The sequence below is a fragment of the Epinephelus moara genome, chromosome 8 (genome assembly GCF_006386435.1).
Source record: "Epinephelus moara isolate mb chromosome 8, YSFRI_EMoa_1.0, whole genome shotgun sequence".
NCBI lineage: Eukaryota > Metazoa > Chordata > Actinopteri > Perciformes > Serranidae > Epinephelus > Epinephelus moara.
In genome coordinates, this window is record NC_065513.1 from 3,046,988 (window position 1) to 3,119,076 (window position 72,089).

Genomic DNA, 72,089 nt, shown 5'->3' on the forward strand with positions numbered 1-72,089 from the left:
AGACGCAACTATGGAAATAATGGTAATATCACAATTGCAGTTGTTGTATTGATCCCGACATGTGGAAAGAAAATTCTTTCAGCTATTTTCACTACATTAGTACCCTTCCACCATTATTTAAATTTCCTCATTACCTCCTATGGTCATATCTAGCTTGAGCTACACTACTTCTTCTATGATCTCCAGTGGTACTGCTCCATTTCATCCATATTCATGAGCTTTCAGAAAACGTGCACAAATACGGACAAATAAGCGTTTAAGCAGAGACTTCTGTACCAACTCTCTATTTGTGCAGGTTTTCTGAAAGCTTGAGGATACGGATGAAACGGAGTAGTACCAACGAAATTATGGAGGCAGTGTCGCGTGGTTCAAGCAAGATATGACTGTAGGAGATGATGAAGAAATTTTAAATAATGGCGGAATGGAATGAATCAATAATATGGTGAAAAGAACTCTATCCACATGTCAAGATGTTTATAATGGCTGCACAGACCACCGCCATCTACAAAGCTGCCTCTGTTCAAAGGTAGCCTACAATATTACAACCTCCTCCACCATCACCTTGTTTGTTGTTGTATGAAACTTTTGATTCAGCCCATCAGTGGTATCTACTGGCTGTGTCCATGCCATCATAAAGGATGCATGGAAGTATGAGGGCACGTTTACAGTGTGACGTTTACAATGTTTGAAACTGACACATCTATTTTTGCTAGTAAAGGGGGTGTAAATGAGCCCTAACACTTCACCGTACCCCTCTATCCCACCAAGAATTGGGACACCCTAACCCTTGACATGAATGTGCAAAACAGCGGGATAAGGGATCAGTGGTAGGGGCAAGCAGTGTTTTGTGATTGGGCATTAATATATTTAAACACATACAGTAATGAGCACTTCACACATGCATACTGTACAAGTATCTAAAAATATATATGTACATACATGTTGTGCACACAACACATAGTCATAAACACACTTTATACCAGCATGTTAGCTACACAGGCACACACGTAATCAGAAAGGCACCATTGCTATCATAAGAAAAATCAAGTTGGATGCAGCAACGGGGGAAAAAAAGAAAATCAGCGCTGTGACAAATTAAAAGACATGCAGCATTATAAATGAACAGAGGAAATTATATCTCTCTTTGCAAAAGATGAGTGTTTGAGTGGTGCATTTGTGAGTGTATGCGTGTAAATCTCATTAGACAGAGCAATACCCAGAGCAAATTAAACCATTAGCCTCCGACATGTTTAAAGGAACACTTTAAGATCACTTCCTATTAAGGCTTGCCAGTAAACAGGCCTTTGAAATGGAGCCCTCAACTCGGAGCAGAGCAGTGTTGCAGACATCTGCCATACCCAGCCAAGCCCACAGTAAACTACAGGGGAATGCTTTCTGTGCTACACATCGCTCTACATAACACTCCACATGCTCTTACAAGGGGGGAAACAAACCCTGGGGATTCATGGCCTCATAGAGTAGAAGGCATAAAAACAACACTTAGCTGTTTTATAGTAAATTAATAGATATATGTTGCATCTGCATTAATTTGTAGCCAGGGTGGCCTCATTCACATTGTAACCCTTAACCTTAGAAGTGTTAAGTGCCTTGTTACACCCGTTTACCAAATACTGAAACTAATATTAACCAAAGCACACTTGTACATACAAACTGTGTTTCAATTTTAAGCCTAACACCATCTTCTAGCTTAAATAATAAGCTAACATTATTTATTTTTCCATGACCATGAACCCATAGCCGTCATATTAAAGTGTTAAAGGATTTGAGCATTCATCTCCACTTGTGGCTTTTAACACAAAAATACCAATACAGTGTAACCTCTGCCTTTAACACAAAGAGTAGGTTTCTGTAAATTACTACCATCTGCTGAAGTTTGCATAATTCACAACGGAAATGGAGACACACCCCCTGAAGTTTAGTGAGAGGAACCCACTGGGAGTAAATTCCTTAACCACTGTGTAAAAACACCACATTTTAGATGCAGGGCCATTTTAAAATTGCTAACATTTCTTCAGAGCAATTTTAATACGTTGCCTGTACTTGTTTTCAGCCCCTCATGTTATAATGAAGATCATTCTTAAAAGCTGGACATGTTGTTTATTGTATATAAGTTTTTACAGAGATAAATAATTTGCTGGGAAGGAAATATTTTGTAAAACTGAAAACATGGTACCGAGCAGGACAACTGTTAGCCACCATGACTAGACAGACAATAATGCCACTTGAGTTCTAACAAAACAATTACAATAAACAGCTACATTTGTTAAAAAATGAAAGCATACGATACCCATTTAACTTAGGAAATCTCAGTGCATGGTAATTTCAGAAGTTAAATAATTAATCATCTTTTTCAAATGACAAAATCCAACAATACATTGTTTCAGCAGAGATTGGTGAATTGGTTATTTATTGAAATTAATAATTTTGGGAGTTATACTTACAGTACAACCACATTGAGTTAACTGACAACAAAAAACACTGACATTACTGATAAACACATCTGAGATTATTTCTCAGGTCAGCCTTGACTTGGGTTTATCCATTGTCTCAGGTAAAGTGTGGCGTTGAAACTGAATGTGCAAGTAGGATATCCTATGATCTATGAAACAAGGCATTTAAAAACCACCTCCAGCACATAATTTAGACAGACTGAAATTAACTACTGAATGCTGGACTAAATGAAAATATACAGCTCTTCTAATTCCCAGGGAATCCAATACCAATACCTTGTGATGCCCCTCAGCATGGGATGCCAAGGGCACTCTTTTTTTCACGCAGTTTTATGAGATGCATTGGGCATTCAACTAACTCCAATTAAAACCCATCAAGAATACTTGACGCCAAGAGCATTTGACATGGTGGAAAGAGCGAGAAAGTCATCACAGGGTCGGAGGGAGAGGAGGTGGATGGGTCAAAAAAAACTTGAATTTCACCTGGGAGACTTCAGTTTGTGTCCTATGTGAAACCAAAAGTCAAGGTATATGTTTAACCCAAAACATGTATACGCCAAAGGGTGCCCTGTGTGTCACTATGAAGGGCATGAGAAAGCATCTGTATTTGACAACCTGGAATGGTTGAAATATTATATATTTATCAAGAGAAAATGTAGGTGATTTTTCTACCAAATTCAATGATTCCAGTGGCCATTAGAGAAACTGCATCTTAAGATACTTTGTGAATAACTTATTTTTTTCAGCCATGGTGGTAGTCATATGATGTCACTGAAAAGAAATAACCAAAGAAACTACAGAGCTATTGTTTTCTCAATGTCACTTGGCAGTTTTAACTGGGATTAGCATGATAGCAACTAAAAGTACATTTCAAATAAGAATGTGTTTATGTTAAACTAAAAAAATCAAAGCGTATCTTCTAAATCGTTAATTTGTTAGAAATAAAGTGGTGTGGTATTTACTAGGGATGCGCAAAGATGTTATTATCTGTATCTGTATTCAGATAAAACCGGAAGTGGTTGTGTGTTACATTGTATTTTCTAACTTTATATTCATTGGCAATGCAATTTCTGAGCATTCAAAGCATCAAATTGATTTAATATTGGCATATAATAAGTTCTGAAATATATTTCCATATCCTCATACTTCACTTTTCAATAACAATAATAATAATAATAATAATAATGATAATAATCTGTTTTGCATTGGGAATAGTTTATATCAGACATAGTTTATATAAGAATAACACTGACCAGACAATTTGAACTAGGAAAATGAAGATTTAATGAACACATTCTTTTAAACATTTTGTCACTGAGCTTTTTGTTAAGCAATAGGCTTAGGCCAGTCTCTAACATGGGTCAATGAATGATCAGTTTGGACTGGGGGAAAAACAGCTTTACAAATCAAATCCACCAGTCACTTCGAAAAGCTCAAGGAAAAATATCTGTGGCTACAGGGGGGGATCAAAATAAAATAAATAAATAAATGAAATAAAAATCAACCAGCCATCCTCCTCCTCTGATAAATTAAGAACAGTCCCTTATCGGTACATAAACCAGACACGTCATGCAGCCCGGTTGGTATATTTTAGTACATTCCCTAATAGACCCACAGTGGGCTGGGTGCTAACAGTCACTGTGGAGCACTGCCACCAACGAAGAGGAAATTATTGGACCTGGAGCCGGTAAATCTTGCGTGGCCATAGCGCTCCACCGTATTCCTGTCTGTGACCCCCATTCAACCCACAACCGGCAGGATTTGCCTTTCGTTTCTGCTGCTGGTTGAAATCTGTTTGCTCGCACAAAACTATTTTTAGTTGCAAATGCGAGTAAAATGCTCGCACCGTAACGGTCGCTGTGGATAACAGCAATGGGTAATTGGATATAACCTCTGCCGGTGGAACACGCTTTCAACTCCATACCAAAGAAAGACCAGCTAACATTTGGCCTACACAGGATTAAGGAACTTGCTGCTTTGATGACCGTTCAACTTTAGGCTTTCTGGCAGACAACGGGTGAGTGAAAATATGTCTTACGTCTCACTGTAAGCAGGCATAGCCAGTGTTTGATTAGTGCGGCGTTTCTCAACCACATGACCAAAAAAAAAAGTGCATGACGCGCATGTTTTTTTCCCATCTAAATAATAACTGGTATATTTGTATAGAAAGAAATATCTGCTTCAAAGGCATTATTCGTGCCTATACGAATAATATATTCATATTCGGGCACACCCTAGCTTCTCTGAAATGTATGGATTGAAATATCCTTTCTAAGTTTCCTTCTTGGAGTCTTGACTCATTGTATTTTTCCTCTTACAGAGTTTGAATCTCCGACTGTCCAACATCTGTAGAGAGCAGAGTCAATTCTTCGGTATAATGCTTGTGTACTCTAAGGTCTTGTGTGGTTTGGATTCAAGCGACAGTGGTTAGGCTCCAGGGAGTTGCTTGTCTACCATGGTGGAAGCCAGTTCCATGTGTTGAGAGCAGTTTTAATAGGGTGCTGGGGAGAAATAACACTGCTGAGAGGAGCGACCATAGGCTCTCTGCAGGAGGAGTGAGAGACAGTTGTGCCAGCCCCTGGTCAGAATCACACACATTCACATTCCAGTCTAACTGGATATTGCCCCAAAGTCCCCCTGAGGAGATTAACCACAGCTGAGTGTTAACTCCTTCAACTCTGTTCAGCTGCCTACCTTTCACCAGCAGACTCCCGTTCCAACACCTCAGTCATGACTCCTTCTGCCTCCTACGCCTTATTTTTTGAGCTCAAAATTGAAATGTTCCACCCATATCACTCTGTGACTTTACAATTCTAAACTAAATTGCACTATAGATAGTCAGATACCAATAACTTCGAGAATGCAATGGTACTTGTAATTGATAGTAAACTATGCCTGGCCAACACATCCTCACTCCCAACAGTGCTCAGCAGGAGACTGGACCCACTAAGAACTGTTGTGGAGAGGGGCACATTGAACACACTGATAGCTATAATGGACAATAGCAGACACCCTCTTCACAGCCTCCTGGAGCCACAGAGGAGCAGCTGCAGCAGTCAGCTCATCTCACTGCGTTGCAGAACAAAGCGTTTCAGGAGACCCTTTGTCCCCACAGCAATAAGACTGTTAAACACCTCCTGAATCCAGTCACACACATTCAAACACATCACATTAGCCACAGCTGGAATGGACTGTGGAAAGTTTTTGCAATTTCATTTTAATTCAAATTTGATTTTTTATTTCTATTTCTGTACTTATTTTAACTCATTTTATGTCTATTCTAAAACTACTGTATTAGGGGTGTAACGGTACACAAAAATCTCGATTCGGTACGTACCTCAGTACACAAGTCACGGTTCGTTTTTTTTCAGTACAGTAATGAAAAAAATAGACAACTATTAAATATCTTTTACTTATTGGTAACCTTATTAAAACATACCACCACAGCAGTTAACTCTTTTTACACAATTTTTGAATGAAACAAATATATATAAAATCCTGCTTTTTCACATTGTTTGAATGAAAAATATAAATATACATTTCTGCTTTAACAGTTTTACTCAATTAAAATAAAAAGTATAGTGCAGCTGGTCAGCTTTAAAGCCTGCTCAGATTCAGTTTTACTAGGAACTTACTTAGCTTTCCCACATTGTTAAAGTGCAGTAAACAAAACATGCTTATATCTAAAGTGCAGCTTAAACAATTTTACTCAACTCCAATGGCGTTGATTATTTCTTTAGCGCGATGGTCAGGGAAACGCTCTTTCTTTTTAAACGACGACGATATCGTAGTTTGCACCAGATTGCTTTTTCTAGTCGTGCCGGTTAACGTTCAAACTCGGGTGGTGTCGCTTTAGATGCGTTGGCATGTTAGACGTGTTTCCAAGTACATACCCGACCGCTGTTCTGCAGTGTAGGCACACTGCTTTTGTCTTGTCAACTTGTTTATTTCCATCTTCGTATTCTGAAACCAAAGTGTTCCCAAACGGAGGACGTAAGGTTTGCGGGTGGGTCTTCAGGTTCGTCAGGCTCACTTGCCATGTTGTCAAAATGCGAGAATGCGCTGCACAAAGTAAAAGCGGAGATTTACGGTCGGACTCGGTCCGTCACTCAATTATGTCCGTCGGGGAACTAGATATTTTAAATGGTTCGGCTCGCAAAAACGGAATTAAAATAAAACAAAAAAAATAAAATAATATCCTGCGCCCAATAATTCGGTACAGGGTCGTGCCGAACCGAAAGTCGCGTACCGAACGGTTCAACACAAATACATGTACCGTTACGGCCCTACACTGTATTATTGTTGATGAGGGGAAGTGTGGTTGTTGTTTTTTATTAGCTGCTGGACAGCTGAATTTTCCCTAATAAAGTTCTTTCTGTTCTATTCTAAATACGGATGCTTGATCAGTGGCCCTATGCATCAAACTATGACACTCTAGGTAGCGTCAGTTTTGGATGCTCAGCCATATATGTCAGTGTCAACTTGCTACATGCATATCTGTTTTCAAAATAGTTAAACCAGTATAAGCTTACTTTATTATTAGCTTTAGGCAACAAAAGTACGTGGTTAGGTTCAGAAAAAAAGATCACGTTTTGGGTTAAAATAAGTATGTTTGTTATTGACATAATGCGACACAACATTTGTCATGTGACATAAGTCAGTTCAAATAACTCAACATTGACTTTTGGTTTCACACAGGACTGGACAGCGGCCTCCTGGGTGAAAGTCCTGTGTTTACCTTCCCTCCTCCTGCCCTGTGCAGACTTTGTCTCGCCCTTTTCGCCACCTCAGTTGCTTGGAGCTTCCAATAATGGCGCAGCCCGATGTGTCACATACAGACACTAAAGAGTGCCTTGGTGTAAAGTAGAATTTGACCATCCCCACAACCGAATTTGTTGGGCTGCACTGGCATAAGTTGCTCCAATAATTAGCTTCACTTCTGCTCCATGAAGTAATTTTTATTAGAATTCACCTCCGTGAAATCCCCCTGGCTTTAAATTTTGTGCTATATTTTCTTTAATGATTTTTTTTTTTTTCATCTCAATGCACTGCATTGAGAAAAAGTAAGCAGGTTTGGAACTTCTGTCTCACTCTCGCTTCTTTCATTATTCACATCATTACCTTTACCACTTTTGTGTGTAGAACCAGGTGCAGCACCATGAATTCCTCATTGGAGAGACATTTCAGAACTGTGTGCTGTTGTGCGGATGCCCATTTGTTGGATTCATTCTGGTCTGATTCTGGACATCAAAACATTTTTAACCTTAGCTGTATCAAGGTAATGTATCATAATGATAATAATAATAATAATAATTTGTTTCGATCATACAAAAAGCAAAAAAAGAAAATTGTAGCCTCCAGGAAATGCAAGTTGGGCTTTGGTCTTGTTATTTCATTTTTCACATGAAATTGACTGAATAAAATGTTGCATTTCTTTGAAATATGTTCATGTCAGACAAGACAAACACTAACCAGCCAGTATTTGTATTTTCAAAAGGCCAGTACTGGCCCCATATGTTAGTGTAGGCCTCCTGTCAACTGGCTTTGCTTACTTTCTGTCCTCGCTATCATATTATTCCCTTTTCTTCCTCAACACTGTAGAGGCAGATAGACTCTATGGTGATAAACTGGGTGTCATTTTCCTTTGACCTGCTGTGTCTTCACTGCTCTGTGTATTTCTATGTTCATCCTTCTGATAATCAAACCTAGATTCTGTTGTACCAAACTCTTGATACAATAACAAAAGTGTGTTTATATTCAATTTTTGTTCATACTTTCTTTTGGCTGGATCACAGCAAAGCAAGGGCCAGTCCTACGCAGTCTGTCATTGAGTGAATAGGTTATGTTACACCATTGGTCGGTCAAGTTGGAGTTTCCCCATTACTCGTTCTTTCAAAATGAATAGGTGCGGCAGTATTTCAGCTGGTAATGCCGATCAATAATCTGATTCACTGCCTCAATACATACATCATTGTGGTTGCTACACAAAACATTTGTTACTCTACCCACACAGCTTGACCCAGAAAGCCTCTTTTGAGGAATTTCGGAAGAGCTTTAAAATATCACAATTTTTGGTGTCACAAGTTCTTTTCTGTATACATTAACATTTTCCTGTATATGTGTTTCAAATATGTGATATTTCCATACTATATTAGTTGGGGTTTAGGGAGTTGAGAAAGAAGGAGTGATTGTGGATGCACTTGAAGCAGATGGGTGTTGGTGATCGGAGCAAAGATGAAATTAGTGGTAAAGTTGTCAGGTATAGGTTTTAGTTTGTCCGGGAATAAATGTTGCTGCTTCTCAAGATTGTATTCACATTACCTCCTTTTACTTCACTGTTTTAATCTCTTACAGCCTTGACACAGGAAGCAGATGGCCAGCCGTCACTCAGATTGGGCTGTCGGTTAGCATTCGTGGCCGCCATTGCTGCGGAGTGTCGTTGGCCATCATCAGTGGTAATTGGCTTTTGTTCCACCGAATGAGCATGTTGAAACAGTGTTAGTGACGATGGAGCCTGTTGATGAATAAAATCACTCTGACTGACAGTTCAGCTCAGCGCACAAGAAGAGACACGGAGGTGAAGAAAGTAAACAAAGAGCTAAAGTCAAGAGGGTGTGAGACCAAAGCAAACTCATACATAATATAAGATTATATTTCTTTATCCATTGAGCTCTTTAGCAGAAATGTGTCATGATGGTTTGTATTATTGTTCACTGGCGCATATCTATATATATAATTATTATTATTATTATTATTATTATTATAATTATACGCCAGTGAACAATAATAAAAACCATCATACATGTATACATATATATATATATATATATGTATATATGTATAAACTTTGTTCTTTCAACAATGAATTGTGTTGTTAATGTGGTAACTGGCTAACTAGCATCAATACAGTCTTCAGTTTCCCTTTTGAATAACGATCACAGACTACCATTGCCTGTTTGTATGGAGGGGTATTTCCTCTGGTTGGCTATCAGTTGTAGTCTTTACGGAGTGTTAGTGTGCAATTTTTTGGCCGAGACACGTAAACGAGAGGTTACACAGCAGGTGACTTTCATCGCCGCTAGTCCTCTGAAGTCGGTTTGGTGTGTCAGGGCCTTTAGCTTCATAAAACCCTTCGAAGGACACGTGTTGATGACTAGTGTCTGCTGTAAACAATGATACTTGCACTGAAAAGCTGTTAGTCTATGCACGCTGTATCTGTCTTGTGTCCTAACTGCTGGGTAAAGGAAAGGGGGTTAGCTCTGAACTTCTGAGGCAAAATAAATTCTCCTCTTTGCCTCTACACCACAGTGTGGAAGTGAAAAGTAATCTTGCTATTTTTTCCATAAGATCAGCATTTCAGGCTGTGGACATGTTCAAAACTGTAATGGGATGCAACCAAGGTCTGGTCTGTTTAACAAAGTAACACAAACTTTGCCTCTCCACTGTGCATTGGACTAAAATCTAAAAATAACACTTTAGATGAGTAACCCAGAACAACAAATTGTAAAAACAGAATGACTGTATCATTGAATTTATTAAATCAAATCCTAAATCAATAGACTCAAACGTAGCTTAACCATATCATGTGATACTTTGGTACACTTTAAGAACAAATATTACATCTGCAAAAAAACTGCAGATGAACATCCAGGAATTCACATAATGCAGTAGAAACCAATGATTACCCCTGTAACAGTTTGGACACAATTGACCATACACTTCGCGACCTAGTCTTGTTAGGAAATACACACAAACCAAACACAAGAGACATTGAAGGCTGCTTGCAATGTTTTGATAGCAATGTATCTTTTTTGCATAGATGTGATGATAAAAAAAAGAGTAGGTGTGAAATCTAAAATATGTAAAATACATGCTGTAATTGGACAATAGGCATAATTTATGAAGACTGTCACAAACAGCATATAAACCAAATTTTGCAAATAAGAGAGAAACTGAAGTAAAAAAAACACAGTGTTGTGGTCACTGCTAAACATCCACATGTAAAAGCCATATCAGCTTTTACATTTCAGGATGTGTCAGCTGTTGGCATATTAGCAACATGTAGCCTTCTGCAGGTCCCCAGTGGACAGTATCTATTTACAGTGTAACACTTTCCATGGTTAACCCATACAAGGGCTGAGCTCCTGGGTGTTTGAAGGCCAGAGTGGATGCTGATATTTTTGAATTACAGCTGATAATAATTAATAGTTTCAGCTCATATCTGACTGTTTTTCGTGAAAAGGAATCAAAGAAATCCCCTAGTAGTAACAGTTTTTACCGCAAACTTGTATTCTTACAATGTAACTTGTATTCTTACAAGTTTGGGAAGACCAATTTATTATCTCCATCTGAACACAGCCAAAACCAAGGAGATGGTGGCGGACTTCAGAAGAAAGAGGTCACCCCATCAACCAGTCTCCATACAAGGGGAGGACATTGAGGTGGTCCACACCTACAAATATCTGGGGGTCCGGATGATAAGCTGGACTGGTCCTCTAACACTGAAGCCCTCTACAGGAAGGGGCAGAGCTGCCTGATTTTCCTGTGGACACTGAGGTCCTTTGATGTGTGTGTGGAGATGTTGACCATGTTCTATCACACAGTGGTGGCCAGTGCACTTTTCTACGCTGCAGTGTGTTGGGGAAGCAGCTTGACAGACAAAAACATCAAGCGACTGGACAAGCTGGTTAAAAAAGCTGGCTCAGTGCTCGGCAGGAGACTGGACCCACTAAGAACTGTGGTGGAGAGGGGCGCACTGGACAAACTGAAAGCTATAATGGACAATAGCAGACACCCTCTCCACAGCTGCAGCAGTCGGCTCATCTCACACTCATTTCACACAGAACGGAGCGTTTCAGGAGATCCTTCATCCCCACTGTTCAACACCTCCTGAATCCAGTCACAACTGGACTGAACTCTGGAATGGGCAATTTTAATTTAATTTTAATTTAATTTTAATCTATCTATCTATCTATCTATCTATCTATCTATCCAATACACAGTTAGGCAATATCAGATAAGGGAGCAAAAGTGGCCAGTAATTAAAAGAATGGTCTATTCCTAACTCATACTAGCTCTATTTCCTGTGTCCAACATGTTTGTACAGGCAACCCCCAAAAAACACTCATATGCTCACACTAAAACATACGTGTTCTCTTAGTCCTGCAGACTTGAACCCTGACTGTCTCAGAATTAACCACTTCCTCTGTGGTGGCAGTAAAAAAACACAGCCATGAGTGTAGCAAGCACTGGATGGGTAGACCCTACCTCCCATCTAAGTACGCTGAAAGTTCTGCGTCCTTGAGAATCAACTTTTCAGCATCAAACACACAGAAAAGTCATACTAATTGATGGTGCATCTGATTAAAATGAGTGGCTAATGAGAGTCGAGCCGGGAAGAATGTGAGAGAATCCGTGTTCAAGCTCAACTTTTAACCTTTCTGTCGGAGGGCGAACCACTTTGATGTTCCTTGGTCTTTTCATCAGGCCCGTTTTTGGTTATGAAAAAGGCATTTTCAAAGTACAAAGGCGAAACTCACATTTGTAATTTGTCTCCTTTTCAGGAACAAATGGTCATCAGAAACATCGTTTTTTTTTCCCCCTTGTGAACTATGTAGAGGGGAACTATAAATAAAGCTGCAAAATGAGAGGTGAGGAGGCCGAGGGCTGTGCTGTCAATCCACTGACTAGATTGGGAGGTTCAGATCTGCAGCCGTTCTGCCTGGAGTCTTACACCCAGAGCAACTACACTGTGATCACACCCTCTACAGACTTAGAGGCTCTCGCCTAGTTAGAGGGAGAGGGAGCGGGAATTGGCGAGGGGCTGTAGGAGTTGTGTATGTGGGAGTGTGTGTGTGCGTGTGTGTCATAGTGGGTGCAAAGGGGAGTGCAGGCGATACTTGGATGGAAATAAAGGTCGAAATCCTTGACTGCGAAAACTGTCATAGCGGGGGACATGTGCAGAGCCTGTTTGCCTAATAACCTGGGTCTTGTAAAAATATGAATGTGGAGTCCTCTGGAGCATATAATTTAACACCCCTATGCCATGGGAGATGAGTGAGAATTGAAGCGAGTACACCTTGACAAAGGCTATTCTCTTGGTTTCACACCAGCGGAGCGGTACCATGCAGGGTGCTGCTGCTGAGGCTAGGGCTGGCACAGCAACCAGCCTATATGAATTAAAGCTGCACAAAAAAAGTCACATTCATGCAAAGTCACTCATCTTATACACCTCTTATGCTCCTCCTTAACACTGCAAAACATGCTATAGAGTGCATCACACTTCACTGGTTGGTATTTTAACATGGTATCACAGAATTTTCAAAAGTGTGCACAGTTTTAGTATGTAGTAGTGATTGTATTCCATGTTGGAATTTGTGAAGGGACCAAGAACAAGACATAGCACTTGAGAACAGATAAGAGCACAGTCATCCCTGGATAATGGGGTGTCTTTCTTGAGGACCTCCAAACTTAATGAAACATGGCAACGCTCCATATTTAGATCATGACAGAAAAAGCAGCAGGAACTTAGTGTTGTAGTTTGTCTTCAAAATGCATGTGATTGTTTACAATGAAAAAAGGAAGCCACTTGGCTCTGATGGGTGATCCCACAGGTGCTCTTTGGCAGGGCAGATAAATGTACAAAAAACAGGATCAAGGAAGTCTTGCTTGTTATAAAGTGGTGCAGACAACCCCGGAAAAAAAAGGGCACTTGGTCTTCAGGTGAAAAAATATTATAAGTGTAATATTTGAGCATATAGACAAGCTGACAGACCAATGTGTATTCATTCAAGGTCTACATCAGGGTCTGAAAAATACAGAATGAGTCTGAATTTCTACCAAACATGAGGTCTAGTACGTAACCCATAGAGGGTGCTAAAACAATAGCATTGGCCCCATACATGCCTACAAGCTAGGGAGAAATGTATCTACAAAAAGGCATAATAGCATTAACATTAGGTGAAAATGTATAAATTACTGAAAATGCCAAACAAATACTAAAAAACAATAATTAATATTTCACTTAAGAAATAAGTACAGTTTAAGTATAAAATAACCCTGTCTGACTCAGAAGTCATCGAAAACCGCACTTGGGCAGTGACTTTTGGCATCAGACACTGACAACAAAAGCTGTCCTTTCACATCGGCATGGTACGCTGGTTGCCATTATTGTTTAACGGTGCCTGGCAGCATCGAGGAATTTCAGCAGGACAAATGCACGATAAATGGACTGCACTTATATAGCCCATTTCTAATCATCCAACCACTCAAAGCGATTTTTACACTACGAGCCACATTCACCAATTTACACACATTCATACACTGGTGGCTGAGGCTACCATACAAGGTTCCACCTGCTACTCAGTTTTTAACACACTCACACACCAATGGAACAGCCATTGGGAGCAATTTGGGGTTCAGTATCTTGCTCAAGGTTACTTCAACATGCAGACAAATTCTGATCTTCCGATTAGTGGAAAACCCGCTCTACCTCCTGAGCCATAGCCACCGACAACAACGAAATTTGTTCTAAACCCAACCACGTGTGTGTGGCAAAAAATTGCAGTGTTGCAGTGTAGTGTGTTGATTTTGGAAGAGACTGTATGCAAACTGTACATTTCCTGTGAAAACAGTAGTGGATTTTGAAAACAGACAATGCATGTAACAGGCTGAAGTTGACACAGCATCCCTGAATGTCAACAACCAAAGCAACCAGGGTACCTTGCACGTCATATATTGACATGGAAAGTCCAGGACCAAATGTCAATATGTGACGAGGTTGGAGTGAGAATGTGTTGTACAAAAAGGCAATGCAATGAAGCAACAAGGTTTAGTAGGTGCTCTTTCACCAAAAAAAGGGCATTCTCCGAGGCTCAAGTGTGGGTAAACAAATCTCAGTTTGATAAATAGTGATGTGTTCCCCTGCAGAGTGGCCAAATTGTTAAAGTAAGCTCTGGAGTCTATTATATATTAACACTGACATGTGTAAGTGATAACCATCTCCACTTTTGCCATATCGAAGAATATTATATTATGCTTGAGTCAGTAAAAGTCAAATACTATTGTCTCAAGTAAGTGGGGCATTCTACCGATTTTGTGCAAAGTGCTGTCCCTTACCAAAAAAACAACAAAAATAATTAAATTGAGTATTCAGACATAGATATTTACAAAGCTTATGTTATGGCCTATTTAAACCCAGGACATTAAATGAGAAAGTGATATGCTAAAGTATATACAAAATCACCATTTATAGGGTACTTTCTATTGGGAAGTAGCTGTCCCCAACCCTGACCTCTAAAATTCAATTGATGTAAATAACACTTAAAACATTTTTCATATTTTTTTCAAAAGTCTAATTTAAAACATCTCTGTGATTAAGTTTAAACAGAAGTTGAAAGATTTAGATGTATTGTGGGATTAATTTTTAAATTAAGAAACTATACTAAAAATGTAGCATCCCTTGTTTTCATGTCACTACCAAAACACAAGAATTTTAATGCTCTGGTTGACTCTGGATTTTAGCCACACCCCTGAATTTTTGAGAAGGGGGGTAGTACTGCACCCCCGTCCCTGATGGCTGCATGGTAAGTCGCCGACTCCCATCATTTTTTAAATAAATGTCTTCCAAAGTCTGAAAATCAGTGTGTAACTTTTAAAGTTGTCACTACCGAACACATGTTCTCTTCAATTATGTAAAAATTTGGGGGGTTTATGCAAAATATTTGTTTGTTTGTTTTTCTGCGTGAACAACTCTTCAAACATGTGCTTGTTAGCCATGTGACTGCTAGCATTCTTTAGTTATCCTGAAAAATAGCTAGGAATGTCACTACCGAAACAGTCACTACCGAAACCTATGGTAAAGTTTCGGTAGTGACATGACCATTTCAGTAGTGACAAAATGGAATGGTCAGTAGTTAAACCCCATAATTTTGTGGTCCAAAGTCTTGCTCTTCTCTGCTCTGCTCTCCTCTACTCTACCCTGGTCTACTCTACTCTGCTTTACTCTATACTCTACTCTTCACTTCTCTTCTCTACTCTACTCTGCTCTGTCCTACTCTGCTCTACTTTGCTCTACTCTACTCTACTCTGCTCTACTCTTCTCTACTCTACTCTGCTCTGTCCTACTCTGCTCTACTCTGCTCTGCTCTACTCTGCTCTGTCCTACTCTGCTCTACTCTACTCTACTCTGCTCTACTCTTCTCTACTCTACTCTGCTCTGTCCTACTCTGCTCTACTCTGCTCTGTTCTGTTCTACTTTGCTCTACTTTGCACTAATCTGCTCTACTCTGCTCTACTCTTCTCTACTCTACTCTGCTCTGTCCTACTCTGCTCTACTCTGCTCTGTTCTGTTCTACTTTGCTCTACTTTGCACTAATCTGCTCTACTCTACTATACTCTTCTCAACTCTACTCTGCTCTACTCTATTCTGCTCTGTTCTACTCTACTACACTCTGCTCTATTCTATAATCTGCTCTACTCTGCTCTACTATGCTGTACTCTATTCTGCTCTGCTCTATTCTACTATACTCTGCTCTATTCTATACTCTACTCTACTCTACTCTGCTCTATTCTGCTCTGCTCTACTCTGGTCTACCCTATTCTGTTCTGCTCTGCTCTACTCTGGTCTACCCTATTCTGTTCTGCTCTGCTCTACTCTACTATACTCTGCTTTATTCTATACTCTGCTCTACTCTACTCTACTATGCTCTACTCTATTCTGCTCTGCTTTTCTCTACTCTACTATACTCTGCTCTACTCTACTATGCTCTGCTATACTCTATACTCTTCTACTTTGCTCTACTCTGCTCTGTTCTACTCTGCTCTACTTTGCTCTACTGTACTCTGCTGTACTCTGCTCTACTACACTTTGCTCTACTCTGCCCTTCTATACTCTTCTCTACTCTACTCTACTCTGCTCTTCTCCACTATGCTCTACTTTGCACTACTCTGCTCTACTATACTCTGCTCTGCTCTACTCTACTCTACTCTGCTCTGCTCTACTATAATCTGCTCTGCTCTGCCCTTCTATACTCTTATCTTCTCTACTCTGCTCTACTCCACTATGCTCTGCTCTATTCTACTCTACTCTGCTCTGCTCTACTTTGCTCTGCCCTCTGAAAAATTAAATTGTTTTATTGACCACAAAACATTTGTCTTTGAATTTGTAATTCCCACCATAAGGCATACATTTGAGGAAATATGATGCAACCTTAAAGACAGAATAATGGTCACTACCGAAACAGTGCAGTCACTACCGAAACACTGGGTGTTTTGTAAAAAATAAAGTATATTGACTTATCAACTAAAGTATTAGGATGCTAATCGGTTACATTTATGTTCTGTTTCATCAATTATTAACTCTGAAATCAATCTGATCAGCGTTATGCATTTTACAAAGAAAGATTGCATTTAGATTTTGAAGAATTCTATAATTTGAACTTCGAAATTTGTTAAAATATTAATTTTTATAGATTTAATTGTGAAAACCTTCAGTCAAAATTTGTAAAAAATTAAATCTTTAAACAAGGGAAGGAACAAGCATAACAGGTTGATATATATATTTTTTGTGTAATATAATACTATATGTTTCGGTAGTGACAAATTATGGGAGAGGAAAAACATTCCAAAACAGTCTGAAAATACAATATAAAAATTTACAGTCATTTCACTAGATATGTGACCTTTACATATGGTACAATATATATAGGGACAAAGTTTTGGAAATAAAACATACAAAATTTCAAAATATTTCCAGCCCAACTTTGCACACATTCTGTAGAATGCCCCAAGTATGTATTGACTTATTATAGTCACTAGAAAATAGATGCAGTCCTACATAAAATTGAAACTAGCAAATAATAAAGTTTTATCTTTTTACTAATAAGCATAGCATGAGCACATAAGAAGAGAAAAAGCAGAAAGTCTACTTCATCCTTCAGTCACAGGCTGTTCTCATACACTGTTCATACCTTTGAAAAGGAATGCACCAAATTCATAAATACCCCACGTGAGTTAGTAAAGTTAGTAATTTCTGTATAACCCACATAAGCAGGAAGGCAGCAATTAGGTGAACAGTGCACTGACAGAATAATTAACTGAGTAGTCACATAAGGACACAGGTTTAAGTGGGGGATAGGACATTAACACAGGACTTTTCCCCCAGGAGACCGCTGTTGGGTCATCTTTAGATGTGTTGTCACAATGTTTTTTTTTGTTTGTTTGTTTTTTGTAAACCTAACCAAAATAACTTTACTCGCCCAAACCAAGCCTATGTGACCTCTGACCTATGATACCTCTGTGCTGTTGACATTCTGGGACACCACAACCAATGCCTGCGCATAAACAAAAGCACTTGGTTAGGTTAAGAAAAAAACATATTTTGGTTCTACATTCATACAGGAAGCGAACACCTGGCTCCTGAGTGAAAGTCCAGGGTGTGTTAGATGCATCCACCACCCCTCCCACCTGCCCAATAGGGATTTTCCAGCTCCTTATACTATGTTGTTAACAGCAGTATTTCAACCTGACACCATCCAGTGGCATATCATAACACTGAAAGGATCCATCCAGCTGGATTACAAATTTAAAAACACTGTGCTTGTTTCACAAACTTTCATCTGATGAGGCTGCTTTTTTTTTTTTTTTTTTTGCCAAATGCAATCCGTGAAATTGCAAAACTGTATGGACATTGTTGAAAAGCAAATACAAGCAGAGCTACAGAGCAGCTTGACCCATTCTCATTCATAGGGTCCACTGGGCACACAGCTCTTGACTGGCTCAATCACAAGTCATTCACTCAGTTCAGTCATGGGGCTTTGGAGGACTTTTTCTGCTGAGATGGAATGAGAAACAAGAGTGCTGCTTTCTTTTGTCTCCTTTTTCTCATTCCTGGTACCAGTGCCGGCTCTGTCCTGCATCTGTGAGGTGGATTAGGCTGACAACACGGAGGTTGCACTATGTCCTGAGGGGGCTGTACTGTAAGGTTCGCCGCCAGTTCTCTCTCCCTCTGTCTCACCCCACTTAATGTACCGCTTCACTCAAAAGCAGCTAAATCTTTGTTAACATGGAAACTATGAACTCACAGGGAGTTAATCAGAGTCAGTGCAAGCCTGGCTATTTGCATGTGAATTGGCTGTGGCTGTATACCAGGCCTCTTTATGTCATTCACTCCACAGTGCCTCGGGCTTCTGTCCTCTGAGACATCACACTGTCACAGGTACATGTTAGGGAGAAATATCTGTTATGTCCTTACTTGGAGGAAATCTGCCCTTAAAATAGCCAGAATAACCTTGGACAGTGATTTGAGTTTGTGGTCGGCACCAAGAAATTCAGAGTTTTCAAAGCTCTGAAATGTGCATTTTATGTTGTCAGGAGCAAAAAAAATATAAAACAGCTTTATTCTCTCTTCCAGCTTGGCCACTTTTACAGCTTTAAAGCTTCTTGTCAGATGCTTTCTATAAAATATTGCAGTAAATGGGTAGACTCTGACAAAAGAAGATTTGAATTTCTTTAGTTTTATTGAAGCTGTGTTAACATCCCTCCCTAAAGCCAAACTTCCTTCCTTCTCCTTCTTTTTCTATATGGTTTGAATTGGAGAGGTTATTGAGAGGGGGAGGAGAGAGGATGTTAAAGAAGAGACTAAATCTGATGTGGAAATGTAGACTTAGAAGGATTTATCCATTTGAGAAAAGACCTTTTCACTTGTTTTGTTGGTTTATCCCCTAAACCCCGTCTCACCCCCCTGCCTAAAAGCTTTTGACATCTTCATCTTGTTCACAGTGGGCAGGCTTTGTTTGCTCTGCTTGAAAAAGCGGATGGGGCTCGGCCCTCCCCTCTCTGTGGCACAAGTGTAGGACTTTGCCATGGCAAAGGGGGGATTTCTCTTTCCTCCTGCCCCCTCCTTTTCCACATAACTACAATATGGTCATTGTCTGCCAGTGAATAATGTGGCCACTCGGGCAGCATGGACTGCTCCTCGGGCTTTGACTGTGAACCAGCTCTTTTCTTCAGCGTGAAAGGACTCTAATCCATGTAAATATAAGACTCTGAGTACAGCTTGGCCACGGTGGGGAGAGCGAAAGGGAGGAATGGAGGGGAGGGTCAGCAATTTAACCTTTGACCCAACAAATAAGAGGCATGTAAGTTTTAGAATTGCTCTCCAAAGAGGGGCTCCTGTGGCAGAATGAGCTTCTTTTGTAATCCTTGCAGTCTGGGGTAGATTGACAGGAGCTGGGATGGGAGCACGGTACAGCACAAAACCAGGAGAAAAACAGTACCACATCGCTGCAATGAGAAAGAAGACAAACAGACCGTGCTAATTATTATTTATCTCCTTCCACGATAAAACCTTGTAATCTTGCCAATTTGAATAATTTAATACAACAACGTTTGTGCGAGAATTTAAGACTTTGACGGTTCTGCTCTCAGAACGTAAAAAATTAAATCAATATGAAAAGGCTGGTTTTCTTATTTCCTCAATCATTTTGAGTGACCAAGATTTTTCTCTTTATTCAGCTCATGTACCACAGCAGCACATTATGCTGTCTCCTCAACTTTATTACCATCAACAGCCATTAAAGCCATAAAGCACAATGCTGATAAGATGCAGAGTTGGTCAGAATCAGCTGAAGATTCCCCACCGAGACATGACTTTGACTACCTCTTTGAACAGCCCTTCTACAAAACAGTAGAGTACATTGAGCCTCATCCTGACAGCACTGTGTCTAATATACTGCCTGATTAAAGGAAATGGCCACTTTAGAATGAAACTACAGACAGTACTTACTGACCCTCATGGCGACAAGAAGTCCAGTGTAGTTTTATAATCCACAAAACTCGTTCGGGGTATTGGAGGATAACAGCTAGCCGAAATAACAGCTACACTTGAAGTGCATGGAACCCACATTTTGAAAATGTAATAAAACTCCGCTAATGCATTTCAAAAACATCAGAATGACTTGTCCGTCATAATCCAAGTACCCTGAAGCCGAATCATGCAAAATTGAAAAGACGTAATTTACTCCACTTTTATAGCATCATTTCTCACCGTGGTCAGTTAGCCTGCCCTGCAGGAGTGCTGTGTTTACATGTCAACTCGCACGAGACTAGCTGATGGCTAGTGGTGGTGCTAGTTCTCGAGTCTCGTGCGAGTTGCCATGTAAACACAGCACACAAGCAGTGATGAATGGGCCCTCGCACTATTGCGCAACTCGGGGGAGCTGGCAGGACGCCGGCTGACGCAACAGGTCATTTCTGTGAAAGTCAGACATCACACGCAGGAGTGAGATGGCATATCCTTCATAGAGTGTGGGTGCTGGAATGACTTATTTCACATTTTGTACCACTCCCTCCCACCCTACTATGGGGTGCTGGAGAATGTGCTAATAATACATCATGTTATTGTACATCAAATATAGACCACAGCATGTAAATTTCAAGTAAATCAAAAGATAAGCGTCTGAAAAGACAAACTTCCTTTTGCCACTGGGTGGCGCTATGACTATCATGGAATACTGTCATATAGATGTGTTCAGGGCGGGACTATTATGAATCATATGAACCATTTACTTCAAAGTTATATATATATATATATATATATATGTATATATATATATATGTATGTATATAACTTTTGATCACAAAGTAGTATAGCTCGCACAAACCAATTTTGAAGTCAATCAGATTAAATCTGTAGGAGTAATTCATTAAAATGTGAAACATGGAAAACGCCTAAATTGACCATGAAATCAAAAATGTTGGGTTTGGCCTATGGGTCCAAGAGGCTTTTCTTTTTCAGGGCGTGATACCTGATATATGTGTGTACCTATTTTCGTGCATGTCAGTGAAACATGCCGTGGGAGCTACTCTTTAAAAGCTGTGGCCAAGCCATATCATGTGTCCAGGCCTAGACTATTAATGAGCGTGTGAAGTTTCAGGCAGATTAAACAAACTACACTAAAGTTAATGCCAATTGCTGTGTTTTGGCAAAACATCGTTTGGTGGCACCTCACTGTCGTCACAATATAACATTGCAAAGGTCTTAAGGCCTTTATGACAGCATTTGACTTGGATATGGTCAACCTGCCAGGAGGAGCATGTTAAAGTCTTAAACATGTCATTTCCTGTCGCCACTAGGTGGCGCTCTAAGTATCAAGGAATCAGGGCACGACTAGTAATTTCATGTTTCTTGACAAGACATCAAATTGCCCTTCAGCGTGAGGTAGATCTTGTGATAACATTTGACCACAGAGTAGTCAAGCTTGCACAAACCAATTTTGAAGTCAATCCGAAGAAATCTGTATGAGTTTGTTAAAATAGAATAGGTGGGAAACACCAAAAATGACCTTAGAATTCAAAATGGCCGACTTCCTGTTGGGTTTTAGGCAAAGGGTCCAAGAGACTTTTTTGTGCGTCAAAGCGTGAAACATGCTCTTTAAGGGACGTGGCTACGTACTTTGCCCCGCCCAACAATGAAAGCCATATCACACATACATTTACACAGCAACTGAAGCACATTTTGTTTTGTGGTATATTTTGTTTTTATGAGGCATATAAAAAATAATTGTAAATTGAAGCGCATGCAAAAATTGGTGCATTCTCAAGCATGTTAAAAGCCCCAAAAAGCCAATTTAATTGTAGGAAAAATAATACTATTTCATTCAGTTTCTATAGGGTCCTTGCACTGAGGTCAGAGCTCAGGCCCTAATTATAAAATAGAACAGAATGAAATGAATATCCAAAAATAATAAAATAGAAATATATGCACATTGTTCATTAATCAGCCAGTAATTTGGACATTGACCAGCTGATTTAATTCATTTTTTGGCACTACATGTGTAACACAGAGGAGGACCTACAAATATTTGTTGATAACTCTCACATAGCTAAATGATTGTGATGATTGTGAGAAAAGTCATTATATAATCAATAATCATATGGTTGCATAATCCTTATTCCATCTTCTGCATTTCAGCATGCGCCTTCTCAGTTTGATAATAAAACTACATTTGTACAATGAGTTGTGGAATTTAATTAAGCTCTTAGTTACAGTCCCCTGCTTTAAGTACAAATACTTCATTTTTATTTCTTTTACACCAAATCTCCACCACACCACTTCAGAAAAACACGTTGTACTTTTTACTCCACTGTCTTTGTCTGGCATCTCTAATTACTTTGCAGATTGTATAAAGAAAACATGTGATCAGTTTATGAAATGTGATTCATCATTGTAGTACCCAACAGTATTTATGGTAGCAAAAATCAATCGAATGATATAGACAACACATCAGTAAAAATTTCACTGCAGGACTTGTGTTGATTTTTTAGTAAAAGAACTCAAATACTTTTTCCACCACTGTTTCCAACATTACACTCATTTCCAAAAGGCTAATTTATCTGGCTAGTAATCACACTAATTCAGTCTTCCAGCTTCACTAGAATTAGTATGAAACAGGTATTTAAATTAAAAATATAAATATTTCTTCATGAATCCACTGGTCTTACTTAAAAAAAATGAAGGTAACAATTTGCATGCATCTTTATGAGTAGTTCCAACTCTGGCATTATCTAGTAAGTCCAATGAGTCTTTTATAATCTGACGAACTGAATTCAGTTAGTACGATAAACATGATTTGCTTTGACCCCAAAAAGCTTAAATGAGTTTAACCAATTTATATATGCAAAAGTTGTGGTTATATTTAGTGGTGAAATTCTTATTATGTTATTAAAGATAATTTATAACTTGTTATTTCAATTCGATCATACTCAAAAATGTTAAAAATATTTTTTATATTGACCAACTTCTTAAAATAATTTGTCAACTGACTAAAACATGTTAATGAAGCAAACATAATTCCTTTATGCTGGAAAAAACTCTTCTTTATTTTAAGTCATATCCACTAACCCCATCAATATTTTTTAGTGTGTAGGTGGAGTACTGACCTTTAACCCTCAGCCTTAATTAAGCCCTTGAAAAAAAGGTGAATTCAGAATTCTTATTTTATCATTATAGTCTTTACATCTCAGATCTGTCTTGTTTTTAACATGTGGACCTGACACTTATTCTTAAAATATTTGGTTCTACACTGAAGCTGTATTTTCCTTAGCCTTGCACCCCAGATTTTTTCCCACATTTCCTGAAAAATGGCAGGATATGTAAATAATTTAAAACACATTTCCTAAGCTCACTAACATTTCATTCTTATTTGTATCCATGTAGTGTATATCTGTGTAGAATCCTTTCCAGCTCCCTCTCCATCCTATCACTGGAACCCCATACATTTTCTCTCAATTTCTTACACCATGTCAGTGTGAGCATATGCAGTCTCAGTGTAAGCAATGGCTCCTGCTTTATGTTGTGCTGAAAAGTGGAGAATAAAGAAACGTCAGGGCATTTTAACTCAGAGCATCTGTGTTCTTCACTGCCCTTCTCCATTCACTGCTCTTTCCTCCAGCCATTACTGTGACTACCTGTAATTTTGGACAGGTCATTACAGAGGTATTCCTGTTGGGTCGTACTCTACATTTCTGTCTGTGTATTTCTTGATACTTTTAAGTCATTGGTGTTTTTCCCTAGCACTTCCTGGAGATCACCTGTCAATCAAACAATATGGTGACTAACTTAGTGGAGTTGCAGTTTTGAACTAACTGCATTTGTTTAGTTACATTTAGAATTCCTCATTTCCTTCTCCCATCTCCTTCTTTCCTTTGTGAACCAGAAACTGATTTGAGTGCTGCCATCTTCCTAGCTGTCCCAATGCTGTATGAAATGAATTAAGTGGTTTGGGAAAATCATCCTTAACATATACAGCCCCAACTGCTTACCAAGTATTTATTCAAATTTTAAAAGGTCATAAAAGGAGAAAAGGTCATGTATTTAACATGACTGTATCGTTAAGAAAGAGGGTTGGGAATTTTACATCAAACATACCTTGTTTTTGCTGTTTCTGAGTGTTTTTTAATGATGTATCAAGAAAAGAGAAGAAATTCACTAACCTCTCAAGGCATTAATATATTTTTTTTAGGATTAACTGTTGGATGGATGGATGTTGCAATATCATGAGCAAGTGTCCCAATTCTCTCTTGTCTCCTTCACTTCCATCCCTTCCTTTCTCACTTCCTCCAAATCACTTCCTGCCAGGAGAAAGGTGATATAAAGGGTGGACAGGAAACGAGCAATAAAACAAATCTGGATACAGGCTGACTCATTACTGTACAGAGCGGTGTTTTCCAAACTTATGGCCTCAACTTGATAGAAATGTGTGCTTACAGCCCTGTGTCACTTATTGAAGTGACATATGGCTATGAATTAATCAGTGACTTTCCTGTCTCTTTTTTTTTTATTTCAGAAATTTTAGAGGCCCTTAAACGACAGTACCACCAGATGATTTGATTCTGAATTATTTTCAGATAAACTGTTTCGACTCAAACCAGGAATGTTAATGGATGGTGCCTTAACCCCAAAGCCACAGGGCAGGGGCGTAGCTCCAAATTCTGGGCCTTATGCACAAGCAGTTCCTGTGGGCCCCCTGCTCTGCCTCTCTTGCCTCTCCACGTGTCTGTCATACACCTTTTGCATTTTTTTTTTCAAAAATTGTAGCATGATAGCACGATCCAGGTATTTTTAAAGATCAAGTGAAATAGCCAGTAGAGCATCTTGAGCTGCTTTTAGGTTTCATAATGTGATATTTTTCCGAGTGAAACAAAACGAGTAGTGCAAAAAAACAAACAAACAAAAAAAAACAGCACCAACATACATTGTTGTGTCTTTCCCCAAAAAGAGGGAAATTTGGGTTCCAAAAAAGAAAAGAAAAAAAGGAAAGGGATAGAAAGCAAACTGACCTTGTAAAAAAAAAAAAAAAAAAAATGGATTCCCTCACCAAGAAACCCCTACCAAAAAAGCTCACAGAGATAGGCTAGATGTTTTTACAGGATCAAAAAAACATTGACAAATAAATAAAATCTTAACTCAGGTTCCACTTATTAACTGAGGAGGTCTGATGTGTCTTTTGACCCTTTATGAGGTCCCCAGCCTCAGGTTGTGGACCCCAGGCATAGAAAGTTTTAAATGCCTTGTGTTTGGATGAGAATGAACGCGATGGTTGCATTCTATCTGATGTGCTCTCAGTATACTCCATAAGAAAACATGCTCCATGGATGAAATCTGAGAGGCTTAGCTGCACTGTCTAAAGCGCGCTATGTGTTTACGCTCATGTGTGATTCTTCCTTGCATTAAACGTGTGTCTGTATACATGCGGGATGGTGGATGGTGCACATAGGGAGTAGGTGACGCACCCCCCCACCCCACACACACACACACACACACCCAACCCCCCCTTGTGTTTTTAGTCTCCTCTGCTTTGTTCCCTATCTTAATTACAGCCGAGCTCTCCTCAGAGCGCGTAACCCACTCCCCACTTCCACAGCAGCATCCCATTAAAGCCACGCACCCCGATGCCTCCCTTTTACCTTTATGCAGAATACAATTAAAAAACGGGGGGAGATCAAAAAGATGCCAGGAGCCTGACGAGGGTGATGTTTTTCTGAGAAATGCAGATTTGTCTTATTGATGGCTGCCCCGTTTGGAAATCATTACGGGACGGGAGTAATCAGTAGAGCTGCATCAGCATTTTACATGCAACAACACCACCTCCTAACACACACACACATACACACACACACACAGAGTATATGCTTTCAACAAAGTATTTCACTCCTCACCTCTGAACTTGTTGTTGCATTTGCTCAATTAAACAACAGCATGAGCCTCATATCAGCTCATCATTTTTAATACTTCTACTTCTATTAAATATCATATAAATTATGATATTAATATACATGATTTGCCAGTCTAAGCTGACATAAGGGTGTATTTCCTTTATCCTTTCCCCAGTCTCATTAGTCTCAGTCAGTGGTGTTGTTAGGCATGTGTGGCTTCAGCCCTAAATGTTTTAAAAATAGCCCCTGATCTAAATATATAGGCAATATATGTTTTAATAAATAAGAATAGGTCTAATAATTTTAAAAAGCCATAGAGTCATAGAGGGCCCTGGGAATGAGTCCTGATAATGACATAAGGTCTGTGGTTAACACAAGCTTAAGAGACTTTCAAATTTTATTTTAGCACATAAAATATGTCAGTAAATGCCCAACTCGTGAATTGTGAAGCTTTTATGTATCTTAAAAACAACGGTTGCTAACAAGTTGCTAAATGAGACTACAGAACATCCTCACACTGAACGCAGCTTTACAGCCTTGTTTTGGTAGGGATGTTAAATCATGTGACTGTAGTTAGTTTATAGCCTAAAATTAGCTTTTGAATTCTGGTGATTGCATTTAGGCTTCAAAAGTCATAAAACAGGTACCCATTGGTGGAGATTGTGTTGCTGAACAAAACTTATAAGTATCATAAATGCTTGTTTCCCACAAAGTTTATTTTCTGCAATAATCCAAAATCCAATGGAAAATCACAAAGGCTTTTTGATGTGGGAATCCGTGTGATGCTAACTTTCGCACTGGCCTACATAATACACATTTCAACTCGTATATTTATTAGTAACAACTACTAATATTTTTAACATCACAATTCATAATTAATAAACAAGTTTTAAAAACTAAGTACCAAAAAAACGTTTTAAGGGTAAATAAGGTACCAGAGTGCATGAATATGCATCAAAACTGAGCTTGTTTATAAAAAGAATAGAAATAACAAAATAGACCCCCTGCAGGAGTCTGGGCTGGGCCCCCTATGTCCTCAAACCCTACAAACGCCCCTGCTCTCAGTTTCAGTGTCCTGAATGAGGCATTGCAAATCTTCACCTTGATAGGAGGTACGTTTTGTAGGAAACATTGATTTTTTTTTCTTTTTAATGTTTTGGCATTCAAGTTGGCAAACTTACTTTTTTATGAGACCTCAATAATCCAGAAATGTTGGCCACATTATTTGAGGTTGGAGTGACTGGTGTGGATAAAATCCTACATCATTTGATATTGTGACTGGTACCAGGATACTGACGTTTTTTATACTGGAGTTTTTGTGGGTTTCATCAAACTAAAGGGAGATGACAAATAAAAAAAGGTATTGTGGAATGGGCTTTGATGCTGCATTGAGACCTCCATGTTGGTTAATAAATCTGAAAGAAAATCTGCTGAAGTACTTAATCAAATAAAATGAAAATATCCAAAATATTGAATACAGTTTGGTGATTTTGTTGTTGGTGGAAAACTTGTTTTGGGGGGTGTCAGGGGGACCCACTCATCTCAAGTCATGGTTATAGCCCTTACCATGATATCAGTTTGTACCAACATACTGTGTTTTTATTTTACTGAGAAATAAAAATGCCTGTTTATGGCAACAATTTACATATCCAAATGTGTCACCAACTTGTAATGAATGTCATTCCTCAGAGGCAACTCTTTCGCATGTCGCATGCGCTGAGGTTGCATCTTTTTGGTCTGATGACTTCAACAACATCTCAGAAATGATTAATAATTCACCAGAACCTATATTAATCATTCTTGGTGTATCTGAAGCATTAAGACAATTCACCACTGTCAAACAACAAAAATGTCCCTTACTGTATCATTGCACCAAAAATCTGCTACTCATGTCATGGAAAGGAACAGGAGTTTTGCAATATGTGGCTACGTGATCTAACCAGTACACTACATTTGGGAAGGATAACATACGTCTTAAAGGGCAGTCTTGTTGTCTTGTTTCCATTACTATTTCCTGCACTTATTATTTCAAAATGTTTTAACGTAAATTAACATGAGCACGGCACTACAATATGATATATGTACTTCCATCTTTGACTCAATAAAAATTCTTGTAGACAATAAAAATACCTACAATTTGTATGCATCTTTATTTCCAACTCTGGCATTATTGAGAAAATCCTATGAGTCTTTAACAATGTGACAAACTCAATTAGTTTAGTACAGCCAGCATGATTTGCTTCAACCTCGAAAAGCTTATTAAGGTTAAACCAACTTAATATTAAACCAAAAGTCATGGTGATACTTAGTGGTCAAATTATTTTATTTAAGATATTCCAACTTGTTATTTTATTTCAAACTTACCCAAAAACGTCAAAAATGTTTTGGATTTTGAACAACTTCTTAAAGTATGTGGTCAGCTGACTAAGACACTTTAATGTAACCAATGGAGTTTCTCATTATCCACTAACCCCATGAAGCATTTTAAGTATGTTAGGTACCACAATGTAAACAGCATGACAAAACCTCTGACAGTGGACACATTTATATCATTTTACAGTATATACCATCATATCATCCAGACCTAATATGAACTCGGCAAGCATTATAAAATCAAATACTGATACCAAATTCATACCAAAACTAGGGTTTCCTAAAATTGTTGCAACCAAACCTCATAGATCAATGTTAAAATTTTAGAAGGTGAAAAAATATAGAACTACATTAAGAATAATTTACTTGACAATTAGCTCATATGTAGTCCTTGCTTGATCATTAGTATTAGTTTAAAATGATCCTGGCACAATGTAGCGAATTCTCACAATGGATCCTGAATTAATTGTTTTAATGGGAAATCTGTTCAGAACAGTTTAAACCTTTTTGTTTAGAGTTACTAAACTTTTTATGATGAAACTCTCAGTAAAGTTGCCTTTTTTTATATACAGTAATATGTCATAGTGAGTGGTATGAATCTGATGGAAGTGTATGTATAAAGCTTAAATAATGGTATCCTGGTGTTGGTGATGGTCTGCCTTTTGATTCTCTGTCTTGCATCTTTTTATCTCCCAGCACTGAAGATGTGAGTCTACTGCCCCCATGTAAAAAAAGAAAAAGCGTGTGTGTGTGTGTGTGTGTGTGTGTGTGTGTGTGTGTGTGTGTGTGTGTGTGTGTGTGTTTGTGTGTGTGTGTGTGCGCGCGCGCGCGCGCGTGTGTGTGTGTGTGGGGGGGGGGGGTCTGACTGAAGTGTAATTAATTCAGTTTTACCTTTTTAAATAAATGTACCATAGATGAATTAAATATTGGACTATTTTAACCAGCGCGGATCTGCCTTAACACTCTTGATACTGTTGTTAATTAGCATATTGTGAGTTTTCTCCTCCTCTGCTATGAATATTGTGAACACATATTACTGAGAATGTTCCAACATATAGTCCAGACCTCGGCCTACATTTACATAAATCATCTCTAAATCCTGTGTAAACGTGTTCTTCTTCATCATCATACTAGGAAGCGACTTAAACCAGTGGAACAAGCCAGTCTCGCTCTTCTGATACAAATACATACAAACTGATATTTTTTTTCCCCTTAATCTTACACTCCCACCTAATATCATATTTCATACACGCCCGCAGAAATGCCCGTTGCCGCTATGTTTAATGTATAAACCCAGTCTTATAGCAGATAGAAAACGCAGATGATAAATATGCATGTATTCAATTAAGGGTATTACAGAGGAGTTGATTTGCATAAGGATTTAGGAGCTTAACATCATATTTGTGCTATAAAACTTCACAATAGCCTAAACGAGAGCTGTTACGCACGGGAGGGGGCAGGACAGGTATTTGTGAAAGAAGCGAGGAAAAGAAAAGGAATTCAAAATATCAAGCAAACTGAAAATAATAATAATTCTGATATTGTTTAAGCCCATAAATTTACAGCTATAACATGATTCTGGTATATAAAAAGTCAGGAGGTTGGATGGCTGGATGGATTTCGTTTTAATGATTTAACTAACTGCTTAAATTGACTTCAGTTTCAAACAACAAAAGCCAGAGCGGTGATGTGATAACGTGTAATTTTCTCCCACACCGCTGTAACTACCGTCTTTTGTGCAAGATCAAACCTCTCCTACTGTCCTCAAACACGTCCTCTGATGACGACGTCCACTTTTCCCCTCCCAATTAAGAGCAGAGAGCTAATTAGAACAGAGCGGATCCGGGATCAGTTCAGCCTCACGCTGCAGCCCCCGCTGCTGAACCAAACTGCTCGCTCTGTCTGTGGTGGGAATACAAGACTGAAGCCGCTGGGTAACAAATGACATCAAATGACAGAGTGGGGTTCACGAGATGAAGCTCGTTCTGTTGAATAAATAAATAAATAGAATCACTGACGCTTAAATGTAGAGATGACAAGGAGTGGTGCCAAAATGATTTTTACAACACTAAGTTGACCAATCCTATTAATGGCAGTGTTGCGACACACTTCCTTACTTATCAATAAAAAAACTCTGTTTAATTTTGGGGCTTGATATTCTGTTGTCTTGATTTGATTATCTCTGGAGAAAGGTGACATTTAATAATGTCATTCTAAGGGCCGCGCCTGTAGACCTTACCACAAATAGCTTTAGTAGCTAAAATAAATCAGTTCTGAGTTGAAATTAGCCCAATTTACCTTTATAGGAATATAGGTCAAATGTGGCATTACATGAATAAGTCAAAGTTGTGGATACAGTTAATGAGAAGCTAAATTATCTTTAGTTTCAGGTAAAAGTGTTTTCATGGGTTGTTTTGTGGTTCTATTGTCTGTCCTTTTTAAACAACAAAAACAACAAAAGTCGGATTAAAAAGCGAAACGCAGTTTCTTTATTTTATGGCTGGTTTGGGATACTTCATGCCATTTTGCTCACCCCTGCAGGTTCTATGCAGAGCCTTTTGGTATCATGGAGAGGCTGTGAGCAGCAACAGTGTGGTGCTGTGTGGAACCCTATCTGTGCGTCACTTGAGTAAAGGTCCCAGTAGACCTACTCAGTACACACAGACAGATGAACAGACAGCTCCAACACCTCAGAAGACCGAAGACGGGGAGATCCTGCTCTGACTCCTCTTCTCTTTCTTTCAAACTGACCTTTCAAACTGCAGCTCCGGACAGACAGATAAGTCCGTGCGTAAGGGAGGCAGAGAGGCGCTGCTGCTTTTTCAAACCGGTCGGTAAAAGTATGGCCAAACAGTTCGGTGACGGCAGAACAGCCAATGAACATAAATGGTGCGTCGTGACGCAACAGGGCCCCGTTGATAAGGAGCGGAGGGTCCAACCGGGACCTGAGAAGGAGGAACGGCAGTTTTGGAGGGCCAGCAAACACTCGCCTATCATCAGTCAACGTAGAGCCAACTCCTCCTCTTCTGCTGTTACGCACATGTATGCAGCCTACTTGGCAAAAGACAAACATTAACCAAACAGACTACTGTAAAGGAAAACTGCTTCTCCCAGACGACCAGCGGGATTCTATAAAGCAAAGACTGTGTGCTGCTATGTTTTCTCATTTTCTCTTAAAAGCAAAAGTAATTTGAGCGACATTAATCCGCTGCAGTAAGCACCAACTTGGACTGTTGAACCTGGAGGAGAGGAGGAAGCTCCCTGTCAGCTTTTTTGGACATATCTTTTTTTGTTATTTCTGACTGATGCATTAGAAGGCTGCTACCCGGTGTTGGCAGTGCCAGTTGCATAGAGTTACTTATTGTTCTGCAGAAAAGGGGGAGACATTTGCCAATGCCTTGCAGACAGTCGAAATCCTGAAATATTACTCCCGGCGAGGAGGAGGCATCGGTGCTGAGACCCATGCAGCGGAGGCTTCCATAGTTGGTATGTTTATTCATCGTAAATGGAAAAGAATATCTAGAAAGAGAGATTGGTAGTTAAAAAGAAATAACACCATACCTGAGAGAAAATTGATTCCAGTAAAAGAAGCGAAATCTGTGCGGTTATTTATGAATTAATCATAGCTTATTAATAATGAGAGCTGCAGAGATTCGGATGATGGTTTCCATTGGCAGATGAGACGTAGTGTGGAGAACACGTGTCCAATTTTCCCTCATATTTTTTCCTCCCTGATCTGGATTTCTCACTTGTCACGGCAAGAAAGGAAACCCTTCAAAAAAGCGAGAATTTCAAGTGGCATTATTGAGCTGGGTTTTGCCTCTGATGGACATCTTGGCTTGCAAACCCGAAGAGAACAGTTATAATATCCTCCCCTCTGCGGCAACGATGCTTTTCCATGGCCTCCCTGGAGGCGACGTACACGGTGTGGTGGAAGAAATGGACCGGAGAGGAAAGAGCGAGTCAGCAGCCATCAGCTCGGCCATCGATATGGGGGAATCAGAGACGGTAGGAGAGATTCATTTGGCCCTCTCGGCTTGTTAGCGCAGGCAGCATGGTATCCTAGAAACATGTGACAGTGGCTGCATTCTCACAGATCCAAGCACCTTGATTCATTTTTTAACAACAACAAAAAAAAAACTTTAATTCACTCTGAAAAATTGTTCAACAAATACCCCAGCTTATTTTTAGTTAATTTTTAAACGCCTCTCAAAGTTCCTCCAAAGGCCTGAAGGTTGTGATTTCTTCAGCCACTGTTTAACCCAAAACTTCTTTTAGTTCCAGCAAAGCTTCAACCAAACGGACACAGAGCTAAAATTATTCAAAAAACAAAACGATCACATTTATTTTTAAAACTCAGCTATTCATTTCTTTAAGTGTGCCTTTTATGACGCGTGACAACACAGGCAAATTGATGGTGGTTCACAAGCCAAAGTAAATGCATATTTTTGCACCGGCAATTTAGCACAAACAATAACAGCAGTTCAAAGTGTTTTTACTCTAATTTGGAAAATCGACACGTAGCTTTAGATTCTGTTTATTTGCTATTTTGTGAACACACTACAATTCAATGAAATTGCATACATGTAATGATTAGAAAGTTCAATTTAAAAAATCTGAAATGCGCTGCAATGAAAATTCAGAAAAGTGGAGAAAATCTTAATTTTAACCCAGCTTCCATTTTCAGTTGCAAAGTATTTGTGAATTGTATGCGTTTGTGTGCGTGCACATGTGTTTGTGTCTATTTTGCAGGCCTTGAAAATAGCAATTCATGACAGTCCTGTGTCATAAACCTGTTTTTTTGTACCTTAAATCCTTTTTTTATGAGAAATTAACAGCACATATAACTGATGCCCTCCACTAAAAATAATATTTCCATAAGATCATACACAGCGTGTTATTGGCTCTTAATAGTAACTTTACAAATTACTTTGTTTTTGTTCTTTAATCTGCTGCTGTGGGATGGTACTATCAGACATACAGTCATATTACAATGGCCTTATCATACCTTATATAGTCTCCTGTGGTAACAGAGTAATTTATATTCATAACTTTCGAGTATTTTTAGCCTACTTTTTCTCTATTGTAACAAAATATTCCTATTCCTATTAATTTATTTATTTCTTACATTGTGGTTGTAGAGCCGTTGTCTTTTTCTGACTGGATTGTATTTTAATATCATGATTTTATTCACGTTTAGTATTATCGAAGTTGTTGTTGTTTTAAACTACCTTTTATGTTTCTTCATAAAAGTTGTAAAATCATCCCACATTGGAGTGGTGGATGTGGTCATTTTAAGTCTTTAATATTCTTATCATAAAGCGAACAAAACAGTCTTCTGACTTGTTAGGCTTTTATTTGATTTCCTTCCCCATGTTAGCTTGTTTCAGGGTGTACAGAATCTTGTTTTTCTCACCAAAATCATGTCCTGACGCTGTGTCCTCGTGCCTCTCTCCCGTGTTGACCTGCAGTCCATGCCGTGTATGAACAGCGAACGCGTGGCTCTGTGCGCGGGCTGCGGCAGGAAGATCGCGGACCGCTATTACCTGCTGGCAGTGGACAAACAGTGGCACATGCGCTGCCTCAAGTGCTGCGAGTGCAAACTCAACCTGGAGTCTGAGCTCACCTGCTTCAGCAAGGACGGCAGCATCTACTGCAAGGAGGACTACTATAGGTAGGAGGGCGTGCAGCGCCTGGAGCTCCACAGTCCAGCCAAAAGTGTCCGGGATACACCGCTGTGTAGGATTTCTTAAGTGACAGTATGTGTTTCAAAATATGGTGGTTGGTGAAAATACTTTTTTTTTTTTTTTAAATTAGGCTAGATTAACACCACACATGACCAAGGATGGAACATTAAAAAAAGGCTGGTTGAAATGTAAAAATGTCAGTAACATGTTTCTTGAAATTTCAGTTCGATCTACATTTTTGCTTTTCTCACAGCTTCTATCTTTGTAATAAGGGTTTGTAAAAACTGATACTGACATTTTCCCACTAATGACAGCTTATATTTTTTTGTAATGTAATTCCATTTCATTTCAATATAATTCACGTGTTTCTCGCAGGACCTGGCTATACATATTTCATTCATTTACAATATCACCAAGTTGATGCAGGCTATCTGTCTAATTCACCTGATTAGTGCGCGGGAAAAGTTAAGCCATTGGTTTTTGAGTGCATGAAAGTCCGAGTGCTTCGAATAATTAAGCGCCACAGATAGTTTATCCAGCCTGGCCCACACTAACACAGCAGCAGGCCTGCCAGGCTCGGTGTCCAGCCGCTGATGAGATTTCTGTGTTGTCCGCAGAAGATTTTCGGTGCAGAGATGCGCTCGGTGCCACCTGGGGATCTCTGCCTCGGAGATGGTGATGAGGGCCAGAGACCTGGTCTACCACCTCAACTGCTTCACGTGCACCACCTGCAGCAAGATGCTCACAACTGGGGACCACTTTGGCATGAAGGACAGTCTAGTGTACTGTCGGCTGCACTTTGAGACTCTCATCCAGGGAGAATATCAGACACATTTTAACCACGCGGACGTTGTCCCACACAAAGGCCTGGGCCCGGCCAACACGCTCGGACTATCCTACTTCAATGGCGTGGGGACAGTGCAGAAAGGCCGGCCCAGGAAGAGGAAAAGCCCCGGGCCGGGCGCCGAGCTGGCCGCTTATAATGCAGGTAAGAAGGAGATTTATAAAGGCATTCAAAACCAAGCATGTTCACCTACTGTTGCGGGATGATATTGTTCATAAAATATGGACAGAGTTCAGGAAAAAGCTGTCGTGGCTACTTTTTTTTAAAAAAAAAAATAAATGCATAAAATTAATGTCTGTTTCGTACTTTATCCTGTTTTGATGCCGAGTTTAGGCCTACATCAAAATATTAAAAAAAAAAAAAAAGTAGGTTATTTTTGATCTTAAAAACCTTGAAAACTGAAAAAAAAAAAAAATCGCTGCTTAGTACAAACTAAATCTCACTCCACTGTTTTAATGAACAGCGACCCAACGTGAGCTGATTAAGACCGACAGGCTTCATTAATGAAAAATCTTTGTAACATTCCTATAGGGGGTTATATTTTCTCTGCGCTCTCCCCGGTAATGACTTCATCATAACTTCATCACTGAAAACTTTACAGTGTGTCTTTCATTCCCTGCGGTTTCATATCCCTTTAATATTTCTATAGGGAGTTTATATTGGTAGGCCTGGTTTTAAACAGGTCTGGGTGTCACTGTAATATATATTTAACACCCCTAAAGAGACTTATTGTGCTAAGTATTGAGTTTATAGCGGCCTCATTGCATTGTGTATTTTTTTATATGATCTTCCTTTTGGAAGTTAGTTTGCTTGTGTGCGCTTTTGTGTTATTTGAGCATCTTTCACATTATGATAGTCTCCACTGAGCTAAGGATTTCTGTCAGAAACAACAGCAGCATGTTCATGATGAGGCCAAACATTTTGCTTGAATAAGCCTGAATACCAACTAATGCACAAAGAGGAAAGCATGCAGGCCAAGTATGAGGCCAGGCAGGACGAAAGCAAAGCTATGTACAGAGGAGAACAGTGAATATACTGTCAGATGGGAGGAAAAAAAGTTGGTTTTGCAGTGAGAGGTTTGTCAATAAAGTAGGGCTTCTAACATGAATACATTTAGGTCATAGTTACATTTTTTTTGCAAACACTTTAAAGCTCCAGTGTGTGGATTGAACTTTTCATGCAACTCCATATAGATTTCATTAGGTCAGTGAGCTACAGCAATTCTTAAACTTGCATGTAGTCAAGGTCTTTCTGAACGGTCATCTAGAAAATAATCATTTTTCATTGTTGGTGGTTTGTAGTCATGTTTCAGTTTAGTCAATCTGTCATAAAAAGAAGACTTTTAATGCTTTCGCTCTTTTCCACTTGTTAGACTCCATAGACATCTACAGACCCTAACACCGCCCCTGCCACACACACACACACACACACACACTACTGGGGCCTTTTTGCATTGAAGCTGGGTCAAACTGGGTGTGTACCAGAGAGATCAATGTGATGTGATGAGTTATTCACTGGAACAGAGAGCAGGGAACACAAGAACATTCAGCAGAACTATCTGGAATCTCATTTATGTGGCTTTTACATTAATTCATTAATATTTGAACTGAATAGATTCGAATGTTCATATAAAAAGAAAGTTGATAACAAACTAAACAAAGGAGTCTGTTTTGTTAATCGTTTCGCAAAACTTTTTTTTGTTTTGGTTTGTTTTACACTTAAGTCAGTTAAGCTTAAATAATGTGCAACATAATTTATCGGGTTAGTGGATAATGCTAAATATAACTTTTTCAGCATAAAAAAATAGGTTTGTTACATTACAGTATTTTAGGAAGTTGGTCAAAATCATGAACATTTGTGACATTTTTGAAACGGATGAATTAAAATAAATGAGTTAGAATATGTTCAATAAAATCTGACTATTAAATATCACACAACGGATACTGGATATTGGATAGACATTAATTTGGTTCAACTTAATTAAGCTTTTTGAGGTCAAGGCAAGTCATGTTGGTTTTACTAAAATAATTGAGTTTCTCAGGTTCTAAAAGACTTTTAGGACTGATACATTAATGCCAGAGTTGGAGCTATAACAATGCATGCAAATCATTACCTTATTTATTTATTTATTTTAATTTGAAGCAGTAGATTCTTTACTTTCCAATCCAAATCAGCTTATTTCCCTTTTCCCTCCTGGATCAAGTTATTCTATTTTTTTGTTATTATTATTATTATTATTATTATTATTATCATTATTATTTATTAATCATTGTAATTTCTGATACAAGCAAAGCTGCTTTTAAAACAAGTCAAATGATCTCACCTATCAGTGATGGACTTTGCTTTTAGAAAATACAATCTTTCAGAAAATGTAAGAACACAACAGGAGGAGGGAAAAAAGCTCTTTTTTCATTGTGGTATTTAGTAAATACACTTAAGAAAATGAATTAGAATTAGAATTAGGAGAGTTAAAGAGGCAGTGCGCCCTCTCCTGTTTACAGCCAGAAACAACATCCACGCCTCACCTGAGCAATCACATGAGAACATGTGGCAACCTGGAGGAGCCTGAGGCTCTGAGATGGTATTAACACTGCGAATAAGACGTTGTGTATGAGGACAAAGAGACAAGCACGAAACAGGCTGCTTTTTTGTTAAAATGCTGCAGCATATGCTTTGGCCAAAAAGCAGCATTTGTTCTGCCTGGTGTGTATGGGCTAATTAAGTGAAGTGTTATTCTGATGGTTTTCACTCACTTCATATTCATCATTTGCGTTCTGATATTGAACACGAACTGTTATGCATGCAGCAACACTTTGATTATTGCCAAGAAATTTGCAGGCTGGGACACATGCATGTGTGTTGTTGTTGTTGTTGTTGTTGTGTGTGTGTGTGTGTGTGTGTGTGTGTGTGTGTGTGTGTGTGTGTGTATGTGTGTGTGTGTGTGTGTGTGTTGAAGCTAGGCTAGCACCTCCTCCCAGGATGGAATCCCATGTAGACGGGGACAGACAGAAAGACAGACAGCCGAGGTGTGGAGTGGAAGGTGATCTGCAGCTGGAGGAAACAGCTGTCAGGTCACAGCGTCTCCTCGGATCAGATTGATTTTATGGATTTAAACGAAGATAAAGAATCCAGATTGACATTACCACATTTTTCTAAAATGTTAAAAAGCAAGATAACAAAATAACAAATAAGACAATAACAAAAAAAAGCTAAAAACAATTTTTAACGGCAAAATTGTGGCCTCGATCACCTTAAATTCTTTCTTTCTTTCTTTCTTTCTTTCTTTCTTTCTTTCTTTCTTTCCACGTTTGATATAATGCACCTAAATGTGGAGTCGCTTACATACAAAGTTTTGGGACATTTCTTGATTGCCGTAGGAGATTAATAGGTTTTTCAGCTATGTATTACCGATAAGTACACTCACCAGTAAAAGGCATAATAACATGCATCTATATGATGCATTTTGGAGCTGCCTCTGTGCTCTCAAAAATGGAATTTTTAGAATAAAAATGGGGTGAGAAAAAAAAAGTAGTCCCTACAGTGCTCAATGCAAAACAGCCAATCTGAAGTGAAGGACTAAACAAATCTCAGTGATGATGATTGGTGATTGGATCAGAGTCCCCTCTCTCTAACCAGCTGCTCTCTCCTGTTCCCTGTAGCGCTGAGCTGTAACGAGAACGATGGCGAGTCCATGGATCGGGACTCTCAGTACAGCTCCAGTCAGAAGACCAAGCGCATGCGGACATCCTTCAAGCACCACCAGCTGAGGACCATGAAGTCCTACTTTGCCATCAACCACAACCCAGACGCCAAGGACCTCAAGCAGCTTGCCCAGAAGACTGGCCTGACCAAGCGGGTCTTACAGGTAACCACAGCAGCCTCTCACTTCAGATGACACCACAATCTGTTTCCTTTGCTTCACCAGGGAGAAGGAGACAAATGCCAACAGGAGTGAAGGAATTTTACATGTTTCCAATGAAAATCAACCTGCTTCCAAGTGTAAAATATATGACATATGTTTTCCCGAAAGAAGCCAAATCAGCTGCTCTTTTTGAAGATAGTGCTGTTTTTCATTCTAGTGAAATGCTTGGAAAACTTTCAGGAAACTGCAAACAACCTGAAGAGAATCAGAAATAGATTGTCTTGTTCCCTTTTCCTTCTTATTTTAATAAAAACACAATAAGAAAAATAAATAATTCAGGGTTCCCACAGTTTTGGAAAACCTGGAAAAGTCATGGAATTAGTAAAAATCATTGAAAGTTTTGGAAATGTCATGGGATTTTCTTGTGTGTAATGAAATTGTTACAGTAATCTTAAGTGGATAATGGATAATGTAACATAATAGCAAGTGTAGCCTATTTTCTTTGGCTGTTGATGTAATGTAGTGTTATGTGTGACAGCGTTTTGTTTACCATCACATACGTTTGTTCTTTTTTTTTTTGTTGTTCATTCTCTCCCTTCATGTATGTCAGGTAGCTGAAATGATGTGTAAATAGAGTTTGAAACTGATATGTTTAAAAACACCTGGCAAGTGGGGCAAGAAATGGAAAAAAAGTATTATGGGTCCTTGAACAGTCATGGAAAAGATTTGAAATTGTGTCCATGAAAATGCTGGGAACCCTGTAAATTCATTTAAAAAGCTCCACTAGAAAGAAGCAGAGTTTTTAATTTTCCTCAAGGAAAAACAAAGTCAAGGTGTTTTCATATTGCATGATTACCTGGAAATTAAAAGAAAGGCATAACAAAAGAAAACAAACAAAAAACAAAAAACAAAAAAACAAAAACAAATATAATCTTTTTAAGTGGACGATGTGATGTTATGTTGAGGACTGAGGGATGAAAAACAAAAAGCTCTGTAGTATGAAGAAAGAGGAAGCACAATAGAGCGTTTGATTTCCACAAAAGACGACAGCAAATTATCTGGGGGACTGAGAGGAAGAAAAATGAGACAAAAAGGTTTCTGAATCAAATTTTTTCTGAGAAGGGAAAAAAAATCATCCTGCTGCTTTAATTAACGCTTGCAGAAAACAAAGCAGTCGTTTTGCTTTGATGCGTTCGAGTTTTCATGCCTGTTATTCCAGCTGAAGCGCTTCTCCCTTCGCCTGTTTCCCATGGCTCCGTCATGATAACAGTGCTAACACGCTCCAACACTCGGCTCAGCACAGACTGCCGGTTCACCCACTCACTCACCACATCTCAGATACACCTTTTTACTATTGGAAAAGAGAGCAAAGATTAAATGTAGGAATATGAATACAAAAAAAAGGAAAGAAAATAGATTAACATCAGGGACAATGAGGAGCAGGATGCTTGTTCCAAAATTGGGGTGCAGTGCCTTCTTGAATGGGTTCATGAGGTCCTCAGGACAGCAACGAAGATCCGTTCATTTGTTGCCATTGCAAATATAAGGATAATGACTGAAATCATAGCTGCTTTTATCCCTGTACAAACTATAGACAGGTCCATTATTATCTTATTAAACTATCGTTGAAAACAGGAAGCAATGGCTCTCTATTTTCAAGTGCAAACATAAAAGAAAATGTTTTTTTTTCCTGTGGCTACCACTGCCCTTTTCTCTGAGACTAGCCCTTAGCCTACATAAAGGTTGTTTTAACTTTTGCACACAGAGGAGTGCCCAAGCATTTAAATGTTCTTTTATCCTTGACTCCAGCTGAGCATCTGCAAACAGACTTTTAAAAGACATGGGGAGATGCTCACTGGTATGGGCTCTTAACTAGTGAATGGAAGGAATGTAGTGTGGTGGTGGTGATAATTGATAATGTGGTTCTGCTTGGGGTTCTGCAACATCAAAATGTTTTAAGGATCATATCCATATTTTACTTTGCACATTTCAGCCCTTTTGGGGCAAAATGTCTTAAATCCGCCAAACTAAACAACAAAATATGTAGTTTGTCATTGCTTTAAAAATGTCCCATACAGGCATTTTCTGATTTGATGTCTCTATCAGCAGGGTGACATAATTTTTCAGTGGGTTTCAAAACTGTTCTAGAACATAGTCATATGACCGCTCCTCATCTGTTATAGCTTGGGTTAAGGTTTGGTTAGGTGTAGGCACAATATGTCTTGGTTTGTGTTAAGGAGATATACAACAAAACAAAATTTAAACACAACACTTTTGTTGTTGCTTCCATTTTCCACAGTTAAAGTTAAAGTCTAATATCTGTGTTAGTGAGCACTCCTCCTTTTCCAATATAATCCATCCACCTGACAGGTGTGCAGAAGAAGTATTCGTTTCCTTAATAAATCTGTATGGAAATGTACTGAAAATGATTTTGGAAAGTAAGAAAATCTACTAGTAGGCTTCAGAAAATGGTTGGCAGCTAAATGTTTGCAGTTACTGCGCCCACATATGCAAAAGCACAGGTGTGGTCAATTATTAGTAGGTGAGTGGAATTTTGTTTTGGTTGCTCACAGCATTGAAAAATTACATTTATATAATCAGTACCATCATGTCTTTACGGAAAGGTGTCCTTATTACTCTTGATAATTGACAGACCTTGCAGTGAACGCTGAACAGCTATCATTTGAATTTCTCATTATGAAAATTGCTTACAGTGTTCTCTGGGTTATCTAGAGCGACAGGAACACTGTGGAAAAACATGCAACTGCAGATAGGAGTTTTAAAGATAATTATATGTAATTTTTCATACTGTAAGATTAACACACTATAAAAAAGAATCCACTGGTTCAACTTTAAAAAAAAATCAAGGTAACAATTTGCATGCATCTTTGTAAGTAGTTCCAACTCTGGCCTTATTGTGTCAGTCCTGACAAACCCAATTAGTTAAGTATAACCAACACGATTTACTTTGACCTTGAAAAGCTTAATTAAGTTAAACCAACTTAAAATTTATCCAAAAGTTGTGGCAATGTATAGTGGTCAACTTTTATTGTTGAAGATATTCTAATTAATTTCTTTTAATTCCATTCCATTCCACGGTATCAAAAATATCAGAAATTTTAAGAATATTATTAAGTGTAGAAATCTGTGGTGGAAAGTTCCATTAAGCATTAGCTCACTTTAGTAGATCACTTCTCCTGTAGTAATTGATTTTGTTATTTTATTCCTGCAGGTCTGGTTTCAAAACGCTCGGGCCAAGTTCAGGAGGAACCTGCTGCGGCAGGAGAGCACTGGGGTGGACAAGGCATCCGATGGCTCCACACTGCAGGGTGGGACGCCATCAGGCCCGGCCTCGGAAATCTCCAACGCCTCAATGAGCCCCTCCAGCACCCCCACCACCCTGACAGACTTGACCAACCCCACCATGCCCACTGTCACCTCCGTACTCACTTCGGTGCCGGGCGGCATGGACGTCCACGAGTGCAGGAGTCCGTCACAGACCACACTGACCAGCCTGTTCTGATGGACAGAGTCCTTCACCACAGCCTCAGCCCTACCCTGTCCCCTCTCACCTCTGCTCCACCTCACTGGATCTAAAACTGAGCACTGTTGACTCCTTCAAACATTAAACGGATTAGGAAAGAAAAGGTAACAGAAACATTAAAAAAAAAAAAAAAAAAAAAAAAAGATTTCATTTTGCTCTGAGCCCATTAGAGACTATTTGCATAGTGAGGCGGCCAAGCCTTACAGATGGAACAGTTGTTGTTATTTTGATGTTGTTGTCTTGTTGAGAACTGAGGAGACTTGATTTGCATTTTTCAATGTTTACAGAGAGAGACTGCGGGAAAAAGAATCTGCTTAATTTTTAATTAATTCATTTTTTTCCAGCACAGTATTTATGTTGTTGTACAAGAGTCACTGTTAGAGGGATTGTAAAAAAAAAAAATCTTTTTTTTGAAATTCTGAGATTAAACACAGGTTACAATATCCTACGACTGCCATGTGCCTTACAGTCCATTTTATCCCAACTGCTGTTCTCAGTAGTCGGCCACAATCTGACACCAACAATTTATACCTCTTTTGCTTGTGCGTGTGTGTGTTATGCTTAGTTTCCTTTTGTGTTTGTGTATTTTATGCACAGTGATATACATTCTGCTGTGCTTTGATTTCAAATGTTACATTTCATGATTCAACCTGAGTTAGAACAAACTTACTATCCTCCTCATCATGCTTTTACCTACTAGAATCCTCTGTCTTACGTTGTCAAAAAGAGAATTTAAAGAGAGCTCAGACCTGCTGTATATGAGGACACAATGGGCCTCATACAGCAACATTCTCTTAAATTTCTTCCATATCTCCACCTTATTTCTGTTCTGACAAAAAATAAGAGACATCAACTCTAGATGCACCAAACATTCTTAACCATCCAAATGTGCTCTTACCCAGGTGTGCTGAATGATGATCATAAGAAACTTTAAATTATTACTGGCAACATCCCCATAACACTATATAAGGAAAGGTGTTGTGTCATGTGCAAAGACTCTGGCACATGAATTAGAGAGATGCCACCGAAAAAGGCTGTAAAATGAAAAAGAATTTGTGCAGGAGTGAAATTGACATACTGTTAAATTAACTTAAATAAAGTAAATGTCACTGGTACTGGTGTTACTGGAAAATCACAATCCCAGCAATGGCAAAACATTTGCTGTGTCAGCAGAAGTGGTGAAGGAAGTATTCAGCTCCTTTACTTAAGTACAAGTACTAATACCACACTGTAAATATACTTTATTACTGGTAAAAGTCCTGTATTAATGTACGGTCAGGGAAATGTACTGCAGTACAGTATTAAAAGTAAAAGTTCTCATGAAGAAAAGTTTAAATACATTTAATAAATCTAAATAATTAAAAGAAAAAGCAACACATGCTCATACATATATGTGAGGAGCTGGAACCATTGAATGTTTTTGCACGAAAAATGACTAAAATGATTACCAAAATAGATGCCATTTAATTTTGATTTTGAATAGACTAATACTTTCAGCTGCACTTGAATATATTCATAGGGTTTGTGTGCAAAAAATCTTGATTTGTAAAGTAATTGCAGTTATAATATTAATAATTGTGGTGGAGTAAAAAGTAAAATATTTTCCTCTGAAGTGTAGTGGAGTCAAAGTCGAAAGTGGCATGAGATTAAAATACATAAGCAAAGTTAAAGTACTTCAGGTTTGTACTTGAGTACAGTACTTGTGTAAATGTACTTAGTTACATTCCAAATTACAGTACATGGGATCAGTAGACTAAGTGTAGTAGTATTTCTTTAGTCCTCCAATATATGATACTCATGCATTTTCAGATGTTCCTCAAATATAAAATCTGTTTTTTCTTGCATTGGACAACAATTTGTGGACCATGAGAAGAGAATGTTTTTCTCTCCTCTTGCTCAGAGTGCTCTTTACCACTCATAAAATGTTGTCTTATTTAAGAGAAGAGCAAAAATATGAAAACACTGGTGAATCCTGCACATAAATGGATACAAACAATATAAGAACAAATTGTGGATACGAACAAATATAAGAGAAAATTTGTTCGTATATCGTTTCTTGCATGAGGCCAAGTATTAAACACCAGGTATTCTTTTAGTTTAACACAGGTCAGATGGAGAATTCTTACTTTTTCAACCAAGACGCTGGAGTAACCCTGATGATGACATTTCAGATTTGTCACATTAATCTTAGACTTTTAACATGAATTTGCTAATGCACATTTTTCAATTCAATTCAAGACATTCGGAGGCTTTGAATAGTCTCAATTTGTCAAATTCAAACCTACACCTTCCACTGATGAGGCTTATGTAATTAGCTTGTATAGCATGCCAACAATATTCCATATCTCTGTGCATGGAAAATGTCACTGTAGACACATATAATGTGATTTTTAAAGCAAGAGAGACATATCTCTTTTAAGATGCAATACGTAGTATTTGATTCTCTAAAGATACAACACATATTAATATCCACATTATTTCACAATATTCAAAAAGATCTTTCATTAGTAGTAACAATCAATGTAACTATCTCACATTAACAACATTTTTCTTAAAGAAATGTTGAGTTAAAATGATTTGTCAAGTTGGATATTTTTGTGTACGATAGAAAACTGCTATGATTGTGAGGAGAGCTGCTAGTGATGCACACTGAGTAGTCCTGTACTGCTGTAATGGTCTTGCGAGAGCTTCTCTTGCTGTGCGGCTTCTGCATATTCTTGTACACGTCCCTGTTGTCCTCACTTCTAGAAGAAATACAAACACTACCAATTATAAGACTATTTAAAGATAATTTGTGCCTCCAAGTGCAAGTGTTCTTCATCGACTGATGTGTACACAGTACTGTATACACACAATGGTGCACTGCTCCAATTGGTCAAAGGGATTTGGTATTATGGTGCTTCTAAACCAGAGCTATGAGTAGAAATGCAGTTAAGTACAACCATGAGGAGGCTAGGGTGCACATATATAAATCCATCATAAAACACGTCAGCAGCAGTAGAGGTGAAATCCCTCTGGTTTACATGCATTTCTACTTCTTCTTCTTCTTCTTCTTCTTCTTCTTCTTCTTCTTCTTCTACGTCTTTCATTCCTGCTCATAACCATTCAGCTGTTTAATGCACATTTAGCTTTTTTAGTTTTTTTATTTCAGGGTGGAAATACTACAAGTTTTTTTCACAGTTGTGTGAAGGGAAAAAGTTGGTGTGTCGACACAGAAAAGGTCTGATAAAGGTTTACAGAGACAGATTTTTCTTTCAAAAAGTTATTAAATCTGCTTCCTTTTCTTTTTTCCTTTTTCCTTTTCTTCTTCTATTTCCTCTACATTTTCCCAGCAATGTAACACAGCATCAGTGTGTCTATATTATCCTGCGTTACATGCCTCCATTCCACTAAAAAGCCCCGAAATTAAAAAAGAAACATGGCGGCAGACAGCAACCACCACAGACATTCATCTTTATGATGGGAGCAAACACTAAATCCCATTTTGTTGTAATGACTTTTTTGGTCATTTTGCTTGAAATTTTTGCAACATTAGGATAGAATCATACCTACTTAAATACAAACAAGTTAATTATGTTTTCATTTGCATGTCACTTTTCATTGAAGGAAACAAGTTCACTCACATTCTCTGTGAGGGCCCACTGGGCACGGCCCCGCTGCCATTTTTGCCTGTCTTCAATATTTGAGAGTGTAGAGACATAAAAGAAAAATCATGGGGGAAACCAGTGTTTGACACACAACAAAGATCCCTGGCTGTAGTTAAAATTTGCCAGTTTCAGTTTTAATTTGAGATTTAGTTTTAACATATATATTTTTTATTCGCTGCAGTGCAGACTTAGGCTTCAGCTACACTAAGGCTACATTAAAATTACAGGTTTCTTTGATGGATTCCTATGCTATTTTGTATGGTGCCTTACAGATTTTGGTAGTGAGGAGTATCAGTGTGGCTTTGGTAGAATGCATCACTTAACTCACTTTACTGCTCACTACTAGCGGGGGTTTATGTATGCGTGCCAAGGGGATCCATTGTCTCATAATACGCCCATGCTCTGGGTGGTCAGCGAAAGGCACTATGGGAAATGTAGTAACACAGCTTTAAAAAAAATGTAAAAGCTCCATAATTGGTCCAAAATAATATATATGCATATTATGGACCATGGGCGGCATGGTGGTGTGGTGATGAACACTGTTGCCTCACAGCAAGAGGGTTGCCGGTTCGATCCCGGGTGTGGGAGCCCTTCTGTGCGGAGTTTGCATATTCTCCCCGTGTCAGCGTGGGTTCTCTCCGGGCACTCCGGCTTCCTCCCACAGTCCAAAGACATGCAGATTGGGGACTAGGTTAATTGATAACTCTAAATTGTCCGTAGGTGTGAATGTGAGCGTGAATGGTTGTTTGTCTCTGTGTGTCAGCCCTGCGATAGTCTGGCGACCTGTCCAGGGTGTACCCTGCCTCTCGCCCAATGTCAGCTGGGATAGTCTCCAGCCCCCCCGCGACCGTTAAGAGGATGAAGCGGTTAGAAGATGAATGAATGAATGAATGAATGAATTATGGACCATTACATTCAACCCCTTTCACCAAATGTGGCACTAAAATCAGAAGAAAGGACAAGAAATACTGCACTCCTCCAGTCACTTAAAATAAGCATCTGTGCCTAAGCTGAGAGTGATAGTAGCTGACAGCCTTCCCGAAAGTGTAATCATAAAAAAATCTGTTTTCATGGGCAGCTTTTCCTCAGTCTGCCAGAGCAAAATGTTACATATTTCCCATGGCTCCAGTAGCAGGGACTTGAGCTGATCATAAAGGTAGGAAGATTTTCCACTTAAAAATATCACTTTACAATCCCTTCCAACAAGGAAGTTTAACAAGGAGGTGGTGAGTGGGCGGTGGAGGGAGAGGTCTAGAGAATTGCAGTCTTTACACTTTGTAAGCAAAACATGAATTATGAAAAACAGACCTTAACTTCCCCTGCAGTGCATAATTAGAAATGGGTGTACATAAAAAACCCTCACAGCATACAGACTTGGTAATTATCTCTGCAACAGTGTGAGGAGTTTGAGGACGTGACCACTGACAAAACACACTCCATGCGACAAAACCAGTTCACTGTTTGTCTAGAATATTGACCACATCCCTACAGGTCTGCCTGCATGTTCAGTTAACAAGAATATGAAGTGTGTGTGTGTGTGTGTGTGTGTGTGTGTGTGTGTGTGTGTGTGTGTGTGTGTTTGCAGCCCTTACTCCAGAAAATTCAATTCAATTTCAATTTCATAAAGCCTAATATCACAAATCACAATTTGCCTCACAGGGCTTTACAGCATATGACATCCCTCTGTCCTTTGGACCCTCACAACGGATAAGGAAAAACTCCCAAAAAAATCCCCTTTAACGCTGAAAAAAAATGGTAGAAACCTCAGGAAGAGCAACTGAGGAGGGATCCCTCTTCCAGGACAGACGTGTAATAGATGTCGTACAGAACAGATCAACATAATAAAATGGCAGTAATCCATATGACAAAATGAAACATAAAGAGAGACAGAGACCGAAAGAGACAGAGCCAGAGAGAGATGCAGGGCAGACAGTAATGATAATAGCTACAATAACATTAATTTAAGTAAATTGTGGTACAATATATAGTATGTATTAATATATAACAGTATATGTACGTGACAATAATAATCACATGTGTATGATAACAGTAGAAGTATGATTAATAATAACAGCAGCAGTAGGAGGCATCAGGCAGGACCACGGCAGCAGCCCAACCACCACACACCATCCAGGCGTAGCTGCGGTACGAGGGAATCCGTGAGACAGTGGAGCACAAAGGCTTCGGAGAAGAGGCCGAGTTAGTAACATGCAGTAATAGGATGTGAATGTTAGCAAGTGAAGAAGAACCAGCGGCGACAGAGAGAAGGGGCTTGGTGTATTATAGGAGGTCCCCCAGCAGACTAGGCCTATGTCGGCCTAACTAGGGGCTGGTCCAAGACAAGCCTGAGCCAGCCCTAACTATAGGCTTTATCAAAAAAGGAAAGTCTTAAGTCTAGTCTTAAATGTGGAGATGGTGTCTGCCTCCCGGACCGAAACAGGAAGATGATTCAACAGAAGAGGAGCCTGAAAGCTGAAGGCTCTGGCTCCTGATCTACTTTTGGAGACTTTAGGAACCACAGGTAACCCTGCATTCTCAGAGCGCAGTGTTCTGGTCAGATAATACGGCACTATGAGCTCTCTATGATATGACGGCACCTGACCATTTAGAGATTGTAAGTTAGGAGAAGGATTTTAAAATCAATTCTGGATTTTACAGGGAACCAGTACAGATAAATATGATCTCTTTTCTCAATACCTGTAAGTACATGTGCTGCCGCATTCCGGATCAGCTGGAGAGGTTTAAAAGACTTATTAGAGCTACCTGATAATAGGGAATTACAGTAATCCAGCCTAGAGGTAACAAAAGTGTGGACCAATTTTTCTGCATCTTTTGGGGACAGGATAGGCCAAATTTTTGCAATATTATGCAGATGAAAGAACACAGTCCATGAAGTTTGTTTTATAAACGAGTTAAAAGACCAATCTTGATCAAACATTACTCTGAGGTTTCAAACAGTAGTGCTAAAGGCCAGAGCAATGCCATCCAGAGAAACTATATCATCAGGTAAAGAATTTTTGAGGGGTTTGGAGCCAAGAACAATAACTTCAGTTTTGTCTGAATTTAACATAAGGAAACTGGAGCTCATCCAGGTTTTTATGTCTTTAAGGCATTTTTGAATTTTAGTTAATTGATCCATTTCTTCTGGCTTTATCGATAGATATAATTGTCTATCATCTGCATAACAATGGAATTTACAGAGTGATTTCTAATGATGTTACCAAAGGGAAGCATATATAAAGTGAATAGAATTCGTCTGAGCACAGAACCTTGTGGAACTCCAAAACAAGCTTTAGTATGTAAAGATGATTCATCATGAATATAAACGAACTGAAATCGGTCGGATAAATAAGATTTAAACCTGCTTAGTGCAGAACCTTTTAGGCCAATTAAGTGCTCCAGTCTCTGTAGTAGAATTTGATGGTCCATTGTGTCAAATGTGGTACTAAGATCTAATAAAACAAGTACAGAGATGAATCCTTTGTCTGAAGCAATCAGAAGAGAGAAGAGAGATCATTTGTAATTTTAATTAGTGTTGTCTCAGTTGTATAATACACTCTAAATCCTGACTGAAATTCCTCTAATAGATTATTATCATGGAGAAAGTCACACAGCTGGTCTGCGACGACTTTTCAAGTATCTTTGAAAGAAAGGGAAGATTAGATATGGGTCTATAATTGGATCTCTGGATCTAGGGTGGGCTTTCTTTTAGAAGAGGTTTAATTACAGCTACCTTAAAGGACTGTGGTACATAGCCTGTTAATAAAGATTCATGTGCAACACACACCGCCGCTGTACGCCGCATGTCAAAACGCCCGCCTCCATTATATTCTATGAACCAACCCACACTGGCGCCGGCCGATGCGCCGCGCAGCTCTGTTTCAGCCCACTGCTCTATTTCCAGCACAGCCGGCGCTCATGGCGGCGCTGCGAGAAAAGCCTTTTATGTACGTCTCGTCTCGTAGGATCAACTCCGGCTGTTTCAAATTTTTAATAAGACGACTTTGATAAGAAACTCACCCATGAAATTCAAGTTGTTGTTGCCTCAAAGTTTTTCCTCTTCTTCTTCTGTTACTAGCAGTTGGCAACCGTTGGCAACTAGTGTAGGTACAGCCACCTAGAGGGCTGGGGTGGGAAATACATGTTGACGGTACCGCTGCGCGCCGCTGCCAGTGTGTGTTGGGGGGCGGCCCTTGACGGCCACAGCGCCGCGCCGGTGTGTGTTGCATTATATTGATCATGTCTAGTAAAGAACTGTTAACTTAAGGTAAGACTTCCTTAAGTAGCCTAGTTGGGGTGGGGTCTAAGAGACACAATGATGATTTAGATGAAGAAATCATGAAGTTCAGATGTTGAAGAGTAATCTGGGAGAAGCAATCAAAGTATTTATCAGGTTTTACAGCTGTGTTTAACTTCCCTGTGTTTGAAAGAAGATTGGTGCTGTTTGAGGGCAGGAGGTCATGAATTTTGCTTCTTAGGGGGTGATCACACAGAAATGAGACGCTACAGACGTGGACGCTTCAAAGACGCTTGAAATGCTGGAAGCACTTATTCAATGCGCGCTAGCTACTGGCGTCTGGTGCTCAAAAAAGTTGAAAATATTTGAACTTTTCAGCGTCTATGCGCGTCTAAAAAGACGCCGGAAAAACGGTCATCTAAAAAGACACTTGAACGCCGGTCAGATGCGCCGTATCATAGGAAAACAATGGTTTTACTGGCGTCATGTTTCTGGCGTTTCATCTCAGTGTGATCGCTCTCTAATAGTTAGAATTTTCTCATTAAAAAAAATCATTACTGCTAAGGGCTAAAGGAATACAAGGCTCAATGGAGCAGTGACTTTCTGTCAGCCTGGCTACATTGCTGAAAAGAAACCTGGGGTTGTTCTTATTTTCTTCTATTAATGCTGAGTAATAGTTTGCTCTGGCATTGCGGAGGGCCCTCCTATACATTTTAAGACTGTCTTCCCAGACTAAACGAGATTCTTTCAGCTTGGTTAATTGCCAATTCTTTTCAAATTTCCATGATATTTCTTTTAATTTTCGTATTTGGGACTTGTACCAAGGAGGGAACTTTCTTTGTGTTGTTAACTTCTTTTTAAGAGGTGCTACAGAGTCCAGTGTTGTTCGCAGTGAGCCTGCAGCTCTATCAACAAGATAATCGATTTTGGAGAGTTTAAAGTCAGTATGGGAAACCTCAGTTACAGAGGGACATGGTATTAACATCGATGGAATCATTTCTTTAAATTTTGCTACAGCACTAGTAACTGTTGCTGAGTGGCATGTAATCGATTAGAAAGAAATCAAAGGGAGAAATGGATTCTGTGGAAAGACTATTAACTTTTCAATTTCAATTCCATGCCTCACAACTAGATCGAGGGTGTGGTTAAAACAGTGAGTGGGTTTATGTACTCTAACTGAAGCTAATGGAGTCTAATAATCTGCAGTAGCGAGGGAGTCATTATCAACGTCAACATGAATATTAAAATGACCCACAATAATAACTTTATCTGATTTAAGAGCTAAACTAGATACAAACTCTGAGATGTCAGATAAAAATTCAGTATACGGGTCAGGAGCACAGTACACTAAAAATAAAAGTGGCTGTGAGGTTTTCCAGGTCGGATGTAAAAGACTAAGGACAAGGCTTTCAAAGGAATTATAATCTAGTTTAGGTTCAGGTCTGATTAAAGTTAAAAATGGCTGCAACTCCCCCTCCTTGCCTTGAGGAATGTGGGTATTATTATGACTGGGAGGACTGGATTCATTTAGACTGACATATTCATCGTGACACAGCCAGGTTTCAGTGATAATATGATAATCTGATATTAATTTGTTTACTAACATTGGTTTAGATGACAGAGACCTGATATTTCACAGTCCACATTTAATTCTTCTGTTTTGTCTTTCTGTCACAGAAGAGGCTTTAATTTTATTAGGTTTTTATGCACAACTCCTCTTTGTTTAATTTTAGATTTAAATAATTTAGGTGATCGGAGGACAGACACTTTAGGTGGGTATCTGGACTAGAAGCTTACAGAAGCGTTTAAGACTACGACTCTGATTCCTGGTCTCAACTCTGGGTTGTCAGGGTTTTGAATTTCTAATAAACTTGGACAGGTTCCTAGAGACGAGAGTGGCTTCATCCAAAGTGGGATGAATGCCGTCTCTCCTAACCAGACCAGGTTTTCCCCAGAAAGTTGGCCAATTATTTACAAAGCCCACATCGTTTGCTGAACGATGAATCAATCAGGTCAAACAAACATATGGATGTTTTGGCCAAGCCTGGCTGAAACTGCATATCTGTGTGATATAAGGACAAAACATAGTTCAGGCTATAAATTCTCACTGTTGAAAAAAACATATTTGGCCGCCTGCTTTATGTTAATGTGTGATGTGAATTTCATCCAGTAATTACAGGGAAAGGAAGAGCCTTGGCAAGCATCACAGAGACATAACACAACAAGCTCATAACTGAAAATTTACTGTGTGTTAATGGATGCTTATGTTTTTATTTTCCCAGAAATTGTTCTAATTCTAATTCTAATTCTAATTCTAAGGACAATAAACTGTCTATTAAGAATTCTCCAGAGCAGATGGGGAGGGTTCAACACCTTTACAAAATCCGATTGATATTAAAACCAACTTTAATCTCTGAATCAGTAGAATTCTTTTACTGCTTCAAACAACTGGCTATATGCCAGTTTAGTGAGATGGCATGGCATCCATAGATCCAGATTTGACCTTTGACTTTTATTGTAAAACTGAACACAGATAAAACAGAGGATATGATCAAACCAGCGTTATAGCACATTTTATTTCATACATTACCAGTGGTGTTGTTAGGCCTGGGTGTCCCAGGCTTCAGCCCCAAATGTTTTAGAAATAGCCCCAGATCTAAATAGACTGTATATATTTTTCAAAAATAAGAATGGACCTAATACATAAATTAATAAATACATTAATGAATACCAATACTAATTATAATACTAATTACTATAATAATAACAATAGTGTGTAAGTTTGTTCATGCATTAAAGCCCTCGAATATAACATGATAATAAATTTTGATGATGGGAGCAAAGTATTCTACTATCAACTACTAATATTTGTAACATCTCAATTCATCATTAAGCTGAATGAAATGGGATAAAAAGAATGTTTTATGGGTACATGAGATGCCAGAATGCATAAAAACATCAAAATAGAGCTTGCTCATTAAAAGAAACTTCCGGGTAGACGATCCCCACAGATCCCCCTACAGTGGTCTGGGCTAAGCCCCCAGTGTCCTCCATTCCTAGAAACACCCCTATACTGTACTACATTCAGTGTTGTCAAATCCATAGAAAACTGCAAAACTAAAAATGAACTGATCTAGACTTGAAACTGATTAGTCAATTAATCAGCAAATATACTGCATTTGATTAATCACATAACTTTTTCATGCCCTACACTTTCTTTTCACCTTCTGTAAAGTAAGAATTTGATGCTTTTCTCTTGATAGTAAATAGAATATCTTTAGGACCTAGGGCTGTTGGTTGGATTGAATAAGACATTTAAATAAGCCTTGGAGAATTTTTTTTTCACTTTTTGATAACCTACATAAAAAAATAATAATCAAGAAAATTATTTACAGAATAATTGATACTGAATATAAACAATATTTGCATCTTTAAATTGATGCTACTGTTACCATCATTACTGTACACAATATTAAGTCACCATACTAATTTATGTTGCTACAAAATACTGTGGAAAGATTAATGTTTTAGCAGGAATAATTCCACATTGTTATTTTTGACCTAGAGAATTGATTTATATTATTAATACAGTAATTATTCCTTTATCATCAATAGCACTTATGTATGACATATTTTATATAACATATTTTCATGTGTACTTTTAAGTTGTTATTTAAAGTCCCCTTAGCCTCAAGTGAGATTAAGAGTAACTATAGTTTCTACCTGGTATTGTTTTGCAGGGGACAGGTGTTAGCGTGACAGAGTCAGGGTAACATGCTGCAGTTGAATTGGAGAGAAGCTGGGTGAAATGCAGTCTTGCCGAATTTTGGTGTGAATTAAAGAAACTAAAAACAAGAAAAAACTGTAGCATGCTTATTACCCATAAGCCAGAGGGAGGGAGAATGCCACTGAACAACAAAGTGGGGTTACACTACTACTCAAGTGTTACTTGTGTGTCCTAATACGATGTCCCAACCGGATGTGACGTGAGTGAGTGCCAGCGAAAAAATCAGTTTGACTGCATTGCTTTCTATTGGACTGTCCTGATTTCCTGCGGGCAACACGACACAACGCAGCGCAATGCGGCAAGCCATTTTGGGCTGAACTTTTGTGGGACGCCCCATTTCTATTTTTATTTTGCTGCTCGCGTTGGAAGCACCACAATGAACAAGGAATGGCTGATTCACAAGATTTAAATGAGGAGTTACCTACAGGATACGCACTTATTTCACTATAAAAACCTAAATACATTGGCTGGAGGGAGATCTCCAGGAAGATTAAGGTTTCTTGTAAGAATTCAGTAGGATGCTAGCAATGTGGCTTGTTTCAGAAAGTGGAAATGGTGGTATGATTTAGTGTGGGAGCTTCAACAATGATATCTATAAGTTACCCGCAATCGTATTGTTGAGAGTATGGTGGTGTCATCTTCTCCATCTTTTCCTGAGTGTTTACTGGTTTTTACATTTGAAAACCTCGACACAGCTAGCAAGCTAGAAGTCGTCAGAAGGAGAGTTTTCAGACTGGTGAGTTGATTTCCTCATTCTGATGAGTGACTCACAGCCACATGCCACCAATTCCCCAAGCCAACCACAAAAAGCAGCAAGACTTGCAAAATAGAAATAAGAGCCTACATTTAGCAAGTTTATCAGAGCTGACAGAGAGGCAACCAGAAATGTCTGCCCTTTCATTATGCTACTGCTTATTACAATAACTCAACAATGGTCAGCAGTCATGTAAAATACATGCATTTTATGCAAAAACACCAATATGGTGTTTTGAAGGGGTGTTTTTAAGAAATAAAATAGAATAAAATAAAATAAACAGAAACTTCCAAAAGTGTTTTAGGACCTAAAAGCCATTACAAGCTAATAATTTCTAACTCTGTATCAACACGTCTTATTGTCAGTCATTACAACATAACTATAGGTCAGGAGTGTATAAACTAACCCTCCTAACTAGCAGTATTTTTTTCTCATAAGTCTTCTCTAGGACATGGTTTATTCACTGTGGAACTGAAGCCATATTCGCATTTGCATTTCAGGCATTTAGCTGGCACACTTCTGCAGAGTGACGCACAACCACTTACAGCCACTTACGGAATAGCAGAAGAGGCTTAAATTCCTGGATCACCAACATTACAAGCAACCGAGAGTAAGTAGAGCAAGGGTCATCGTCTCTCTCTCTCTCTCTCTCTCTCTCTCTCTCACTCACTCACTCACTCACTCACTCACTCACTCATTCACACTCACACTCACACATACACACACACACACACACACACACACACAGCTCTCGAGCCTGTCCTGATTCAGGGCCTCTTCTCCCAACCCAGCTTTCCCAGAGGAGCAGATGCCAGGCAAGCTTGGTGCTGAGGGCTTTAAGGTCTCATGTTAGGTGTCTGAGCCAGGATCTACAGAGGATGCCAAATACATTGGCCAGATGTACCCACACACTCATATAAAGTGGTGTGATGACGGTTTTAAAAGAGAGAGGCCAGTCTTAACAACGCATGACAGGCAATATAGAAATACTGGGCCCTGTAAAGTTTAATATGCAGGAACAGTTCCAGATTTCAGCATTAGAGCAGCCCTCTAAATACTCAGATTTTTTTCTTTGAACTGGGGAGTGGGGTGGATCCAAATGTTACAGACATGCCTGAAACATGCTATTTAATGACAACCAGCCATCCAATTAACACATAGACCATTTATATTGACATACAGTTCAAGTAGTTGTTAATGAGTTAGTTTATCACAATTTGACTTTTTAAATAAGAATGTGAGTTAATGCTGCTCTCAGCTGTCACTCCTTGAACATGGGGTGTAGACAGTTGTGATCAGCTCAGAGGTCAGGCTTGAATGATGTGGGCAGAAGCTCCACATGGATTGCTTTTTCTTCAAGTGTTATTCATTGTTTGGTAAAACTGTCCTTTTTCACCCAGTCCACATGAAAACTTGATTTTCATGGATGTTTGCAGACCCTCCTCACTATAATAGTGAATATTTACATCGCATTGCATCTACATTGCAAAATTAATCTTAATTCATACTGGTCCAACCTATAACTCCAATTCAGGCAAATTCATATATTTTCACAGACTATGATAGAGAGATTTAGTTCTTACTAAGCATTTGTAATTTCAGCAAATTAACAATTCTACTACACCCACATCAGTTCTGTTTGGGATTGTGCAAAAATTGTTAAAATGGTAAGGTGGGATCAGAAAAGGGGGAGGATATTTTATATCAGCCTTCTCCCGCCATGTAGTTAAAAGCTGCAATAATATCTACATCATACAGAGTATCAGACGCTGCAGCTTTTGTTTGCCCTCTGGCTGATAAGGGTGCATTTTACCATACAGATGACAACAGTCCTGTTTATTTACCAGGGTTTCATTATGTCCATCATACTCAGCTGGTAGCTAACAGAATCATACATTTTGAGAAACACAAAAAAACATGAGGATCTTTATAATTACTAAAGTCACTACAATAATCATTATTACTTTAAATAGCATTTCATTTTTTACCCAAAAGTCACTGACAACCAGCACTTTATTCTGTACTGTAAACCCCAATTTGCTCACTCAACATATTTTTTTTGGAAACACCTTACACACTTTTAGTTTATTACAATACAGTAACATAAATGTTTTGAGTACACCACACAAAATAAATGTGCCACATGACCCTTGTCTGGCCGAAATTTTAAGTCAGTTTAACATATTGTTGTTGTTTGAGCATTTAATTTTGAACATAAACAAAATGAGTAAACATTTTTCAACATTTTGATTTGAATTTCATTGAGCTAAAAACATATGTTATATTGTGCTTAGGTTTCTCATGATCATAAGGATAAAGTGTAACACACACCGCCGCCGTGCGCCGCGCGTCAAAACGCCCGCCTCCATTATATTCTATGAACCAACCCACACTGGCGCCGGCCGACGCGCCGCGCCGCTCTGCTTCAGCCCACTGCTCTATTTCCAGCGCGGCCGGCGCTCATGGCGGCGCTTCGAGAAAAGCCTTTTATGTACGTCTCGTCTCGTAGACTTTCATAAGAAACTCACCCGTGAAATTCAAGTTGTTGTTGCCTCAAAGTTTTTGCACTTCTTCTTCTGTTATTAGCAGTTGGCAACCGTTGGCAACTAGTGTAGGTACAGCCACCTAGCGGGCTGGGGTGGGAAATACATGTTGACGGTGCCGCTGCGCGCCGCTGCCAGTGTGTGTTGGGGGGCGGCCCTTGACGGCCACAGCGCCGCACTGGCGGCGGTATGTGTTGCACTTAAGGCAAAGAGATGAACTTTGAACTAAAAAATTCTCTTCATTTTACTTCAGCACAACTTTATGCCTAAAACCCACACAGGGGGGAGGTCCCTAACTGTGTATGTCACTTATCTCATGGTGCAAAATGTCTTTTATCACAACATTAACTGTGTGAGCGATTTACAACATATTTTAACACACTTTTTTTTGGCTTATTGCCTTAAACACATTGTCTCACGACATGCTGTGGAAACTCCACCCAATTGTTGTCAGGCTCCCAGGTCCAGCTCTGCCTTGCGCCACTGTACCGAGGATGACCTTGTGCTTCAGCCGAGTTTCGGTTTGCTGGACCGCCTCAGCTGCCCTCCACTTCCTCCCTGTCCTCACCATGATCCCTGCCCCGGACACTTTGGCATCTCTGGATCCAGAGCACTGCAGGTGTTCCCGTGCCACGATGAACTCCTCCCTGACCAAGCTGAAAGGGAGCCTGAGCTTGTTGGTGTTCCCATACAGTCCAATGTTACTTAGGCTGCGTGGCAGTCTCAGCCATCTGCGAAGATAGCAGCTCACTCTTTGCTCAAAACCTTCCACCACAGTCATGGGAACCTCATAGATGAGCAGAGGCCAGAGGATTCTTGGGAGGATTCCATGCTGGTAGATCCAGACCTTGAATCTTCCATGGAGCCCAGACTTGTCCCCTGCTCTCAGCAAGCCCTCTAGGTCAGCACTGGTCGCCTTGATGGAGTCCCTGTCATTCAGGCTGCAGTTGAAGACCTTCCCAAGGCTCTTCACTGGCTTCTCAGTGACTGACGGAATCAGATGTTCTCCCAGCCTGAAGCGGAATTTGTCTGTGCCCATGCCATGATCCTCTCCAACCCCTGGAGAATCCACCTGGCTCCTGGTACAGTCATCACCGTGAGGTCGTCCATGAAGGCTCTGATGGGCGGTTGCCTTACTCCAGACTTGCTGAGTGGGCCTCTGCATTCTGTTTCAGCTCCCTTGACCAGCATGTCCATTGCCAGCACGAAGAGGGTCACTGATATGGTGCAATCAGTAATTATGTCCACTTCCAGCTGGTGCCAGTCCTATGTCAACTGGCCAGATGAAACTCTCAAGCTGAACTCGCTGTAATAGTCCAGGATGAGGTCTTTCACCTTCTGGGGTACATGGTGTTTCTCCAGTGCGACCTCCACCAGCTTATGGGGTATGGAGCCATAAGCATTGGTGAGATCTAGCCACAGTACAGCCAGGTCACTTCTGCCCTCTCTTGCCTCCCTGATGAGCTGGGTTACCACGCCTGGTAGTGTTCCAGGCAACCAGGAACTCCTGGTATTCCTCCCTTCTGCACTGACATGTCAATATACTTATTACTCAATAGGAAGTCGGAGAGTCTCTTGGCCACGATGCTGAAGAAGATTTTGCTCTCCACACTGAGCAAGGAGATTACCCGGAACTGGTCGATGTTCTCAGACTTCTCATCTTCCGGTATGTACACTCCCTCAGCATACCTCCATGTCTTGGCAATCTTCCCTCTCCTCCAGATCACCTTCAGGGCCCTCCAAAGCTGATGTAGTAGCTTTGGGCAGTTCTTATACATGTTATAGGGCACGCCACTTGGGCCTGGTGCTGAGCTCGATCTTGCTCTCCCCACCACTTCCTCCACTTCACCTGGCAGCCTGTGAGTTATTTTTAATAACAACATGGTGTGCTAGTGTGTGTAGCATGCCAGTTATGTATGTCTCATGATATATGTCATGTGACATTACATTACATTAGTAACAACCATATTTATTTTAGGCTAAACCATGATATTTTATTCTTAACCTAACCATGTGCTTTTGTTGCATAAATCTCAGGAAGTAAACCAAAAAATAAAGTATTTTACCTAAGTTCTAATTTATTTTCAAAAAGCATCTAAGAAGTAGCAACTGCACATTTCCTGTGGAAACAGAAACATTTTTGTTATGTGGGTCATTAGAGTGGAGTGGATTATGTATTTTTGTTTGTTTGTTTCAAATATGACATTCAGCACCTTTTCATGTCCTCATCATTTCTGTACAGTCCCTTAGTTGGGGTTGAGGTTAGAGTGACTTATTTTGGTTTAGGTTTAAGTTAGTTTGGGTTATAATTTTGCTTACTATACAGTACATGAGCACCCATAGATAAATCCAACTGCTCAGCTTCATTTTTAGACATATCGAAAAACGAACAGTAATGTTCATACAAAAGGTGTAATGAAAAAGTTCCTGTATATTCAGGCTGATCGGTTCAGATCAGATGAGGCTGGTGGATGAGCCAGGCTTCCATTTTCATCTTTTAGAGGTAAGGTTATACTGCATACCCTGGCAGACAGTGGAGTGGCTGATGAGTGATGGAGAAAGACAACAGCTTTAGGAGAGATTCAGTTGGGCAATATAGGGGAGGGAGTGAAGGGGGAGGGGGTGGAGAACTTGAATGTGATATATAATGAAAATGAGCTGTGCTCTGATCCCCATTCCCTTGGTCATTATGTGGCCATTTAGGCTGACTTTAGCCCCTTGCCTCTCACCCTGAGGGCCTCTCCATCTCAGGGCTAGCAGCTAATTAGCATGAGGAGGCTCAGCTAAAGCAGAGATGGCTCTCCCTCTGATCACATTCACTCAATGGCTAAGGACGCATGAAGAGATGAAATTAGAGTGATTAATTAGGCTTTGACACTCTGCCAAAGGTTCTCAATTTAGCGCTGTCACATCAATAAAAAAGGCATCTCCTCAACCACACCGACCTAAAAGAAAACGACGTGGGGGTATTACTAACAATTAAGACCAATTACTGGGAGCAACCCTCCAGTGGGAAGACATACATAAACATGGTAGAGCACAGAAAGTTATACCAAAGTAGCCTACTGAAGCCACCATATCTCTCTTGACCTTACACTGGAACAAAACAAAATTTTACTGTTTAACTATACTGTTTTTTCACTCATATTGATTAATGTGGTTTTCAGTCATTTTGTGCTGTTGTTGTTAGATACAGATTAATGACTAATTTAGTGACATTTTACAAACCATTGTACGTCACTCCACTGCATCTCTCTAACTCTGTTCGTGTCCCACAGGCACAGCTGTGTGCCTCTCTCCCTCTAGTTTCTCCCCCTTGTACCATCAGGCTTCTCTGTGCTGGACCATCAGCCATCCTGGGACCTTTCTCTCTCCTGGTTGTTGGCTTCATTCCAGATATTTGGACCTGGATATTCACCCTCTAGGAGATTCAGCTTCTCCACTTGCCTCTCTTTCTCTATATTTATATCTATATTCAGTCTATATTTTGGTCTTCTTGATTGTCCATTCTGTGACTTTACCTTGGCCTATTGTGTACACAAGACATCTATTGCATGTCTCTCTGTTCATGTCTGGAGAGGATCCCTCCTCAGCTGCTCTTCCTAAGGTTCCTTACAATTTTGCCCCGTGGAAGGTTTTTACAGGGAGTTTTTTCTTGTCTGAATTGAGAGTTGAAAAGACAGCATCATGTGATGTATAGATTTTAAAGCCCCTTGACACAAATTTGTGATTTGTGATATTGGGCTATATAAATAGAATTGACATGACTTGACATAATAGTGTTAGCAAAGCAGTTGGTCAAGTTTAACAACATTAAAAGAGCTTCACTGATTTACAAGGATAGAGAGGAACACGACTGTCATCTGATTCTATTTTTTTATTTTATTCTTTATATACAAATAACTTCAACTCATGAGCTGAAATAGCTTAATTTTCCTTACATGTGACCGACAACTGCGGTTGTACGGTTAATGGGATAAAATCAACATGGTCATTGGTTGTAACAATGTACGTATGTGCATGTGGACCCTAGGAATAATAGCTGCTACTTTGGCTACAGCGAACAGGAATCCTACTGAATTCAATGGAATATTCAGCACAATTTTATATCATAATACAAATGTACTTACCAAAATAACTCAACAAGTCCTCCAACTCATACAACACTGGTCACAAATACCTATCCTTTAACACAACGAGTGTGTACTAAATATGTCATATGGATTACTGTAAATGTATTTTGTTGATCTGTTCTGTACGACATCTAATGCACTGCTGTCCATCCTGGAAGAGGGATCCCTCCTCAGTTGCCCCTCCTGAGGTTTCTACAATTTTTTTTCCCCTTAAAGGGTGTTTTTGGGGAGTTTTTCCTTATTCCTGCAATTAATTGCAGATTCCAAGCAGATAAAACTTTGCACAGCTAGAATTCCTTCAGTGTTCATTTTTCAGGAGATTTTTACCAGGAGCTGAATTATCCACAGAGGTCTCCTTTTCTCCAAAACAATCTGACCGGGTGATTAAACAGTTTCACCTTACAAATCAATGTAATTCCGATGCTTTTCTGCATCTCAGAGACAGGCAGTTCGCCCACAACATGCGATTGTGTGCTCACATTGTGTGCTATCTTTACCACAGACGTTTGTTAGAATTTAGGATTTACTTTGGCAGTGGTTTAGCTAAAGCTATCTATATAGTTAGTGTCTTCAGTCAAACACCAATTTCTCTGTTTTTTCATTATGCAGCTTGATAATAATAATTTAATACCCTTACAGCTTAGAACAAAATCTATATGTTCCACAGATCTCAACCATCCTCAACTTGACAGACAAGGAGGAGAGCTCATTTAATCCAATCCAGCCATTATTATGTCTATGGAAAAAGACTGCCTTGAACAACCAGAGAAGAAACACTGCTTCATTATCCTCCTTCCCAGGTGACAAATCCTCCCTGAACGGAGCAGAATGTAAAAGTTTTCCTGGGACACGCTGGGCTCCTGCTCTATTTAGATATACAGTGAAGTGCTGTCAGGGAAACGTGCAGCAGGTTTGGGGATCTGCACTTAGCATGGCGGTGCACAGAGCCGGGTTGGGAGCTGCAGGGCTCTCCCTGCGGGTGTTAGTGTGAGTACGGCACAGGCAGCTGTCAGCAGAGAGGTGGCATTTCCTGGTCTGACGCTGACAGAGGCTGTCTGCAGGCAGTAGGAGCACAGCCAGACTGACACCCTGTTTATTCACAGATGACATCCGGGCTGGGGATGGGTGTCACTGGCATTTTGATTCACCTAGCAATGTGAAAACTTCCCTGAAACACTGTGTGATGAAGTCTTTGTAGAGTACACATAACCAGAATAATTGAGGAGCTCCATCGTGTGTGGGCCCCATCATCCCCGCTACCCGGCTGTGCAAGGACCTAACATGGAACTAACATACATGCGCGCACACACACACACACACACACACACACACACACACACACATGCACGCACAGAAACACATTTTCTCTCATCGTTCCACCCACACATTCAGTGTAAAATCTGTCCCAGATTTGCTGCCCCAAAACACACAAAGTGGAGACTAAAATTTTCGCTAGAAAAGCTGTAGATACCATGAATGTACCATATCCTGTACCACATGGCCTAACACCTGTCAGTGTGAGACAAAATCATCATGCCAATGAGAATGTGCATGATTTAAGTTAAGTTTATTGTCCAGGGTAAAACCATTTTCTTTTTCCCTTCCCATTTATATGCCACATACTTTTGATGTCAACTTGAATTTACCTGACCATGGAGGGAACCTAATACTCTCTATACATCATTACATGTAAATTGGTGTAGGTTTCAAAGGATAATTCAGGTATGTACAATGTGAATCTCATTTTTGTGTTTGTTGATCATCATTTCTATTGATTACAATAGCATTGTACCAAATTATCTGTTGAGATCTCGGAACACAATGACATTTGGATAACAGATTCCAACAGGGCAAAACCACAAACAGTCAGATAAGTTTTAATCCTTTAAAAACTGACCTCATGTAGATGGCCACAGGATAATATAAGTATTGTCTTATTACATGGGTAATTCCTCGTGATGGCCACAGGAGATTGCTGTTTGCATAATGGGTTAATCCTGTATATACACATATTGATCTAAAATAAAAACCATAATCATAATATGAATCAGAATCAGCAATACTTTATTGATCTCCCAGGGAAATTCTGATTTGTTACAGTTGCTCCGATGTAGAGAATAGAGAATTTTAAGAAGTAAGAATGAGAGTATGAAATAGAAATATGTACATTTACAGTCATACAATAAAATTAAAAGGAAAATAAAAACGTACATTATGCTACAATGTTTAAGTAAATTAAGAATAAAAATATGTTTACTGTGCTCAGTCTATAATTGGGTATTGGGTGTTGTATTATACTATAATGTTCACTACAATATATACATCAATAGAATAAAAACAAGAATAAACATAAGAAATATGTACAGTTATGTGCATTATATGTTGAATAAATATATAAATTTAACAATGGTTAGAATATTCATTCTTTTGCGGCAGGAAGCTCATAATGACATCTTTGCACCACACTGCATGTGAAGCAAAACCATGTACAAAATAATGTACATAGTTCATATAACTCATGGAATATTAAGAAATATTTTGTTTATATTTCTACATGTAAAAAATCTTTTGGATTATCATTTTTTGTGTTATTATTTTGTAAGAGCTGATAAAAAAATTAATTAAAAAATCAAATTATGTATTCTATTATTTATAACCCAATTTCAATACTTTTTGCAGTCATTGTGGTTTATTTACTTACATAACCTTTAAGCTCAGGTTGTTTTAGGGACATGAAGCATTAAAAGCTATCCAGCTAATGACATCACAATACGCAAAAATACCAATGTAGGCACTGACGGACCATTTCTATCGCAGATTTCAAAGGGTTTAACAAACCAAACTATTACCTAGATGATCTTAACCACTTTATTTGGAGGTAAAACTGAAAGTGAGCATTAGTGTTGATATACCAAAATGTTTGATAGTTTGGTATCAAACATTAGTTAAAATCTGTTTGGAATTTTCCAATGATCTGTACTTGCTGGAGGTAAAATGTATCTCCGGTGTTAGTGATCAGTGGTGGCAGTACCAGCAAAGTAGAATGGCAACTTCCGAGGCTTAAAAGTAAAGTACACAAACATTCAGTGCCAAAAACTGCTTCTTTAATGACCACTTGAGCCTGGCTTTAAAATATGTCCATGTTAAAATGTCCAACTGTAAAGCAGAAATAAACATGTTTACAGCCTGGTACTAAAAACACTTTCAGTCTGTATAGCTAATTTCAACATTCATGGAGGGCAAATTAGCGAATCCTAGGATAGCGAAGGAATGACCAACCCTACTCTTCTCATGATTGGCTGATACATGTTGCCTACATCAGATTGGTTAGGTGTAGGTAAGAGGAGTGGGGTTGATTAGGGTAAGAATGTCAGGATAAGCCAATCAGAGGCAGAGTCAGGTGGGCCATTCCTTTGCCATCCTAGGATTCACAAATTCAGTTTGGGAGTAAATTTTTATATAACTCACCTGTTTGAAATTTATTAGGGTTAAAGTCATGCATAATTAAAGCAGTGACAGGATGTCACCAAGTATATGGCTCAGACCCACCCCTTGCTCCTCCACAGCTCCTCCCTCTTTTCTAAATTTGGTCTCATCTGGCTCCAAAAAAAAACAAGATGGCGAACTTGAGGTGTCAGAACGTGACTCGACAAACCAATGGGCAACCTCATGGTGGCTACGTCTGTCATTTTATACAGTCTGTGATTCATTCCCTTTGATACAGCGTGAGCCTCCACTTCAATGGAGAGAGAGAAACAATGTGTCTGCCTCCCCATGTCAACAACAAGAGTTTGTTCTCTTTAGATATACTACCTGTATGGTTAACAAAATGTGGGAGTAACGTTACTTAAAACTGTGTTGTGCAAGGGAGGAAGCACTTCAAACTTTGCCAAGCACCTCATTGACAGACACCAAGACCTCTCCAAGGTCTGCCATTCAGCAGTTAGCGAAACATTCTCAGCAGCTAGTGAAATACCCTAGTGCAGACTTAGAGTTTGCCAGCCTGTCACTTGGCATTTGAAGATAATTACGAGCAAGGCTGTTCTAGGTTGTCAATGTCCGATAGTCCACCACTTACATTTTCATAACATGTCGTCAACAAAAAGGAAACATAGATTACATCTTAGGTTTTATTATCAAGATCTATTTTTTTTAGCTCTTTGTCATCTTGTTTTCAGCATGGAAAAATGGTCGTTGACAAAAAAATGTCTTTATAATGTTCATAAAAGAAATCAACACTGCTTTCCAAGAAAGGCAAAAAAAAATCTTAAAAAAAAGGTCAAAATTTAGCATTATGACAACAATAGGGACCGTACCTTAAGTGTTATTTATGGTCCCTCTTTCCATAGGAATACTGTGTGCCAAGGCTGTAGCCATGGAGTCAACATTGAGGGGACCGAATCTGCATGCACCCCCACCCCCCCAAACACACACACCCTTACTTCCTGCCATTGAAATTCTAAAGTAAAATATGTACAAATTCACTAACACGAGATACGTTTCTTTTTTTTGAATGAAAAATGAAAATCTTATCAGCAAACTATTGACAAGAACACATGGGGGCCAACAGGAGTCTGTACATTAACAACTGCAGTAATGTCATTATTGGATCTTAACCATCAGTATTTGCTTCTCTCTCAATTCACACTCACCTCCATGTCACCACCAGATTGATACACTCTCCCTGTGCTTTCATCCTCCAAATGTTCTCTCTCTCCCTCTGCCTCACTCTCTATATTCTGAACACACCAAAGTGAACATGGAAGAAATATTATCAGATAACAAGTGGTGTCTCTTGCTCAGCTAGCCTACAGACCATTTCTGATCTGAATGACAATAATTCTTATATCAAGAAACACTGACTCTTTTTTTGTACTAACACTACCGTACTGTATAACTAATGTTACTTCTATAATCAGACTGATTGGGTAACACTACTCATTTTCTCACTGCTCTTAACTTACTTTGCTTCTTTTCTGAGACTGGCCAAAAAAACAGTCGAATGTCTCTGCCACCCTTCCTCTTGCTCATGACGACACACTGTGAAATTAAACATGCAGCACTAAGATTATGAGAGACACTTCTAAGTTCAAACGTTCAAACCAGCTAGCTGTTATAATGTGGTTACATTCTGTGCAACACTGCAAAACAATAACCATTCAGGACATCAAAATGTCATATCATTTTGCAAAATCACAATAAACAGTTACAATATAGCCTACGTAATGCTCATATTACCTTCTCGTTTTCCACTTTTATTCAGTAATGAATAGAGAGACAAATTTAGATTGCCTGCCTGGAACGTTAGCCATACAGCAGTCGATGATGGCAACCATGGCAACCAGCCATGGCATTCTGCTATGGCAACTCCACATGGACAAATCACACGCAGAACTGCAATACTTGAACCGATAGAAATAACAGGGATTTGTTACGTTTAGTTATAATTATGATGATTACATTATTTTGGATGGTGGTATGTGGTTGCCTATCGTAGAATAGCAATGAAAAAAAACAACGTTTTTTTCTGTTTCAGTTTCAGTTATATATTGTGGGGGACATTTTGGGCATATCTGAACATTGGTGGGGACGTGTCCCCCTCATTGTATATGGTGACTACTGCCCTGCTGTGTGCACACAGCTAAAACGAGTACAGTAGAGACTCTTTTCCATTGGACAAAAAACCCCACCAACACCCACTAACAATTGTCTTTTGTCTTTAGTGGGAAATGTTACAATCAGCATTCATTCCTGAGCACCTGGGACGACAGGCTAATTATCACCCATTTTCCAGCACAATGCAATGATGTGTCGCCACAAATTCTGTCCATCTTCGCCCAAACAGTGTGCGAAAAGCATTCCAAATCAGTTGGCACCAAGTTTGATGGAGAGACACAATAACTAAAATAAAAAAAGAGTACCCACAGTAACATTTTCACTGGCCTCTGTGCTGCTGTCTACTGTTAATTAGCCTGTTTTCTGGTGCGTTTATGACTCTGAATGTGACATTCAGAGAAAGGCAACGGTCTACTGCAGAGTAGGGCTGGGCAATATTATATCAATATTGTGATATGAGTCTAGAAATCATCTTACTGTTGTAGCTATTCTATTATTTGCCTTTATCCACTTTGTCGTTGTATCCTTATTACTGATGATTATTTATCAGAAATCTCATTGTCTCAATATTTTGTGAATGCACCAATAGTCAACCCCACAATATCAACACAATGTCAATATTGAGGTATTTGATCAAATTATGTGATATTTTATTTTCTCCATATTACCCAGCCCTGCAGCTTTTGTCCACTGGGAAAGGAGTCACCTATTTTCAGCAGGTATTCTGGCATCTAAAAAGCCTGTATGTATGTGCTAATTACAAGTACAAGTCAAGTTCAAGCAGGAGGTTGGTCTGTAGTCTGTGGTGGATGTTAAGGCTACAGTAAACCGTCTGAGTAAGTATCGGGGCAAAACTCTGCCGTGCGCAATACAGAGAGCTGAGGAGAATTGTAAATGTGCGACCACGTAGAGACAGAAATGACATGCCGTCATGTAAATAAGCTAAATAACATAAAGACCTGTTCTATTGGCCTGGATATGATGCGTCCAGAGCTAAGACGGAAAAAAATAAAAAATTTCACACACAAAAAGCACAAACATGTTGAAATCTAGGCATATTCTGCCATCATAATTTGGCTCTCAGAATTCACCAGATTGATGCCTTTAAATCAAATCTATACAAACTTTTCTCCCAGGGGAGCATGCCTCCAGACCCTCCTAGAGGCTTTTTGGTCATTTTGGTATGAATTTTGCTAAAACTGGTTAAAAGGGTCTCTTTACCTCTCACCTCAATATGTCTCAGTGAAAATGGGTTTCTAGGGTCCTTACAATAGAAAATCTCTCCCTCCTCACTCTCTCAAAAGAGCATTATTGTTGTACTAAACCTACTAGTACAAAGTAGCCTGCCATAAAAAAAAACTATCACCTCACTGTATAGGATTATGTACAGCCTACTATAAAGTAGCTATAAGCTAGAGAGATAAAAACTGATGTTAAAATGCATATTTTTTTTTTAGTCAAATAATGTGAACATTTTCTGCAGCTGGGCCAAATCCCCCCCTTCCTTTTCAAATTCTGGACCTCACTAATTTCTAAACCCTGGCTACAGCCCTGGGTCTTAGCATGTCTCCAAAAGTCTGTTGTCCTCTTGACCAATGTGATTGTGCCACTGTTGTTTAAACAAAAACAACACAATCAGGGCTTGTCATTAAAGCTTTTAAAAAAATAAAATAAAATCAACAGAGATTTGGACTATTATTATAACTTATCAGTGCATAAAACATACAATTAGCAAAAAATAATTACATGGCTGGGACAATTCTGACTTAAATATTGTTTTATTGCCTGTACCACTGGCTCAACATTGACCAATGGCCGGCTATCAGCTTGGGGTGACAGGGCCTTAACTTCTTCTTGGTTCTTGGGAGAAAAAAAAACAGCCCATCAAAGTCTCCTACCTTCTGTAGCAGAATTTATGTGGAAGAAACTAACAAAGCTTTTTGTCCAAAACTACCCCTCCAGTCATCTTCTTTAATATGTGGGGTGGCTGTGACTTAGAGGCTGAGATGTAAAGCGGGTTGTCCACTAATCAGAAGATCGGTGGTTTGATCCCCGGCTCCAGAACCCCAAATTGCAGCTGATGGCTGCTCCATTGGTGCGTGAGTGTGAGTGAATGGTTACTGAGTAGCAGGCTGCACCTTGTATGGTAGCCTTGGTCACCAGTGTGTGAATGTGTGTTTGAATGGGTGAATGTGACATGTAGTGTTGAAGCGCTTTGAGTGGTCAGAACACTAGAAAGGCGTTATATGAGTGCAGACCATTTACCATTTATTAGTACAACTACAATACTGAGTCTCAGACTTAGTTGAGAGTCAGAGGGTCAGTCATATAAGTAAAGCCATTATATTGAGGTTCTCCACTGATTGGTACAGATGTAATAGGCTGGCTTCTACAAAGCTTTTCTCAATAATTTGAAAATAAAAATCTTTTCAGCTCAGTTGTAACTGTCATTAGTTTTTGCTCTTCATCAGTTGTCAGGAATACAGATACTAGTATCTTGTCAGTGTCAATCATGCTAATAAGAGGAGAGGAGGGGCCAAACCATTAGCATGTAGCACATTGTACAAAAAGTAGCCAAAAGTAATACAGGCTGCCCAAAAACATTTTTAGACGCCAAATTAAATAAAAAAGTGACAAATTTGGGCAGAAAAAGCATCCAATCTGCCAACAATGTTCCTAATAAATTGGAAATGTCCTTAAAAGAATCTTAAGAAAAAAAAAGATCACAGTATTTAATATGAGTACTTTTTACTTTTTTTTTAAAATAATTATTAACATTTTTAACTTTATTTGACAGAAGACAGTGTAGAAATAGAAGAGAGAGAGGAAGATAGAGGGTCGTGTCATGCAACAAAGGATCTGAAGCCATAATCCAACCTTTGACATTGCATCATTTCGCACACACAGTAATCACTGAGCTACCAAGGCACACCATGACATGACCTTTTTTTGAGTTGTTTCCTTACTCGTCGAGGAGAGGGTCAGAGTTTTCCCACCCTTTACATTACCAATGCACTGTGGTGTTTGCCAGTGCATTCGTCTATTAATAATACAATCCGTTAAGTTAATGTTGGTGCAAATATCTTTCTACAAATTAAAACAAAAGATGTATTAAAAATATCACAATGAAAACTGTCAAAGAAAACAACAAAACACAGAACTACAGTTAAACACTAGCACTACAATTATTGCATCACATTTTTTTAATTCACTGAAATATTTCGATTCACTGAACTGTTTCTGAAGAATGACTGTTAATATCCCCAACACATCCAGATCTGGCAAACTATCTCACTGTTATACAACTGGAGATGTGAGTTAGTCTAAAGCAGGGTTCCTACACATTTGGAATTTCAAAATTCCATACTTTTCCATACCCTAATTTCCAGACTTCTCTGCGTTTTTTTTTTTTTTTCCAGAGAATATGCGACATCTGAGTAAATATATCAGTGTATCATATTTCACATCATATTTAATTATTCTTAATAGGCGATTGTAGCCAAGTACCATAATGGCATGCAAATAAAAACTCAGGTAAGTTCAATGTCTGGGCTGAGGCAAAAAGGTTGGGACTCTGGGTGCAAGCGATGCAGTAACGAGACGTCGGTGTTTTTTCCTTTCATGTGGCTCAGAATCGCCTTCTCCCCCATGTTGGCGATGTCAAACGATTTCACACAAAGCTTGCATCTAGCTCTGTGTGTGAATTGGGAATCCTTGGCCAACCAGTATTTATATACGGTATTGTCAAGCCATCCATCCAAAAACTTGCATCTACCCATTGTGAACCACGTGAAACTCGTCTTCTTGTCGAAGGTGCAGTGTTGGAGTGAAACTTGATACCTGGGGGGCTGGAGGAGGGTCATGGGGCAGCGGACTGGACATACCACTTGTCAATCAGGTAAAAGGGGCGGTATGTTTTCTGAGACGTTTGCTCTCACACAAACTGTGCTTGGCCCGGCATAAAACACGATCCGGACTGATTAAATTATTTTAGGAAATACCTAATTTTCTATTTTAGAAAACAGTATTTTAGAACAGTGGTAATAGTCTGGAAACATAAATATTTTTCCATACTTTATTTTTCATTTTCCATACTTTTTAATACCTGGAAATTGATCAAATTTATTTCCATACTTTCCCATACTTTCCATACTTGCGTAGGAACCCTGCTAAAGACATACTGTAGGCAAGGAAAAGGTCAAAGGTCACTTCGAAGAGCTGAGCCCCATTTGCTGTATGTTTCATCTGACAAGCATGCAAGTTAATTCCAGTGAAAGATGAGAGGTTTATCTTTGCAATGGCAGAAATACTATTTTTAGATGAACTGAGTCGTCCCCCAAACCTGCTGTAATGTCCACATCCAACACACACACACACACACACACACACTACACCACAGAGTGCCTGGTGATCAAGTTAACTTCCAGGTATCTGAATGAAATGATTCTTTGTTAAATACGGGATGTATTAGGTCATAACAAGACAGTACATCACGTATCATGTAAATAACTTGACGTAGGTATGTAAAGTTAAAATCAGTCAACTGTCACTTTGGGTTACCCCAGCAACACAAACAGCAGTCTTCTATTTGAAAGTCCTCTGTTTGTTTGAACCATCCATCATCCCATCCTTTTTCTCTTCCTTATCACTCTTTAAACTGTGAGGATGTAAGATTAACCAGTGTCCATTGCGTGACATTGCTGAACCAGGGAATTTGTGTGTCCACCACGACAAAGGGTCCTAATTGACTTTACTTAGCCATTGTTTTTGTGGTGCTGGCATGTAATTTTAGGTGTCACCACCATCTAATGCAGTGTTAAGAGGCTGAGAAACACTGAGTGACTTTTGGTTTGTGCACAAGAAAACTTCACAGGGC

The 72,089-nt window shown here is 39.2% G+C and overlaps 1 protein-coding gene and 1 pseudogene across 2 annotated transcripts; one reads left to right on the top strand and one right to left on the bottom strand.

The window, feature by feature from the left end:
• Positions 1-31,273: 31,273 nt before the first annotated feature.
• On the top strand, positions 31,274-43,780 carry lhx2b (LIM homeobox 2b). Of its 2 annotated transcripts, none has more exons than XM_050050369.1 (5): positions 31,274-32,567; positions 34,031-34,233; positions 34,867-35,234; positions 38,750-38,955; positions 42,185-43,780. In XM_050050369.1, the coding sequence occupies exons 1-5, from the start codon at positions 32,385-32,387 to the stop codon at positions 42,473-42,475; spliced, it is 1,251 nt and encodes a 416-aa protein (XP_049906326.1). In that variant the 5' UTR covers positions 31,274-32,384; the 3' UTR covers positions 42,476-43,780. The 2 variants fall into 2 exon arrangements, with proteins under 2 accessions (XP_049906326.1, XP_049906325.1); XM_050050368.1 differs by having other exon boundaries at positions 31,280-32,567; positions 34,864-35,234; positions 42,185-43,777.
• Positions 43,781-57,879: 14,099 nt separating this feature from the next.
• Positions 57,880-59,347, bottom strand: LOC126394175 (uncharacterized; annotated as a pseudogene).
• Positions 59,348-72,089: the final 12,742 nt, after the last annotated feature.

Excerpts from the sequence above, each read along its gene's own strand:
- lhx2b (XM_050050368.1), top strand. The coding sequence starts at position 32,385 with ATGGACATCTTGGCTTGCAAACCCGAAGAGAACAGTTATAATATCCTC. Across the intron at positions 32,568-34,030 it reads ATATGGGGGAATCAGAGACG|TCCATGCCGTGTATGAACAG; the intron begins GTAGGAGAGATT and ends GTTGACCTGCAG. Across the intron at positions 35,235-38,749 it reads GCTGGCCGCTTATAATGCAG|CGCTGAGCTGTAACGAGAAC; the intron begins GTAAGAAGGAGA and ends TGTTCCCTGTAG.